Raw genomic sequence first — 72,089 nt, forward strand, 5'->3', positions numbered from 1 at the left:
ATGCATATTACTGATTGGATCATCTTGTTATAGACTTTTTGTAAATATAGACTTTTAGTTTTAATCTGTTTAGCCCTAATTTGCATATCACTGATGAGATAAACACATCAAGAATACATCTTAATCTAATGATAGATTTGTGACCAAAAAGACACATTTTAGGCACTAATTTGCATATTACTGATTGGATCATTTTGTTATAGACTTTTAGACTTTTAGTTTGAGGCTTTTTAGCCCTAATTTGCATATCACTGATGAGATCATGGTATCAAGAATACATCTAAATCTAATGATAAATTTTTGACCAAAAAGACACATTTTTAGATCATAATTTACATATCACTGATTGGATCGTGTTATAGACCTTTTGTAAATATAGACTTAGTTTTAGTCTTTATAGACCTAATTTGCATATCACTGATGAGATAAACACATCAAGAATACATCTTAATCTAATGATAAATTTGTGACCAAAAAGACACATTTTAGGCACTAATTTGCATATTACTGATTGGATCATCTTGTTATAGACTTTTAGACTTTTAGTTTGAGGATTTTTAGCCCTAATTTGCATATCACTGATGAGATCATGGTATTAAGAATACATCTTAATCGAATGATAGATTTTTGACCAAAAAGACACATTATTAGCCCCTAGTTTGCATACTACTGATTGGATCATCTTGTTATAGATTTATTGTAAATATAGACTTTTAGTTTTAGTCTTTTTAGCCCTAATTTGCATATCACTGATGAGATCATGGTATCAAGAATACATCTAAATCTTATGATAGATTTTTGACCAAAAAGACACATTTTTAGACACTCATTTGCATATTACTGATTGGATCATCTTGTTATAGACTTTCTTTTATGTTTAGTCTTTTTAGCCCTAATTTGCATATCACTGATGAGATAAACACATCAAGAGTACATCTTAATCAAATGATAGATTTTTGACCAAAAAGACACATTATTAGGCACTCATTTGCTTATTACTGATTGGATCATCTTGTTAGACTTTTTGTAAATATAGACTTAGTGCTAGTCTTTTTAGCCCTAATTTGCATATCACTTATGAGATAAACACATCAAGAATACATCTTAATCTAATTATAGATTTTTGACCAAAAAGACACATTTTTAGGCACTAATTTGCATATTACTGATTGGATCATCTTGTTATAGACTTTTTGTAAATATAGACTTTTAGTTTTAGTCTTTGTAGCAATAATTTGCATATCACTGATGAGATAAACACATCAAGAGTACATCTTAATCTAATGATAGATTTTTGACCAAAACGACACATTTGGCACTAATTTGCATATTACTGATTCGATCATCTTGTTATAGACTTTCTTTTCATTTTAGTCTTTTTAGCCCTAATTTGCATATCATTGATGAGATAAACACATCAAGAGTACATCTTAATCTAATGATAGATTTATGACAAAAAAGACACATTATTAGGCACTAATTTGCATATTACTGATTGGATCGTCTTGTTATAGACTTTTGGTAAATATAGACTTATAGTCACATTTTTAGGCACTAATTTGCATATTACTGATTGGATCATCTTGTTATAGACTTTTTGTAAATATAGACTTTTAGTTTTAGTCTTTTAGCCCTAATTTGCATACCACTGATGAAATCATGGTATCAAGAATACATCTTAATCTAATGATAGACTTTTGACCAAAAAGATGAGATCATAGGCCTTAATTTTGTTTTGAGACACATATATTTGGATCACTATATCATGGGTATAACTGAAGTGGTGACATTATTTTGTATTGTAATTTATGAATGTTCTGACCATCACAAAACGAAAAATAAATTTGGTACACATTGTTGGTTGTTATGCGGTTATTAGCTATATTTGTAATATTGTAAACAAACTTATCTTTTTCATCATCTTCAAAGAAGAATGTCTTTACGGAAATCTAGTAACTCTAATCAAATTTTAAATTTGTAACATGAATGAAAAAAATATGCGCTGCAGAGCAAAATACACGGGTTTTAATTTTGTATGATTAGCATTTTAATGAAAGAAATATTTCAATTCAACTTTGTATTTCTAGAAAAAAAAATAGCCAACTAGATTTTGCGAAAATTTTAACCCTAATTAGAAGTGGTACAGTCAGTATTTCTAGAAACAATCTATTTTAAGTTTAAATTTGGTTAACTAGTTTGGGGATAATTTTAGTACGGAACCCTAAATAGAAGTGGCACAGTCTGTATTTCGAGGAACAATCTATTTCAAGTTTACATTTGGTTAACTAGTTTTGGGGTAATTTTAGTATGGAACCCTAAATAGAAGTGGTGTTCGGTGGTTATACGCAATTATGGTTTTCAAGTTTGTGTTTGGTAAATAGTCTAATATAAACATCAATGATTTTTCATTTGAACATGGCAAAATACAATTGTTTAGGTTGTGAAAGAAATGTGTATACCGGAGGTGGCTGAATTTAGAGGAATCTGGGTACCCGAGAACAACTTTGTGTACATGACTGTTCAAATTTGTTTGTCGATAAATTTTGGTTTGTATTTTGTATTTGTGTTTTACGTTCTTAATGTTTTCGAAAATGGGGAATATTACAGTCTGTGCCACTTGAACAACCAATGACAAATTTTCCTCCTGACAAAACCGTCTAAATCCTAACCTGCCAACCCGGGCCGCCACCCTCCCGCCAAAAAAGGTACCGCGCCGAAATTGCCCCCATTTCCATACAACGGGCCCAAATGCAACAGAAAGAACAAACATAGCAAACCGACTTATCTCATATACCATCCGTCGACGTTCTCGCAGGGACCAAACCATGATAAATTGACGAACCAATACGCAAACCATTGACTTCCATTCTCGAACAGTCTCTATTGTACAGCGAACAAACATCTGAAGCAAACACAGCATCCATACGGTGATACACATTGCAATTTTTCCTTCCAACTTCCTCTTTTCGACCAGTGAGCGAAGTAGACAGCATACAGCATCCAGGACCCATACCAAACATCGGAATATTCTTCTATCATCATCCACTCTCAGCAGTACAAGGCTTCGGATATATACTATGACGACATAGACCAGGGTTAGCAGCACAACACACGGAGAACCAGTATCCATCTTTGTTTATCGTTTGCTGGAGTCGCAAAGACAGTTTGAAAATGTATCACGCGTCATTTATATACCCAACCCAAGATGTTAGATTCCTGTCGAGAACCATGAACCAATCAGACCTAGAGGATCAAAATTTTCCTCTACCCCTCCAGGTGCACTTTAAAGGTGGTGGCAGGGAAAACTATTGTGTTTGTAAAACTAGTTGGTGTTGTTTGTTTCAAATTGGTCAATCACTTGACAGGGAGTACACATGTTAGATTTGACAGACAACCAATCAAAAGTCGGGAGTTGATTTCTCCACATTCTTTTATTTTACAGGAATACAAACTTATGTAACGTACACAGGGGTTGCACACTGTGTAATGAAGGTATAGACTGTAGCGTTCCTCGCTAAATGCGTGCAATGACGGATAAGCACCGGTATTGTTGATGAATTATGAATGTATGTGTCGACCCCCGTTTGAATGAAAGTGTAATGTATAAAATTATGTGAAAACTAGGACGTGGTGACGGGGGCTATTGTCTTGGAATTATTATTATTTATTATTATTAGACTTTATTTAATCTCGATAGACTGTTGAGCCAGTGGCTCTTCTCACACAGTGTCGAGAAGGTGTTGCATTTTGTTACCAATTACTCAACTCGTTGACATATAGTTTATTTATTTATTTCACGGAAGGCCGGCAAGTCCCATTTACAGGCTCCTAAAAATGCAAAGTTCAAGAATACAAAACACACAAGCATATCAAACAAACAAAACTAACTTAATGCACATTAAAAACACATTACGAGGCAAATATATAAAATCAATATTGTCAGGTGGACAATCTGGAAAATTAAATTTGATACATTAAAGTCAATATTCAAAATACTACAACAAAGACCACTATACGTTGTTATACATGTACATCTGTGAACGGCACAGTGTTTAAAAACATTAAATTTACTGGCATCAGGTTTGTAAACTTTCTAGTTCTCTGATCCGGCCTCTGTGGAACTTTAAAATGTAACTTGAAGAGAACATACGGACTATCATAAACATTACTTACACACTTGTATAAGAATACCATGTCTAAGAACATCCTCCGCCGCGCTGAGAGGGGATTGGCAAATCGAAAAACCTGCATAAATGTGCATATTGTGACGGTTAAAAATGATTCCGTTTAATGAATTTTCCAGAACCCTTTCAATGCTAGCCTGTGGTTTATTTTGGCAAGGTGACCAAATGATTGAGCCCTATTCCAGAATACTCTCCATGGGTGATCAAGGGATGCTGTTCCTGCGTCAAACCACAATTGAATGGGGTTGGCTAAGTATCTCCAAGTATAGATTACGATCCAACCTCTCCTTGCAAATCCCACACTTATTTGTAAAGAAATCTCGTATTATGTATGAACACTGAAGTCGATTACCACTGTTATTTTATACTAGTGTATCATACATTTGTACATCTCGAGAATACGGGAAGTATACCATATAACTGCACAAATAAAAATCAGCGACAACGTTTTTTTTGTGAGCTTGAAGGGAAGAGGGAACTGGGAAACAACTTGTACAAAATATTTTCTCATCAGCCCCCACCCCTTCCCTAAGTTCTGTTCGTTTCCTCGGTTTGCATTTGCGCGGAAATGTAATTCAGGCCAGATATACTCTCTGTCTAAAATAGGTGGAACAACATTATCCACATATTAGGGCAAGAAATGGCAAGACAACTAGTTTATTAACTGTTGAAAGTTGATTTCTCGGCATTCAATCACGATATGAGCAGTGAAATTTTTGGTCGCTTCTTTCTGTCTGTGAGGAGGATTTAATTTAGAAGTGTTTAAGACGATTTTTATGAAGATAGCACACTCGAGTAAACATATAACTATCAATCCAGCAATATATGGCCAATGACAACTGTCTGTCAAACGTGTCACATGAACTGATTGCTTTGTTAAATGAAAATATAATTTCACTGAGACACTGACCTGCCCCTGTGTATGGTGTCCAATCCATGACAAAATTACAACTCCTCATTTTGCTATTCTTATTTCAATTTTACAACTCAAATATCTATTTTTCTGTTCTATATTCCATTTTACAATTCGTCATTCCAAAACTGAATGCAATTAAACAACTGAACTTTCATTTCTGAATGAAATTTTACAACTCAACTTTCCATTTTTTAATTCTGTATTCTATTTTCCATGTTTAATTCTGTATTCTATTGTACAGTTCGACATTCGATTACTCTGCTTCCTGTTTCATTCGACTACTCATTCTTCTAAACCCAATTTCACAGTTACACATTTGATTTCAGGGTTCCACTATTCGACATTCTATTTCTCAGTTCAACATTGTATTTCACAGTTCAACATTCTATTTCTCAGTTCAACATTTTGATTTCACGGTTCTACGATTCAACATTTTATCTTACAAATCAACATCACTACCTTCAATCTTAGTGTTCTAAATTTGATTTCACAATTAACATAACAAATTTGAATTTGGATATTCGAAATGCGCTGATACACTTGAATTTGACGACTGTGTATAAAGAAGTGAGGCCAGGAACCAGTGGCGGGCAGACGTCTCGCTCATCACTTGACAGAGCAAGATGGTACCTCACCGTCAATTGCGGCACGCATCCTGAATGACGGTCCCGTGGATCGGGTCGCAGAAAGTCCTGCCTCAGGCTCTACACCAAGCGGCAGCTTTGTGTGTACTAGTAGTAGTGGTCATACAGGTACATCTCAGGCAACGGTAGACACAAACCTGCGGGAAATGTTTACGCCATCGCGTCGAAACCAGATGACAAAATCTTCCCAGTTCCTGAACAGCAAAAAACCCAGACTTGCGTCAAACTGGCGCAATTTACGTCCAGTAAGTCTACCCACTAACTTGGACACACAAATTTTGCGCTCTCGCCAGCGTTCATGGTGTTTATACAAAGGTGCCATTTCTGAATGAAAGAATTCTACATGCGTGAATACGCAGTCGTCAAATTCAATCTGCAAGTCAAGTGTATCAGCGCATTTCGAATATCCAAATTCAAATTTGTTATGTTAATGGTGAAATCAAATTTAGAACACTAAGATTGAAGGTAGTGATGTTAATGCGTAGCATTTCACGGCCAACCAAATTTTCAGAAGGAAATCGAAGAATCAATATTGAAATATGCTCAATTTTCTTTCTGTGATTGTCGTTTTAGGCTTGGCATATCGAATATTTGATATTGCTGTAAAACTATGAAATGCTACGCATTATGTTGATTTGTAAGATACAATGTTGAATCGTAGATAATAGAATACAATAGAATACAGAATTAAACATGGAAAATAGAATACAAAATTAAAAAATGGAAAGTTGAGTGGTAAAATTTCATTCAGAAATGAAAGTTCAGTTGTTTAATTGCATTCAGTTTTGGAATGACGAATTGTAAAATGGAATATAGAACAGAAAAATAGATATTTGAGTTGTAAAATTGAAATAAGAATAGCAAAATGAGGAGTTGTAATTTTGTCATGGATTGGACACCATAGATTGGGATGTCGGAAGGCGGAGAAGGGTGGTCCTTCAAAAATAGTGTCAGCACCTTCGTTGACATTGTGAAGTGATGCTACATATACGAGGAATAGTATATAAATTCTATAGTTTATGTAAATATACCCACTGCACTTCAAATTAGTTTTCAATTGTAAACATAGGTGAAAATCTTACCTGTGGCAGTGCCTCGCTACAATTACTACTACTACTACTAGTAGTAGTAGTAGTAGTAGTAGTAGTAGTAGTAGTAGTAGTAGTAGTAGCTGCAATAATTGTAGCGTTTTATGTGATTTTGAGGGCTTTTTCGTCTGTTTTTGTGCCTTTTTTCGTTCCGACGTTTAACCTGAATTTGATTCGGGTTAATTTGATTCGAATTTGATTCGGGTTAAACGTCGGAACGAAAAAAGGCACAAAAACAGACGAAAAAGCCCTCGAAATCACATCAAACGCTACAATTATTGCAGCTATAGTAGTAGTCGTCGTCGTACGAGTCGTAGTTCATTGTGGACATACTAACGTAAACACTTCTTTCAAGTTTCACCCATCCTGACACAAATTGATTGTATGCCTCTAGGATATTCTACAGATCGATATCTGATTATTGATATAAATATGGATAATAACGATGTGTCTCGTATTGTGAGATTTGTGATACTCTAGAGCAACAACGTATGGTTTCTGAGTTGTATGCATACCGTCTGATGTATTTCCGGGTCATGATACAATGGTACCTCTAGCCTACTGAAAAGTATTCTAAGAATAATGCTTGTCACATTTGACTCGATGATGCTCGATAACTTATTTGGCATGGTAAACATCTCCAGTGACTTGGGGTGTTCAAATTAGGTCTATCAGCAGAACGTGCGATAGAGTACTTGAATGAGATGTACACATGGCGAATATGCAGATGACGACCCAAAGAAGTTGTTTAGGCAAATAAGTTATCGAGGAGCCAAATAAATTGTTGAGACGAGTCAAATAAGATGTCGAGGTGCCAAATAAGTTGTTGAGACGAATCAAATAAGATGTCGAGTTGCCAAATAAGTTGTTGAGACGAATCAAATAAGTTGTACATAATAATGGCCCCAATAATGCGCCATAAACAACATTAAATAGTTTGCCTTCTTTGGCCCTATCAGCACTTTTATTCTGGAGAACCTAGTTGTAATAACCATTTTTCATATCATTTAGGTATGTTCTATCTCAGATCTCTTTAGTGTTCTATCTCAGATCTCTTTAGTTTTCTATCTCAGATCTCTTTAGTTTTCTATTTCAGATCTCTTTAGATTTCTATTTCAGATCTGTTTAGTGTTCTATCTCAGATCTTTTTAGTGTTCTATCTCAGATCTCTTTAGTTTTCTATTTCAGATCTCTTTAGTGTTCTATTTCAGATCTGTTTAGTGTTCTATCTCAGATCTCTTTAGTGTTCTATTTCAGACCTCTTTAGTGTTCTATCTCAGATCTGTTTAGTGTTCTATCTCAGATCTCTTTAGTGTTCTATCTCAGATCTGTTTAGTGTTCTATCTCAGATCTCTTTAGTGTTCTATTTCAGATCTCTTTAGTGTTCTATCTCATATATTTAGTGTTCTATCTCAGATCTGTTTAGTATTCTATCTCAGATATCTTTAGTGTTCTATCTCAGATCTCTTTAGTGTTCTATCTCAGATCTCTTTAGTGTTCTATTTCAGATCTCTTTAGTGTTTTATCTCAGATCTCTTTAGTGTTCTATTTCAGATCTGTTAGTGTTCTATCTCAGATATCTTTAGTGTTCTATCTCAGATCTCTTTAGTTTTCTATTTCAGATTTGTTTAGTGTTCTATTTCAGATCTGTTTAGTGTTCTATCTCAGATATCTTTAGTGTTCTATCTCAGATCTCTTTAGTTTTCTATTTCAGATCTCTTTAGTGTTCTATCTTAGATCTGTTTAGTGTTCTATCTTAGATCTCTTTAGTGTTCTATCTTAGATCTCTTTAGTGTTCTATTTCAGATCTGTTTAGTGTTCTATCTTAGATCTCTTTAGTGTTCTATCTTAGATCTCTTTAGTGTTCTATTTCAGATCTCTTTAGTGTTCTATTTCAGATCTTTTTAGTGTTCTATCTCAGATATCTTTAGTGTTCTGTCTCAGATCTATTTAGTGTTTTATTTCAGATCTCTTTAGTGTTTTATTTCAGATCTCTTTAGTGTTCTATCTCAGATCTATTTAGTGTTTTATTTCAGATCTCTTTAGTGTTCTATCTCAGATCTATTTAGTGTTCTATCTCAGATCTCTTTAGTGTTTTATTTCAGATCTCTTTAGTGTTCTATCTCAGATCTATTTAGTGTTTTATTTCAGATCTCTTTAGTGTTCTATTTCAGATCTCTTTAGTTTTCTATTTCAGATATGTTTAGTGTTCTATTTCAGATCTGTTTAGTGTTCTATCTCAGATCTGTTTAGTGTTCTATCTCAGATCTCTTTAGTGTTCTATTTCAGATCTCTTTAGTGTTTTATCTCAGATCTCTTTAGTGTTCTATTTCAGATCTGTTAGTGTTCTATCTCAGATATCTTTAGTGTTCTATCTCAGATCTCTTTAGTGTTTTATTTCAGATCTCTTTAGTGTTCTATCTCAGATCTATTTAGTGTTCTATCTCAGATCTATTTAGTGTTTTATTTCAGATCTCTTTAGTGTTCTATCTCAGATCTCTTTAGTGTTTTATTTCAGATCTCTTTAGTGTTTTATTTCAGATCTCTTTAGTGTTCTATCTCAGATCAATTTAGCCTGAGGTTCTATGCATGGATGTATCATCGGCCATACATCTATTCGAAATTTCATACAATACGAATTCAAACATACAATGAAAACAAGAACGCGCAAATTGCGTTTGCGTTGGTTGCTGTTATTATAGTCCGAACAAAATAGGCTAGACAGAAAAAACAAGAATCGTGAAAAGGTACCGATGTTAATAGTTGAAATCCCGAATGTCTGTCTGAAAAAGAAGAGAACTACTATCATCATTATCATAATAATTTGTTTAAATGTCTGACCGTGGGTCAGGTTACCAACCGAAATTGAACATGCCGACCTCTAAATACCATTTATATACCTGTAACACCTGTTACACCTGTTACACCTGTTACACCTGTTAGCATACATTGACCAATCACGTATAAGCACCAGTGGAAACTACACTTGACAAATTTATTCACATACCGAACAGATAGCAATTATCTGCTAATCTTTGAAACGCAGATAATTACTCAATCTATTCTAAATTTCATACAATACGAATTCAACAAGAACGCGCAAATTGAGTTTGCGTTGGTTGCTGTCCCCACGAGGTCCTTAAGCTAGTCGTCGCAAAGTTTGTTTTTGAATCTTACAAACCGAGACATTGAGTGATATTTAATTTCTTTGGCAAAGGCATTTGTTTCCTGAGATATGTATCAGAATGTTTCTATCAGAATACAATAGAATGCCGATAATATCGATAACATTGACGTGTTTAGCCAACTATATATGAAAGGGGTAAAATTACACTTAAAGCTTGCTTCTGTGATCGCGCAGGTCCACTCACCGCGAAAGAAAACACAAGGTATGAAAGATAGCCGCCACTAGAACACCATTACCGTACGTCAACATGAACTTTCAACCGGTAGTTGTATTCAGCAAACATTTTGAAGATATTATCTTTCTCACTTCCTAGTTCCCAAATTTAATAACCTTCCGATAACTCGTATCGCTCCCCCCCCCCCCCCGTGGCGCTCTCAAAAATTTCATGGCGCCCCACCCGAAATGAACCCAAGAATTTTCGTAGCCCCCCCCCCTCCCCCGCCTACACATATTTTAATGTGTAATTATACAGTACCCCCCCCCCCTCCATTCCATGGACTATATTGTAACGCAGCTTAAATTATATGGGAACACGTACACGTAGTGTAAAATAAAGGCCAACTTGTTTTTGTTTTCGCAGGGAGAGTCACAGACTTTGTCAGTACGTCCAAGGGCAAATATCCCCCCCCCCCCGGCCAGAGAAACTGATCAGTGCCTAGTATTGGTTCCTAAACCTGGTATCTCAGTGACGCACATTGTAGACCCATAGATCCTGCACTGTAGACCATAATCATGGCGACTGCAAGAGTTTTCAGGATAAATCGTGTCTCAGGACAAGTGTTTTGTAGGCGGTGGATGTTTGTAGGTATAAGTTGTATTCTGTGCATGTTATTTGTGGGAAAGTACGTTCCACGATTGTGTCGTGGAATAAATCAAAGCTGCTATATGACTGATGAACAGCGAAATGACTTGAAGTACCTGCTAACCTCGGCTATGACTACACTGAATGCAATGAACGTCTCTTACTGGTTGGACCACGGTACTCTCCTGGGTTATTGGAGAGTTGGCGATATTATGAGGTAAGCAATGCAAACAGTCATGTGTGATCATGGATGCATTAGGCCTAACAAAAACATTACGCTCAATTTTAGAATAGGTGGGGTAGGTAGATTGTTTTTCCATGTGTTGGTGTCTAGTTCAGGTAGTTATGTTTTCCGCTGTTTTCCATATGGTCTCTGTTATTGGTTTCTTCCTATCAGATGTACAGCCATTACAGATTGGAAGAACAGTTTTATATTGTCTTTTTAAGTTTATGTCAGTTTCCGCATCCACTATTTCTTGCGAGACTCCACAATATTCGCGATTTTACGATTTTCTTTCTCGAAAACCTAAGTAAAAAAAATTAAGGTCTGCGTGAAAAAAAACTAATTGGGGGTCGAGTAACCGGAACAAAACATTTTTTTATTATTATTATTATCTCCCCTAAATACATCGATGGTATGATAGAAGCCATATTCTGTCGTGTAATATTAGTTACGAGGCTAACTATACACACATCACAGGAACGAAGTATGTTTATATAGCGTCAAAGTAGGCTACACCCCGTGACGCCCTAGCCTCCTCAGATGAACAGGTTCACGATATGGAGAAATCGTATTACCTTTCGCATAGACCCCCCGCCCACGATGAGGGTCTGTGCCTTATTATGTAACCACTTTTTTACAACCAGTGAGTGGTACACAAAGACAAAACTTTCAGTAGTATTCTACCTCCTCCATGACAAGTACAAATAATAATACTATAGCAGTACTGTACAACCAAGTATCGGTATTCATGTACAAGTACCACGTGTTTGGTACCTACATTGACAAGGATTATGGTGCCATGAAGCATGGAAGTTCATGTATCACGGCCGTGATATTACCATGGTGGTGCCAGGACTTAGGACGAACATTGGATCCGGATGTTCGAGGGAATTTTACGGTAACGGCATATAAATATGCATATATACATTGCCAGTTTATACCAATTTTGACGTAAGGCTTAATGATCCACATCGGGAGTCTGCATAAAAACTCAGTGTTTGATAATACAAATGAAATACAAGAACTTAATATGGTAGGATGATTAAAAGATAAATTGGAAAGTGAGGAATCGGTCACTGTAAAAGGCAAAGCACTTCATATGCAGGAAAAGATGAATACAATGGTATAGCAAGCTGTATTGTGACTTGACGTAACTTGATTATTTACTATTCACAATTTATTGTCTGACTTCTGATTGTTCCAATTAGATTCGTCCTTGACTACTGAATATTGATGAGTCGGTCATAATGTAAATAGGTGTGTACTATCATTGTCTTTTATAGAGTCCAATGACCGTGCATAATTAACTCAGGCACTACATGTAAGAACTGACAAGTCGAAACAGATGTCAAACGGTCAACTTGAATATTTACAGTGTCATTATGACACAGACATCAAATATTGAATCTAAATTGACTAGAATCTCAGACCACTATCAGCTAGAATTGATCAAAAACGACGTTTTATTTCTAACAATTTTAGTTGAAAGTTCTCGATCCATCAATAATAGTTTGAATAACCATAATTGGTGGAGGGTCTATGGAATAACTTAAGAAATAGTTTCAATGAATCCCGATTACACGTTCGTATAAATTACTTTATAAAAATAAATTATTATCGTTTATTCTGCTAACTGTCGAAAATCTTCGAAGTTTTAATATAGTAATGGGAAAGAGTTGTAAATATTTGGAACTAAAAATCAAATAATTCGAATAAATATCACCTATTTGCCAAATTTTGTTCCGTAATGTCAACAGTAAAAGAGGTAGAAGGCACTGACATCTTGGTATCATTAATCAGATCTAAGGGAGCCGTCATTATTTATAATCTGGGGTCACTCAAAAACTGGGGAGTGAAAGGGGGGCTATTCAAAAGTTTTGCTGACACTGAAGTATAGAACATACCTATATATACATGATTTTGCAAGTTATTTATTAACACTGTTTTTCTGTTAGCATTTTCAGTGTATATTGCATATACACAACCCCTATGAAAATGCATATGAAATCCATTGTGTTTTGATAATAATGAAATGAAATCATTGTGTTTTGATAATAATAAAATGAAATCCATTGTTTTGATAATAATAAAATGAAATCCATTGTGTTTTGATAATAATAAAATGAAATCCATTGTGTTTTGATAATAATAAAATGAAATCCATTGTTTTGATAATAATAAAATGAAATCCATTGTGTTTTGATAATAATAAAATGAAATCCATTGTGTTTTGATAATAATAAAATGAAATCCATTGTTTTGATAATAATAAAATGAAATCCATTGTTTTGATAATAATAAAATGAAATCCATTGTGTTTTGATAATAATAAAATGAAATCCATTATGTTTTGATAATAATAAAATGAAATCCATTGTGTTTTGATAATAATAAAATGAAATCCATTGTGTTTTGATAATAATAAAATGAAATCCATTGTGTTTTGATAATAATTATATGAAATCCATTGTGTTTTGATAATAATAAAATGAAATCCATTGTGTTTTGATAATAATAAAATGAAATCCATTGTGTTTTGATAATAATAAAATGAAATCCATTGTGTTTTGATAATAATAAAATGAAATCCATTGTGTTTGATAATAATTATATGAAATCCATTGCTTTGATAATAATTATATGAAATCCATTATGTTTTGATAATAATAAAATGAAATCCATTGTGTTTTGATAATAATAAAATGAAATCCATTGTGTTTTGATAATAATAAAATGAAATCCATTGTGTTTTGATAATAATAAAATGAAATCCATTGTTTTGATAATAATAAAATGAAATCCATTGTGTTTTGATAATAATAAAATGAAATCCATTGTGTTTTGATAATAATAAAATGAAATCCATTGTGTTTTGATAATGATAAAATGAAATCCATTGTTTTGATAATAATTATATGAAATCCATTATGTTTTGATAATAATAAAATGAAATCCATTGTTTTGATAATAATTATATGAAATCCATTGTTTTGATAATAATTATATGAAATCCATTGTGTTTTCATAATAATAAAATGAAATCCATTGTGTTTTGATAATAATTATATGAAATCCATTGTGTTTTGATAATAATAAAATGAAATCCATTGTGTTTTGATAATAATAAAATGAAATCCATTGTGTTTTGATAATAATTATATGAAATCCATTGTGTTTTGATAATAATTATATGAAATCCATTGTGTTTTGATAATAATTATATGAAATCCATTGTGTTTTGATAATAATAAAATGAAATCCATTGTGTTTTGATAATAATAAAATGAAATCCATTGTGTTTTGATAATAATTATATGAAATCCATTGTGTTTTGATAATAATAAAATGAAATCCATTGTGTTTTGATAATAATAAAATGAAATCCATTGTGTTTTGATAATAATTATATGAAATCCATTGTGTTTTGATAATAATTATATGAAATCCATTGTGTTTTGATAATAATAAAATGAAATCCATTGTGTTTTGATAATAATAAAATGAAATCCATTGTTTTGATAATAATAAAATGAAATCCATTGTGTTTTGATAATAATTATATGAAATCCATTGTGTTTTGATAATAATTATATGAAATCCATTGTGTTTTGATAATAATAAAATGAAATCCATTGTGTTTTGATAATAATAAAATGAAATCCATTGTTTTGATAATAATAAAATGACTTGTTATTGTTTAAACTATACGGCTTGTGATTGTCTTCATCATGTGACCTGGAATAGTGCAATAGAAAGGAAAACATCGCCAGTAATCGAATTAACTCTTTGTATACATGCTGACGCATGACTAAAAACAAAAGAACCAATGTAATGTAATGGAAGTGTGATTGCTGGTAGCGGATGTTAAAACAGAATCAATGAGACACTTCTCTTAAGATAAATCATTATCAGTAAGTTCCACGTCAAAGATATATACAAATAGATAAAATAGATGTGAGATTTAATCCTATCAGAAATCTACATATTCATAAACCTAACTACGCTAAATAAGGGATACTTTTACCCAGTTCAAAGTATTAATCAACACAATACTAGATTAGATTAGTAAGTATGTATCAAATGAATATAGTGTCTAAAGTTGGCCATGTCATTTTTATGACATACAAAAAGAGGGTTAGGAATTTACATAATTATGGTTATATGTATACAAGATGCCCTTTCAAATAATTGTTTAAAAGGCACACCAAGATAAAGCAAACCAACCCTCATACACAGTAAACATTGGATGTATTTATATACATTGATATATTAACCCATAATTCCTATGTTCTTTATCTGGCAGACATGATTATGACGGAGACATCGGTATCCTCTACGAAACCGACGGTGCGTACTCTGATAAGATATTCCAAATCGCAATGGAGAAGAAAGGAATACAAGTAACTGGGTGTTATAATCTTCAAAATGAATTCGTAGGTGTTGGTAATCTGCAATATAACAATCTTTTCGTGGATATCATACGCTATGAAGTCTTTAAGGAGAGATACGGTGGTAAAGTACGAATGAAACTCAGAAGATTACCAACGTTCTTCGACGGCACTACTATGACGATTCTCCAACGCGTGGATTATAAACTTCAAGTGTATCCGTTATCCTGGATCCTACCTCTACAATCAAGACATTTTCTTGGGATGCAAACCAAGGTTCCTCACCAAATGGAAAAATATTTGAAATATCGTTATCCAACTTACAAATATAATATTCCATACAAATGGAAATGTTGGTTATCGCAACGGTTTTAATATCACTTCCTTCCTAGGGTAAATGGGTTGGTTATTGAAATTATATTTGCCTTTACTCCTAATTGATATATTGTTTAAATACAAACACATTAAGCACACCAGCATCCACCGTACAAAAACACAAACAATACAGTGTGTGTGTGTGTGTGTGTGTGTGTGTGTGTTTTCCAAAAGTCACAACCATAACATACTGGTGACACGATGAACAATACCAACGTTTCTATGCACCGAATATAACAAAGATTTTTAACCATGTATATGATTTAAGTTTATATGTATACATGATACGCCTACACCTCGTCGCAAACCACAGCCACTTTTATGGCACTCTGGTTTGCTATTGTTTGTGAGTGTTTTCGAATCAAGATATACGATGAACTTTTATTTATATCCCTTTGAAAGAATATATACATCATGTAGCTCACAAAGCATTAGAAAACTCTTTCAACATTTTGTTCTTCTTATTATAATTGATATAAAATATTTCTTCTCTTATTATTTGTTCAATATCTCTTCTTTCCAAAATTCTCGCTTTATACACGGCAAACGTCGCAACCATCAAGATTAAATTAAATACATCAAAAGTCTTACAATATATTCTGTATCCATACACAATGTGCTTCCACAGCAGCCGTACGTTCATTCTATATAATTGATTGATTATATTTATACATTTTCTCCAGAACTGCTTTACAACTTTGATAATACAAATGAAATACAAGAACTTAATATGGTAGGATGATTAAAAGATAAATTGGAAAGTGAGGAATCGGTCACTGTAAAAGGCAAAGCACTTCATATGCAGGAAAAGATGAATACAATGGTATAGCAAGCTGTATTGTGACTTGACGTAACTTGATTATTTACTATTCACAATTTATTGTCTGACTTCTGATTGTTCCAATTAGATTCGTCCTTGACTACTGAATATTGATGAGTCGGTCATAATGTACATAGGTGTGTACTATCATTGTCTTTTATAGAGTCCAATGACCGTGCATAATTAACTCAGGCACTACATGTAAGAACTGACAAGTCGAAACAGATGTCAAACGGTCAACTTGAATATTTACAGTGTCATTATGACACAGACATCAAATATTGAATCTAAATTGACTAGAATCTCAGACCACTATCAGCTAGAATTGATCAAAAACGACGTTTTATTTCTAACAATTTTAGTTGAAAGTTCTCGATCCATCAATAATAGTTTGAATAACCATAATTGGTGGAGGGTCTATGGAATAACTTAAGAAATAGTTTCAATGAATCCCGATTACACGTTCGTATAAATTACTTTATAAAAATAAATTATTATCGTTTATTCTGCTAACTGTCGAAAATCTTCGAAGTTTTAATATAGTAATGGGAAAGAGTTGTAAATATTTGGAACTAAAAATCAAATAATTCGAATAAATATCACCTATTTGCCAAATTTTGTTCCGTAATGTCAACAGTAAAAGAGGTAGAAGGCACTGACATCTTGGTATCATTAATCAGATCTAAGGGAGCCGTCATTATTTATAATCTGGGGTCACTCAAAAACTGGGGAGTGAAAGGGGGGCTATTCAAAAGTTTTGCTGACACTGAAGTATAGAACATACCTATATATACATGATTTTGCAAGTTATTTATTAACACTGTTTTTCTGTTAGCATTTTCAGTGTATATTGCATATACACAACCCCTATGAAAATGCATATGAAATCCATTGTGTTTTGATAATAATGAAATGAAATCATTGTGTTTTGATAATAATAAAATGAAATCCATTGTTTTGATAATAATAAAATGAAATCCATTGTGTTTTGATAATAATAAAATGAAATCCATTGTGTTTTGATAATAATAAAATGAAATCCATTGTTTTGATAATAATAAAATGAAATCCATTGTGTTTTGATAATAATTATATGAAATCCATTGCTTTGATAATAATTATATGAAATCCATTATGTTTTGATAATAATAAAATGAAATCCATTGTTTTGATAATAATTATATGAAATCCATTATGTTTTGATAATAATAAAATGAAATCCATTATGTTTTGATAATAATAAAATGAAATCCATTATGTTTTGATAATAATAAAATGAAATCCATTGTTTTGATAATAATAAAATGAAATCCATTGTGTTTTGATAATAATAAAATGAAATCCATTGTGTTTTGATAATAATAAAATGAAATCCATTGTGTTTGATAATAATTATATGAAATCCATTGTGTTTTGATAATAATTATATGAAATCCATTATGTTTTGATAATAATAAAATGAAATCCATTGTGTTTGATAATAATTATATGAAATCCATTGTTTTGATAATAATTATATGAAATCCATTATGTTTTGATAATAATAAAATGAAATCCATTGTGTTTTGATAATAATAAAATGAAATCCATTGTGTTTTGATAATAATAAAATGAAATCCATTGTGTTTTGATAATAATAAAATGAAATCCATTGTTTTGATAATAATAAAATGAAATCCATTGTGTTTTGATAATAATAAAATGAAATCCATTGTGTTTTGATAATAATAAAATGAAATCCATTGTGTTTTGATAATGATAAAATGAAATCCATTGTTTTGATAATAATTATATGAAATCCATTATGTTTTGATAATAATAAAATGAAATCCATTGTTTTGATAATAATTATATGAAATCCATTGTTTTGATAATAATTATATGAAATCCATTGTGTTTTCATAATAATAAAATGAAATCCATTGTGTTTTGATAATAATTATATGAAATCCATTGTGTTTTGATAATAATAAAATGAAATCCATTGTGTTTTGATAATAATAAAATGAAATCCATTGTGTTTTGATAATAATTATATGAAATCCATTGTGTTTTGATAATAATAAAATGAAATCCATTGTGTTTTGATAATGATAAAATGAAATCCATTGTTTTGATAATAATTATATGAAATCCATTATGTTTTGATAATAATAAAATGAAATCCATTGTTTTGATAATAATTATATGAAATCCATTGTTTTGATAATAATTATATGAAATCCATTGTGTTTTCATAATAATAAAATGAAATCCATTGTGTTTTGATAATGATAAAATGAAATCCATTGTGTTTTCATAATAATAAAATGAAATCCATTGTGTTTTGATAATAATAAAATGAAATCCATTGTGTTTTGATAATAATAAAATGAAATCCATTGTGTTTTGATAATAATAAAATGAAATCCATTGTGTTTTGATAATAATTATATGAAATCCATTGTGTTTTGATAATAATTATATGAAATCCATTGTGTTTTGATAATAATAAAATGAAATCCATTGTGTTTTGATAATAATAAAATGAAATCCATTGTTTTGATAATAATAAAATGAAATCCATTGTTTTGATAATGATAAAATGAAATCCATTGTGTTTTGATAATAATAAAATGAAATCCATTGTTTTGATAATGATAAAATGAAATCCATTGTGTTTTGATAATAATAATATGAAATTCATTGTGTTTTGATAATAATAAAATGACTTGTTATTGTTTAAACTATACGGCTTGTGATTGTCTTCATCATGTGACCTGGAATAGTGCAATAGAAAGGAAAACATCGCCAGTAATCGAATTAACTCTTTGTATACATGCTGACGCATGACTAAAAACAAAAGAACCAATGTAATGTAATGGAAGTGTGATTGCTGGTAGCGGATGTTAAAACAGAATCAATGAGACACTTCTCTTAAGATAAATCATTATCAGTAAGTTCCACGTCAAAGATATATACAAATAGATAAAATAGATGTGAGATTTAATCCTATCAGAAATCTACATATTCATAAACCTAACTACGCTAAATAAGGGATACTTTTACCCAGTTCAAAGTATTAATCAACACAATACTAGATTAGATTAGTAAGTATGTATCAAATGAATATAGTGTCTAAAGTTGGCCATGTCATTTTTATGACATACAAAAAGAGGGTTAGGAATTTACATAATTATGGTTATATGTATACAAGATGCCCTTTCAAATAATTGTTTAAAAGGCACACCAAGATAAAGCAAACCAACCCTCATACACAGTAAACATTGGATGTATTTATATACATTGATATATTAACCCATAATTCCTATGTTCTTTATCTGGCAGACATGATTATGACGGAGACATCGGTATCCTCTACGAAACCGACGGTGCGTACTCTGATAAGATATTCCAAATCGCAATGGAGAAGAAAGGAATACAAGTAACTGGGTGTTATAATCTTCAAAATGAATTCGTAGGTGTTGGTAATCTGCAATATAACAATCTTTTCGTGGATATCATACGCTATGAAGTCTTTAAGGAGAGATACGGTGGTAAAGTACGAATGAAACTCAGAAGATTACCAACGTTCTTCGACGGCACTACTATGACGATTCTCCAACGCGTGGATTATAAACTTCAAGTGTATCCGTTATCCTGGATCCTACCTCTACAATCAAGACATTTTCTTGGGATGCAAACCAAGGTTCCTCACCAAATGGAAAAATATTTGAAATATCGTTATCCAACTTACAAATATAATATTCCATACAAATGGAAATGTTGGTTATCGCAACGGTTTTAATATCACTTCCTTCCTAGGGTAAATGGGTTGGTTATTGAAATTATATTTGCCTTTACTCCTAATTGATATATTGTTTAAATACAAACACATTAAGCACACCAGCATCCACCGTACAAAAACACAAACAATACAGTGTGTGTGTGTGTGTGTGTGTGTGTGTGTGTGTGTGTGTGTGTGTGTGTGTGTGTGTGTGTGTTTTCCAAAAGTCACAACCATAACATACTGGTGACACGATGAACAATACCAACGTTTCTATGCACCGAATATAACAAAGATTTTTAACCATGTATATGATTTAAGTTTATATGTATACATGATACGCCTACACCTCGTCGCAAACCACAGCCACTTTTATGGCACTCTGGTTTGCTATTGTTTGTGAGTGTTTTCGAATCAAGATATACGATGAACTTTTATTTATATCCCTTTGAAAGAATATATACATCATGTAGCTCACAAAGCATTAGAAAACTCTTTCAACATTTTGTTCTTCTTATTATAATTGATATAAAATATTTCTTCTCTTATTATTTGTTCAATATCTCTTCTTTCCAAAATTCTCGCTTTATACACGGCAAACGTCGCAACCATCAAGATTAAATTAAATACATCAAAAGTCTTACAATATATTCTGTATCCATACACAATGTGCTTCCACAGCAGCCGTACGTTCATTCTATATAATTGATTGATTATATTTATACATTTTCTCCAGAACTGCTTTACAACTTTACATTCATAAAGAAAATGTTTACTGTCTTCAATATTTTTACAAATCTCACAGAATGGATTATTAATAATTCGTTATTTTCCATTTAAACAAATTTTGTTTGCGTGGGATTTGTTGTATAATAATAAATAATAATTAATTTGTTTTTAACTGGCATGCATTTAATTTTTTCTACCCATATTTCCTTCCAGTTACAATCTTTTCCATAATCCTTTTCCAAAATTTTAGGAGTATACGTTTTAACACCGCTATTGCTCACTATGTTCCAGTAAAAATCTTTACATGCAAAATCAAACATGTTTTTATATTCTCCGTTGAAAGCTCTTTTTCTTAGCTGTATCCTACCAAATCTTATATAAATCTTATTGCTAACTTCACACATAATCCTGTACCAAGTTTTGGGGATTGCTTTTTTTTTACTTCTATATATTGTACAATCCAGTTTCTCTTACATTTCAATTTCTCCAGTAGAGTACTACCGTTATTAAATAGGTCTGCTATGTGAATAATTCCTGACTCAATCCATTCTTTGAAAAACAGCACAGACTTGTAACCAACATTTAAATTTCGGTTTCCCCAGATAATTTGTTCTCCAATTGAACTAGGTGTTAAATAAAGATTGTCATTATTCCTAACAACCTTATACCAGTCCATAATGACATCCCTATAAAAACATGACATATTCCTCGTAATGTAATTGAGACCCTTTTTGTCAAGATTGTAATTAAAAATAAGTTTGCAACCTCCAAATTCCCGATAATGGTGTTCTATTATTGCTTTCCAGGTTTCATCCCCTGCATTAACTAGTCGGTTTACCCATCTACATTTTAATGATTTTATGAAGGCATCAATATTGATCATTTGCAAACCCCCCTTTTCAAATTTCTGTACAATAATTTCCTTTCTTATTTTGCTTCTTTTGCCACCCCACAAGAAATTAATAAATACATTGTTCAACCTTTGAACCACTAGGTTTGGTGTTTCAATCACAGAAGCTACATATGCAATTTTTGACATGCCAAGACTCTTTATAATAGTTATTTTGCCAAAGACACTCAAGTATCTTTTCTTAAGTCGGGCGTTTTATTGTTTTTCATATTTCTGATAGCTTTCGTACACTCCCCTATTGTAATAAGACCATCACATATATTAGCTTCACTACGCTTTAGCCAACACTCTAAATTAACGCCTTCTATAAACATTTATATATATATATATATATATATATATATATATATATATATATATATATATATATATATATATATATATATATATATATATATATATTTATTTATTTATTTATTTATTTGCAAATGCTCAGCAAACAAGTCTTGGTAGAAGATACATCTCTCGTTGAAATACTTGACTTCTATGTGACTGAATAGAGACGTGATTTAAAAGAAATTGGTGGCAAATTATCAATACAAGGACACTGTCCCATAACCAGACGTGTGTGATTTTTAAATTTTGATCGAGTATGGTTTCTCTTGGAAAATGACGCACAATACCAAGTACAGTACCCAAGTAAGGAAAAATGTACGAATAAACCACAATCGTCAGATTCAAATGTCCATTCATCCGCTGAGGAAGACACTAAACTTGCCGGTTATATATAATGATCTATTTTAGTATTTATTCCGTATTCGGAGGCCATCGGCCCAAAGATACAATATATCAATATTACAGTAAAGCAGTATTGAAAAGGCAATAAAACTGTTACATAACACTGTTAACTTCTTTACGTAGTTTCATGGCATGAAATAAGAATACTGGGTAAAATCTAGAGATATATTTTGCCCTATGGTTATTGAAAAATGAACATACTAATAAAAAAATGATATTCCTCTTCGACTTCATTTGAATCGCACAATAAACATATTCTCTGGTTTCTTTCAATGCCGTGTTTTCTGTCTGTCTCTATGGGCAGGAAATGTGACGAACAGCGAAACCTAGCAAGCATTTGTATATGACTAGAAATGTTGATTGACCGTAAGTATCTTTCCGGCTCCAAAGAAAATTCGTACTCGCGGTACAAAGACAAATTATCAAAGGAACACACTTCACTAAACCATTGGGAAAACAAAACTTTTCTGAATTTCTCAACAAACATAGACAAAAAACTTGTCAACATTTCTCACCGTTTGGGTTTCCCAAACTCCTGTAAATGACAAATAAATAAAAGGTTCTTAATGTCATTTACCCAAGTTTTCCTGGCTATTACCCCAGATATATTCTTCAATAATGTATAACACATTGTAACATTTCTTAGGATATCTATATAATAATGATGACATGTTCAACATTTTAGCTCAATACAACGTTTGCTACTATACAAGAAAACTGGGTAACGACCGCATTCGCCTAATACTGTTACATTTGGGGCATTAGTGGAAACTCCTGGAAATGTACGACAAGCTAGATATTGAATTCTCTCAATGCATTCATGCCTCTGAAATCCCCATACCTATGACCCATATGTCAGTATAGGTCAAATCTTAGTATAAAAGATTTTGAAAAAAAAATGCAAAAGGTAACATTCATGTCTTTCTTGTAGCCCTTGCTACAGGAAGAAAGATTTCCTTGCTTCTTGGGCCAAAGTTTTTGTTGCAGTTGACCAACATAAACGACATGAAAAAACAATCCCCAAGTACTTGTAATATGAAACTACTTCAACATGTTTTACTTCGAAAAACAATTTCTCTGCTTTTGATAGTCTACCACCCGCTTTGAATACAACCACTTTCGTTTTTGTTAAGTTTACAGAAAGTTTCCACAACTTACAATGTGAACTCAAGTTATCAAACAAACATTAGAAACCAATAATTGAGTCGGAAATAAGTGCAATATCATCTGCAAATAATAAACAGAAAATTTCCACCAAATCCGGGAAGAGTTGTATATCACGTCTACCACAAGTATGAAGTTTGGTCGATAGTTCATTAATGAAAAAAGAAAACAGAAACGGACTTAGCATGCATCCTTGTCGAACCCCTATTGGGCAATCAAAGTAATCAGTTAGTTTGTCCTTAGTACGCACACATGATTTGACATCCCTGTAAATACCATGGAGTATATTAAACATTTTACCAGTACACCACCCTTTGAAATGACATACCACAATCGTTTACGTTCAACAGTGTCGAAAGCCTTGGAAAAGTCGACGAAAGTACAGTAGAACTTGCCTCGCTTTCTGGAGAGGTATTTCTGTATGACTGATTGTAAAATGAATATGTTATCAACTGTTGAATATCCTCGTCTAAAACCTGCTTGTCCCCCGTCTTTCTTTCCAAGAGCTTCCAATCAGAAAACTTGCCGGTTGATCTTCTACATGTACAGTCCGGGATGTCAACATGTACCCACGTACACAGTCAGATGAGGAAACACAGTATCAACTTGCTATGCAACAGAGCTTGTTGTCAATAATTGGAGACAGTACATCTAGTACCGTTCCAAATTATTACGCGTATTATCCAGGATATTATCAATACCACAACATGTATCCCCCAAATCTAAACATAAATGCATTTCTGGAACAGGTAACCTGATGTCGCCCGTTACCAACACGTTCACCATTATCCTCCTCCTCCTCCTCATCATCATCATCATCATCATCATCATCACCATCATCATCACCATCATTATCATCATCATCATCATCATCATCATCATCATCATCATCATCATCATCATCACCACCACCACCACCACCACCACCACCACCACCACCACCACCATCACCATCATCATCATCATCATCATCATCATCATCATCATCATCATCATCATCATCATCATCATCATCGACACAGGTGCCGCCACCGTCTTATGACTCATCAATGCCAACTCCCTCCCACACACCGTGATTACATATTGGGTTAGTATTACATATTGGGTTAGTATTACATATTGGGTTAAGGTGTTAGTACATATTGGGTTAGTATTACATATTGGGTTAGTGAAACATATTGGGTTAAGGTGTTATTACATATTGGGTTAGTATTACATATTGGGGTAAGGTGTTATTACATATTGGGTTAGTATTACATATTGGGTTAAGGTGTTATTACATATTGGGTTAGTATTACATATTGGGTTAAGGTGTTAGTACATATTGGGTTAGTATTACATATTGGGTTAGTGAAACATATTGGGTTAAGGTGTTATTACATATTGGGTTAGTATTACATATTGGGTTAAGATGTTATTACATATTGGGTTAGTATTACATATTGGGTTAAGGTGTTAGTACATATTGGGTTAGTATTACATATTGGGTTAGTGAAACATATTGGGTTAAGGTGTTATTACATATTGGGTTAGTATTACATATTGGGGTAAGGTGTTATTACATATTGGGTAAGTATTACATATTGGGTTAAGGTGTTATTACATATTGGATTAGTATTACATATTGGGTTAAGGTGTTATTACATATTGGGTTAGTATTACATATTGGGTTAAGATGTTATTACATATTGGGTTAGTATTACATATTGGGTTAAGGTGTTATTACATATTGGGTTAGTATTACATATTGGGTTAGTATTACATATTGGGTTAAGATGTTATTACATATTGGGTTAGTATTACATATTGGGTTAAGGCGTTACATATTGGGTTAGTATTACATATTGGGTTAGTATTACATATTGGGTTAAGATGTTATTACATATTGGGTTAGTATTACATATTGGGTTAAGGTGTTATTACATATTGGGTTAGTATTACATATTGGGTTAAGGTGTTATTACATATTGGGTTAAGGCGTTATTACATATTGGGTTAGTATTACATACTGGGTTAAGATGTTATTACATATTGGGTAAGTATTACATATTGGGTTAAGGTGTTATTACATATTGGATTAGTATTACATACTGGGTTAGTATTACATATTGGGTTGATTATTACACATTGGGGTGATACAGACGCCACCTCCCCTACCAGAAGGCAGAGATTGATAAACAACCCCTTTGTACCAGTCAGTCTACGTGAACTGTGTACAACAGTATGACACTGACCTGAACTCTTGTACGATGCATGTCAATTCAATTGGTCTGAATAAAAAGTATAACTATAACCGAAAAAAGTTTATTGACTAGCAATTTTACTGTTGAACGATGTTAAGAAAGTTTAGTAGTGGCGGTAATGAACATTTCTAATGCAAGACCAGCAAGAGGATATTAAATCCCGTTTTATTTATTGTTTTCCGTCCTTTTCTTGATCACGTACAATATAGAAAATTATATAGTATGATTAAAAGTAGTCTGATGAGATGGATGTATTATTGAAGTGGTGATGAGTGACGTAACTTTATGAAAATGTTAGTGGAACAATAGACGACTTGAAAGCCAATGAAAGCCAATGTTTAATTATCATTTATTTTTTGGTTATATTTTACTGTTTTTGTGTTGTTTTTCATTAGTTCTGTTGTTAGTAGTTGTGTAATCTAGAGTTATTTTCCTAGTATTACCGTAGACACGTTGCAATAAATTACATGTAAATCAATGTATAGGAATATATCACACACTTTGTATCTTACAGTAACTGTTACACTAATATAATCTGTCAATGGCCTTGGTTCATACAACAATACACAGTTTGTTTACAACAGCAAAAATGTCAACAAAGGAAAACAAATCTGCCAGTACTATGATTGGATTTGTTAAGTTTACATATGTAATCTTTCAAAGCTTTCATATTTATTTGTATTTTTAACCGTAGGATAGAGTTTGAGTTCAGTTATAGACTATATAGTCAAGATTATGTTTATATTGACAGTGTAATGAATGTGTGTTGTAACACCAGTTTGGAGTCCAGTAAAGTGGTAATCATGATGTCATAGCAAGTTTATTCTATTGTTTATAAACAACACTGCCACCATTTGTTGTAGCATATAGGTATTTTATTTTGTCCAATATCAGTCCAAGATTTTGACAACCAAGTTGTATGATGACAGTCAACATGGTCATTTATACAAAACAAAAAGTCTTGCTGTAAATGTACCAACCAGCTTGTGTTTCAGCACAAAATACGACGAAGCGCCAATGGCATCTTCTTTTTGGTATGCGTATGTTTGTACTCGACGACTTCGTGTGTTCGTAGATCATGGCACTTGGATCGCAGGTAGTACGATCGACTTGTCCTGAGTGTTTTAGGGCGATGTTCCTTTTTAATGCTAGTACGTTTCCTCATCTTCTGAGCAAAGGCAAGCGGTGTGATGATTTGCATCGCCAAGTCGGACATTTTCTTCTTCGTCTCAGTCGCCAAGTTTGTAAAGCTTCGACAAATTACCTTCGTGTTAGTTAGACGCATGATGACGTAAACGAACGGAATCTCGGCTGCCAGTAAAGATAATGCATAGTAAACACGCTCATCGTCCCGGCACGGTGAAGTCCCGAGCTCCAGCCAACAAACCGCTTGAGCCATACGGCGATTTAAGGGCACCCATACGTAGTGAAAGCCGAAGTACACGTAGAGACATATTCGACAAACGTAGTACAGAGCACGGAATGGATGATAACATTGTCTACAAAACTTAGGCAATGGTATGATACATGATGCTAGTCCAATAGTAATGAGAGCGACCATTGATGGTAAAATGGGCGGACATCCCACTGACATCATCTCCATAATAGAGATCAATATAAACATGAAAATGTCAATTTGATCTGAAATACCGTCTGCTCATCATTCTAAGCGTACACCGTGCAGGTGTAGAGATAGGTTGTGGATTGGTCTACACTGCCATGGTTGATAAAGCAGATGTGAGCGATCGAATCTTCATCTCTGGAACAATGTCGATTGCTGCCATGGCTACCGAAACGTTTTCCATTGTCTTTGCGCGGCGACCTGCGCTTTGGTGGTTCCATGTGTCATGCACCCACGTGTCGTTGTGAGCACGAATAGGAATAGATGCAATATATTATAGCGTTAGTTTTCATTTGGAGTTCTTGTTTTAGCTTTTTTTTCGTTATGGGGTTTAAACGCAAAACTATACGCTACAATAATTCCAGTTGTAGAAACGCAAATAGACGGATCTCGAGTGATGCAGTAGATGTACAACGCGAATGTTTGACAGGTATTTTTCTGCTAAATTATGCCTTACCTGGCAAAAAATCGGACGTTTTGTCATTTCTACATTGACCACAGAATTGTCGCTCAGTTGCTAAGAAACACCAAATTGACACTTTTTTCACCTTTATGGTTCTTTCATTGGACACCTTTGCATCAAGCATCTTAGTGGAAATGTATATTCAATAGATGCATACTGAATATTCATGACTCTTAAAAGCTTATTTCCTTCAGATAGATAGTCATGAATATTTGGTGTGCTTATAATAAATAATAATGTCTATTTGAAAACCTATGAATCGGTTTTGAGTTGTCAACACACACACACACACACACGTTCACACGCATTTACACACACAAACACACTGCATCATGCCTATATAACTACTGCACTGTATTAGTTCAGTTGTACTATAAAAACCAAGTAAATTTCATTTAGATTGATGTATTTATTACTTTAAAAGAAACTGTAAACGATTTCACAAGATGACTGATATCTTATATTAAACTTACTGCATCACAAGTCAAACACATAATATACCCGAAGTTCCATTATATCACCTATATGTTTAAAACCTGATGTAGGAATATAGTCAGATTGCTGTATTTACATCTATTTCCTTTGTGTATTCTTGTTTCTTTTTAATTTTGTTGTTTCAGGGGTGAGTGGGGAAGGTGTTCACTTCTGGAACAACAAAATCAAATGACAATATAAGGTATATAAAGCAACAGAGTCATATTCCCACTTTAGATTTCATTCAAATTACTAGTATACTGAAAAGAACTTCCACTGCAAAGTATGTGATGTAACAAAGTAATTACAATCTGATGTGGCAATATGGCTTGATTGTTATATCACATTTTACAATGAGTTCTTTGCATTACACATCTCTATAGTCTGTAACACCACCCTTGATATTCACAGAGCTCAGCTAGTACTTGACGGTTTCAAATGTAGACTGCATGCATGGTTAGTAAGTAGTGAACGAGTTAACCACTAACTCAGTCACTGCAACCAAAAACAATACAAGAAGTTATAAGAGCAACCAAGAGCAACTACTTGCTTCATGGACTCCGTACATTTGATTTTTGGTTTGCATTTCTCCATATCGATTACACCCCATATCGATTACACCAATGAAGCAACAAGGAATGGCAACAGATGCAGTTGTTAGTGATTTTTAGCCTGGAAAATTCGATATTTTCACAGATGTGAGTCAAAATACTGTATCCTGTCTATTAACCTAGCTAGAACTTTTCAGAATAGTTGTTATGATCACTGAAGCATGTAGTCATCAAACTATTAACATACACATTCCATAAATTTATGATTTGTTAACAAACAAGTAATCACATGACTTAGAACTGTTTACATACAGACTGTAGAGGTAATGATCAATTATTAGTAAAGAGATAATTCAGCTAGATCAAACTGTTTCCAGTCAAAGTTGAGTGTATTTTAACAAATATTACATCTTGACTTGTTAGGGTAATAAATAGTATAGTTGCTTATAGTCCACTCCACCACTCCATGTCATGTAGATGAAGCCCATCCCATTGCAGTCATAAGATACAACTACTGGGGCCTTAAAATAATACTAATTATAATATACAGACAATGGAAGCTATCATACAATAACCAATCAGAAGTATTCTTGAAAATGTGTATTACATCACCTTTGACATAATTACAATTTCTCTATCACTAAAAAATTATCTTTAAAAAATATTAATCTGCACAAGATATTAATAGGTAGACTCATAACACAAATTGATTTTTTTTTGTTATATATATGTACTAGTTATTCACAAGCAGTTTATAAACACAAAAGAAACACAAACAAACCAAAATTGTGGGCTCACTATACACTTGCAAGTTAGATGAGAGTCCTATGTCCCAGGATATATTTTGACTGCAATCCTTTAAAGATTGACATCCTATATTTACGGTGTAATTACAGAGATGTACTAGAAACCAAATCCTTAAAGGTCAATGTGTAAATATATACAGAACAACATCAAAAGTGACAGCAGGCACAGACAGTGAACAGAGACGTTAGTAGTTAAATTACAAATGTAAACACAATGGACTGATTTTCCTTGACATGGTTGGTACACTGACTGTTACATGGTTGGTACACTAACTGTTACATGGTTGGTACACTGACTGTTACATGGTTGGTACACTGACTGTTACATGGTTGGTACACTGACTGTTACATGGTTGGTACACTGACTGTTACATGGTTGGTACACTGACTATTACATGGTTGGTACACTGACTGTTACATGGTTGGTACACTGACTGTTACATGGTTGGTACACTGACTGTTACATGGTTGGTACACTGACTGTTACATGGTTGGTACACTGACTGTTACATGGTTGGTACACTGACTGTTACATGGTTGGTACACTGACTGTTACATGGTTGGTGCACTGACTGTTACATGGTTGGTACACTGACTGTTACATGGTTGGTACATTGACTGTTGCATGGTTGGTACACTGACTGTTACATGGTTGGTACACTGACTGTTACATGGTTGGTACACTGACTGTTACATGGTTGGTACACTGACTGTTACATGGTTGGTACACTGACTGTTACATTGTTGGTACACTGACTGTTGCATGGTTGGTACACTGACTGTTACATGGTTGGTACACTGACTGTTACATGGTTGGTACACTGACTGTTACATGGTTGGTACACTGACTGTTACATGGTTGGTACACTGACTGTTGCATGGTTGGTACACTGACTGTTACATGGTTGGTACACTGACTGTTACATGGTTGGTACACTGACTATTACATGGTTGGTACACTGACTGTTGCATGGTTGGTACACTGACTGTTACATGAAGATCTGTAACCTTTTAATCCCTCATCCCTATAGTCTATAAGATATGACATTCATTCCATGCTATCAGCGACCACTCTAGTCTGTACTACTAGGGTAAGTCTATAAGATATGACATTCATTCCATGCTATCAGCGACCACTCTAGTCTGTACTACTAGGGTAAGTCTATAAGATATGACATTCATTCCATGCTATCAGCGACCACTCTAGTCTGTACTACTAGGGTAAGTCTATAAGATATGACATTCATTCCATGCTATCAGCGACCACTCTAGTCTGTACTACTAGGGTAAGTCTATAAGATACGACATTCATTCCATGCTATCAGCGACCACTCTAGTCTGTACTACTAGGGTAAGTCTATAAGATATGACATTCATTCCATGCTATCAGCGACCACTCTAGTCTGTACTACTAGGGTAAGTCTATAAGATACGACATTCATTCCATGCTATCAGCGACCACTCTAGTCTGTACTACTAGGGTAAGTCTATAAGATACGACATTCATTCCATGCTATCAGCGACCACTCTAGTCTGTACTACTAGGGTAAGTCTATAAGATACGACATTCATTCCATGCTATCAGCGACCACTCTAGTCTGTACTACTAGGGTAAGTCTATAAGATACGACATTCATTCCATGCTATCAGCGACCACTCTAGTCTGTACTACTAGGGTAAGTCTATAAGATACGACATTCATTCCATGCTATCAGCGACCACTCTAGTCTGTACTACTAGGGTAAGTCTATAAGATATGACATTCATTCCATGCTATCAGCGACCACTCTAGTCTGTACTACTAGGGTAAGTCTATAAGATACGACATTCATTCCATGCTATCAGCGACCACTCTAGTCTGTACTACTAGGGTAAGTCTATAAGATACGACATTCATTCCATGCTATCAGCGACCACTCTAGTCTGTACTACTAGGGTAAGTCTATAAGATATGACATTCATTCCATGCTATCAGCGACCACTCTAGTCTGTACTACTAGTCTATAAGATACGACATTCATTCCATGCTATCAGCGACCACTCTAGTCTGTACTACTAGGGTAAGTCTATAAGATACGACATTCATTCCATGCTATCAGCGACCACTCTAGTCTGTACTACTAGGGTAAGTCTATAAGATATGACATTCATTCCATGCTATCAGCGACCACTCTAGTCTGTACTACTAGGGTAAGTCTATAAGATACGACATTCATTCCATGCTATCAGCGACCACTCTAGTCTGTACTACTAGGGTAAGTCTATAAGATATGACATTCATTCCATGCTATCAGCTACCACTCACGTCTGTACTACTTGTCTGTAAGATAAGACATTCATGCCATGCTATCAGCTACAACTCACATATGCACTACTGGTACTCTGTGAATCTGTTCCTGCAAGATTGACAGATTTAGGCCACACCTTGAACTTGTGATTAAAAGTTCAAACAGAGGTCATTATGTGTATTAAAATCATTATAGTTTCTGTTAATTATTTGTAATTCATGAATACTGGACTAGGGCTGGAAACTTATATCTACTATTGACCTAACCTAGGTGGCTGGTCTCATATATCAGTATTGAAAGGACAACATTATAATGGTATTTGGATACATTTTACAGCATAATATTGGATTGGCTGCAACCAAATCTGGTTGCATCGTACAGAATACAGGGCAGCTTATAGAGTCATGCTTTACCAGCCTGATAGGGCTGAACAACACAACATATCTTATAATCAGCCTGATAGGGCTGAACAACACAACATATCTTATAGTCTGATAGCTATATTATATTATAAGCTGGGTTAGATTTACATAGTCATGGCAATTTACAATACTGACAACAAGGTGTTTAACCATATAAAGGTGAATATAATTTATAGACCTGCAGTAACCATGGCATTATAAGCTTTTACATCTCGTACTTCAGTTTAAGTAAATAGTGTTCATTCTTGATCTGTTTCTTTCTCTTCTTTTGTAATGCTTTCTTTCAAAGGTGTAGGTTTGAAATTCCTGGCAAACGTTTCAGCTACAATCAAGGGGAAGACCAAAGTGGCATCAGCATACACCTATAAATAATATGAATAAGAGATAAAGTCAATGATATGATGATGGAGAGATGATTGTTACTGATGCATGACAAAAGGATAATTACAACATATTGTAAACCTTGATATTTTTAACACTAGAAAATGTTATGATTTTACAGTCATCAGCAAATTCTCAAAGACTAATTTTGTCTAATTACAAGAATGGTATATTGTATTCATCAACAAGAAGTCGTAATCATGACTTTTTTGTATCTTTTCGTTTTCCAACAAAATAAGTAAAAGTAACTTAAATTCTTTAGTGAAAATGTCCAGGTTTACAGTAAATGGTCTAAAGGAATATACCCTAAATTAATGTTACTATTGCAAAATGAAATCACCATTACAACGATAACAGGGATATCATATATGAACCCTCTATGTATTGTATAGCCTGGACTCTATTGATTTAATAACAGTGAATGGTAGGACATAAAGTAAGTCTAGTTCTATAGAGTCTGTCCTCTAGCTTGGTTCTAAGGGTGCAATGACTCTGACACCACATCTGGAGTTGTTTCTTGTTGCTTCCTTTAAAGACACCACTTCCCAGCATTTAACACTGTCAATAACCTTCAGTTATGCTGCAATAGTTGTGTTGCAGTCAAGCAAAAAAGTGATAAAAAATCTTGCTACTGCAGCCAACTAAGAAATTGTTTATCAGGGACCTGACTACAAGGAAGAACAAGTTATACACTGGCTGTGAACGGCATCTACTCTACAATATGTAGAAGATTAATATGAGATATCATGTTATCGATGTGAAAGACATCTACACTACAGTACACTGAGATTAAATCATGTTATCGATGTGAAAGACATCTACACTACAGTACACTGAGATTAAATCATGTTATCGATGTGAAAGACATCTACACTACAGTACACTGAGATTAAATCATGTTATCGATGTGAAAGACATCTACACTACAGTACACTGAGATTAAATCATGTTATCGATGTGAAAGACATCTACACTACAGTACACTGAGATTAAATCATGTTATCGATGTGAAAGACATCTACACTACAGTACACTGAGATTAAATCATGTTATCGATGTGAAAGACATCTACACTACAGTACACTGAGATTAAATCATGTTATCGATGTGAAAGACATCTACACTACAGTACATTGAGATTAAATCATGTTATCGATGTGAAAGACATCTACACTACAGTACACTGAGATTAAATCATGTTATCGATGTGAAAGACATCTACACTACAGTACACTGAGATTAAATCATGTTATCGATGTGAAAGACATCTACACTACAGTACAGTACACTGAGATTAAATCATGTTATCGATGTGAAAGACATCTACACTACAGTACACTGAGATTAAATCATGTTATCGATGTGAAAGACATCTACACTACAGAACATTGATCAAAAGTTCAAATCCTAATCTGCTTGAATTCCGAGGTTAAAAGATGCAAAGGCCCTACAACCCTAGAAAATATTCCTAGAAAGTGTTCTTTGCGTTATGCCAAACTTAGTTTTGGACCTTCACTTGGTTGATTTCAATTGAGACCTCTCAAATCAGTTGAGAGTTGAATTGAATGTTCATAGTCAAAATGAAGTAAGCACAGGTCCTCAGATTATGTTAAATTGAATGAATGTGAAAAACAATATAGAATGATGGAATACTGTACTCAATAATGAATATTTAGTAAAATGCCCACACAAGTAACTACATGAAAACAAAACTTTTCCTAAAAATGTCATTAAATTGTACTACCTTAACTGGAGATGCTGTTTTTCTAATTTTACCCCAGGAGATTGCTTCATCTGGTCTAGCACCAGAATCAGAGCCATCAAACTCATTAGCTGTATTAATGTACACTGCAAAGTCTGCTCCATTCCTCTAAAAGACAAAAAAAGTATTTAAAAAACAACCTATTATTATCGGATATGTAATACTGTCATTACTTGTATCATTGTTTGTACATACTAGTGGTCTTTATTTACTGTTTTTAATGTAGCATATCGTACAATCTTCATATTTTTACTGTATGCAAATAACCACATGTGTTACATATCCACATTATTGCATATCTGTATGCAAATAACCACACGTGTTACATATCCACATTATTGCATATCTGTATGCAAATAACCACATGTGTTACATATACACATTATTGCATATCTGTATGCAAATAACCACACTTGTTACATATCCACATTATTGCATATCTGTATGCAAATAACCACATGTGTTACATATACACATTATTGCATATCTGTATGCAAATAACCACACACGTGTTACATATCCACATTATTGCATATCTGTCTGTGTGTGCAAATAACAACACAAGTATTACATATACACATTATTGCATATCTGTATGCAAATAACCACATGTGTTACATATACACATTATTGCATATCTGTATGCAAATAACCACACGTGTTACATATCCTCATTATTGCATATCTGTATGCAAATAACCACACACGTGTTACATATACACATTATTGCATATCTGGATGCAAATAACCACACATGTGTTACATACCCACATTATTGCATATCTGTGTGCAAATAACAACACAAGTATTACATATACACATTATTGCATACCTGTATGCAAATAACCACACAAGTGTTCCATATACACATTATTGCATACCAGTATGCAAATAACCACACAGGTGTCACATATACACATTATTGCATACCTGTGTGCAAATAACAACACAAGTATTACATATACACATTATTGCATACCTGTATGCAAATAACCACATGTGTTACATATACACATTATTGCATACCTGTATGCAAATAACCACACAAATGTAACATATATACACATTATTGCATACCTGTGTGCAAATAACCACACACGTTACATATACACAACATAATTTGAATGCATGACTATATTTTTATGAAATTTGATGTTTGAGATAATAATGTTAGAATCCAATGATATGAATGTCAGTGTTGAAGATAGGAATACTGTAATTACATTGTATGTTTGTAGTGTTTTCTGCTGTACTTCCAACTACTTTGCTCATGAAAGTACGACCACAGAGAACACTACAAGAACTTGTTTGTGTTGTGTGTGTGTGTGTGTGTGTGTGTGTGTGTGTGTGTGTGTTGTGCATGTATGTGTGTATGTATGTGCGCACATGCGTGTGTGTTTGTGTGTGTATGTACATGTCTGTCTGTCTGTCTGTCTGTCTGTCTGTATGTATGTATGTATGTATGTATGTATATGTGTGTATGTGTGTAAGTTTGTATGTGTGTGTATGTGTGTATGTGTGTTGTGTGTGTGTATTGTGTATGTGTGTATGTGAGCACGTGTGTGTGTGTTTGTGTATGTACATGTCCGTCTGTCTGTCTGTCTGTATGTATGTATGTATGTATGTATGTATGTATGTATGTATGTATGCATGTATGTGTATGTGTGTATGTGTAAGTTTGTGTGTGTGTGTGTGTGTGTGTGTGTGTGTGTGTGTGTGTGTGTGTGCCCCACTAAGTTTGACTCACCATAAGGTTAGCATTACAGACATGATGTTTCATAAGTCCTCCACCTACTATGATCATACCAGTATTGGCTGCATACACTGCCTGACTGTTAATCCTCCTAATATCTGTAACAAAGATATATTTCATATCATATTTCAAGTGTTATTCTTATCAAGAAAAAATGCAAGTTCTACGGCAAATTTTGTTGACACTTGAATCAAGTATGTATACACAGTGGTTATTTGAGTCCTAACAGAATGTTCAAAAAACAGACCCACACTACATTACACACTATTACTCAAAAGTTTTATATTTCAAAGGATTGCAATAATTCAATGGGTTGCAATACAACATGTAGTTGGGTCAGCCCTCAAATTTAGATGGAAGCACCAACTGGTAATTGACACTCGTCTACAAAGCCGTAACAGGTAATACACCTAGTTACCTAACTGAAATGTTCAATCATTCCAACCAAATTCATCTTCATACCACAAGACAGGCCAGTAAAGGTAACATATACATCCCTACAGTTAAAACTGAATATGGGAAACGGGCATTTCACTATAGTGGTGCTGTTCTATGGATCAATCTACCCTATCCATAAGATCAGCTCCAAACTCATCGATATTTAAAAGACATCTTAAGAATGTTGTCTGGTAATGTAAGTGGATATCTTTTAAAGTACACTGTGCATCTGTAACTTTTTGTCCTGGTTTGTCCCCTTTTTTCTTTTTTTTTCTGTGTACGTAATCTTGCAACAGGTTCCATTTGAGAAACAGTGCGTATGCACTGAAATGGTGTCTGTATAAATAAATAAATAAATAAATAGATAAATAGATAAATAAATAAATATTTTCCTGCCATGTATTTGGCTAGCTCCAAGCTCAGGATGTATTTTTCACAGCTGTGTACTTTCAAATTATGACTGAATGGACATTATGTGAAAATGTATTTTTGTTCTTCTCACTAATAGATCCATGCTTTGAGATTGTATTTTTATATAAATGCTAAGTTGTACTGGTACATCTATATTGTAGTTTTGTTTTACAGTTTGTTATACTTACCTTCCACAATATCTAAAACTAATCCTGGGTTCTTATAGGAATGGAAATACAACATATCACCTATGGAACCATCAGTCAGTGCAGGACTAAACACAGGGATATTATTCTGAAATACATAAAACAATGCTGTTCTGAACACCTATGGAACCATCAGTCAATGCAGGACTAAAAGATTAGGAAATAGGTATAACAATACTTTTATCATGAATTGTCATATTACTAAAAAGTTTACAAGTTAACAGAATTGTTATAATGCTGAAGTTTACTGGTATTTATTTCAATAAATGAATAATTAAATCAATTTTCTACGGGTAAAATTTATCAATAAACAATTTAGACAAACAACAGCAAGAGATTTGATATTGATTTGTCAGTAGTTGACTGGTTTTCTATTCAAAAACATAGCAATTCACAGGTTAACTAATACTTAGTATTCAATCATTTTATGAATCAATTCAGCAGCACTACCATTTTTTGGCAAATTTCGCTGGTCACAGCACAAATGTTAATGTAGAAACATATACAAAGTATTCACTTTCACAGTATAAATTGCTACACAATCTTTGAAAATTATTTTTTTAATGCAACATTAGTGATTTTGATAACACATTTCACCGATTAGTTTAAAATGTCTTTAATGTGACATGTAGACAGTAAGGCAAAATATATCTTCAAAGTATATTATGTATATCCATCATATTATTAGACTGTATGATACAAGGTGTCATTCAGCCTGAATCAATCTTATCTTTACCAGAGTGCTATACCACCATATCATTTATTACATGAATTTTATTGACAAAAAGTCAGACTTTCTCCTTACCTTGTATGCCCAGTAATACACAGAATCTGGGTTGTCAATCTCTTTCCCCAGTCTTGCTATCATCTTAGATGGAGTCCAGTGAACACCCTACAAAACAATGTATGCAGACACAGACCACAATTATGAATTTTGGCAATCAATCAATCAATCAATCAATCAATCAATCAATCAATCAATCAATGTCTGTGTTATACCCTTGGTTATACAATCAGAGAGCAAAAGATGAAATGTCCTCAGTCCAAAAATGTTAATTAAAATCTGAGATTTATCCTTCCAGAGAGTATGTGATATGGTATGGTTAAATGATATGAATTTCATAACATTCAATTAAAACTGTGTTTAAGAAGAAAGTCAGTATTATGCTATACTGCATTTGAACAATGTCAACTTTACATCCATGCATTGCTATACACATGACAGTGTACAATGCCAATTGAATGACACAGTACATTATGCCATGCACGAGCCATTAGTTGAACAAAAAATATGGCATATACATGTATACTCTGGTCATTCTACGCCATGACAATGCACGTATGACAATACATGTCTACATTTGTATGTCACTAGTTCTGCTATGTTCGAAATAGGAGTCAAAATGTTCAAAATTCCCATTACTTTCCCCAATTTTCTTTGATATTACTGGCATTGGTATAATTACGTTATTTCTCCAATATTTTTCTTCATTCAGCCAAAAACTACTCATGAACTTAAGGGCCAGTTACACGATGCAACTCATGAAGCAATTCGTCACATGCGACGAGGCTAGCAACTGCAACGGAGCGCGTACACGAAGCAACTAGTTGAATGGTGAGTCGCAAGAGCTAACTGCTGCACATGTTAAGATATATAAAGTTACAGGTCATAGAGGTCAAGTCTTCTGGCAGCAGGAACTTGGCAGAAATGCTATAAAATTGCTAATATTTACCAATAAAATGACTGAAAATTTGTTGAGGTATTGATAGTAAAACTATATTCAATTTGAAGTTCGTTTAGGGCAATATTGATCTTTCCGACGTCGCTACTTGCATTCAAGTTAGAAATAAAATGATATTCAGCGGAGATCAAGCATTCATAGACGTTGTATACTATTGATAAGTGGTAACCGTGGTGATAAATTGAAATTATATCAAAAATATTTTGCCGAAATAGATAATTTATACTAAAAACATGGCGGCCATAACATTGAACAGAATTTGACACGTACGTATATGTCAAAGGTTATCACTTGCGACGCGACGATGTGGTTACGCAGTGCAACTCATGAAGCAACTCAAGAAGCAACTTGCGACTCGTCACAGAAAAACCGACATGTCGGTTTCCGTCCCTGCGACGAAGCAAATACACGATGCATTTGCGTTGCTCGTCGAGTTGCATCGTGTAACCTGGCCTTAAGAGTTGACACTACTTGTCTAGCGACTCGTAGTGACCTGCGCCCCTTAGGTCACCCGTATTTTCCGTGGCTGAACGAAGAAAAATATTGGAATGGAATCTTACTAATTTCACATGGATTTCCATACCATGTACATGTGTACAGTAATTTTGGTGGGTAACCCCAATTAAGTTGCAGATACTGATATGTGACAGAGCTCACTTAAATACTCAAAGAGTTGTTTTTATTCTCCATGTCTGGAACACACTCTGTTCAAATCAATGTTGTAGACATTTACTTTCCAGCGTACAAACCTGTGTTTTCTGCTCCAGCAGCATCTGATCCAAGATTGGGAATATCCAGTCTTCAAACTTACAATAATTATCATTTGGTACTAGTAAATTTCCTATTCTATTAATACCTTTGTCTCGTAACATTCTACCCGAAAGATGAAAATCACCTAGGTATGTTGGAGCTAGACATTTGATGAGATCTTCCTCTACACCACCAGCTGTGGTTACTATACAGTCAACCTGAAAGATACGATTAATAGAGTATGAGAAACAGTTCCAACCTCAGATTGTAAATTATAATATATGTATGAATTGAGAGATTACTTGCACCGTAAGGGTTGTACATGCATACTAGCGGTATTTGCACCATAAGGGTTGTACATGCAAACTAGCGGTATTTGCATCGTAAGGGTTGTACATGCATATTAGCGGTATTTGCATCGTAAGGGTTGTACATGCATACTAGCGGTATTTGCATCGTAAGGGTTGTACATGCATATTAGCGGTATTTGCACCATAAGGGTTGTACATGCATATTAGCGGTATTTGAATCATAAGGGTTGTACATGCATACTAGCGGTATTTGCATCATAAGGGTTGTACATGCATACTAGTGGTATTTGAATCGTAAGGGTTGTACATGCATACTAGCGGTATTTGAATCGTAAGGGTTGTACATGCATACTAGCAGTATTTGAATCATAAGGGTTGTACATGCATACTAGTGGTATTTGCATCGTAAGGGTTGTACATGCATACTAGCGGTATTTGCACTGTAAGGGTTGTACATGCATACTAGTGGTATTTGAATCATAAGGGTTGTACATGCATACTAGTGGTATTTGCACTGTAAGGGTTGTACATGCATACTAGCAGTATTTGAATCATAAGGGTTGTACATGCATACTAGTGGTATTTGCACTGTAAGGGTTGTACATACATACTAGCGGTATTTGCACTGTAAGGGTTGTACATACATACTAGCGGTATTTGCACTGTAAGGGTTGTACATGCATACTAGCAGTATTTGAATCATAAGGGTTGTACATGCATACTAGTGGTATTTGCACTGTAAGGGTTGTACATGCATACTAGCGGTATTTGCATCGTAAGGGTTGTACATGCATACTAGCGGTATTTGCACCATAAGGGTTGTACATGCATACTAGCGGTATTTGCACCATAAGGGTTGTACATGCATACTAGCGGTATTTGCACTGTAAGGGTTGTACATACATACTAGCGGTATTTGCACCATAAGGGTTGTACATGCATACTAGCGGTATTTGAATCGTAAGGGTTGTACATGCATACTAGTGGTATTTGAATCGTAAGGGTTGTACATGCATACTAGCGGTATTTGCACCATAAGGGTTGTACATGCATACTAGCGGTATTTGCACCATAAGGGTTGTACATGCATACTAGCGGTATTTGCACCATAAGGGTTGTACATGCATACTAGCGGTATTTGCACCATAAGGGTTGTACATGCATACTAGCAGTATTTGCACTGTAAGGGTTGTACATACATACTAGCGGTATTTGCACCATAAGGGTTGTACATACATACTAGCGGTATTTGCATCGTAAGGGTTGTACATGCATACTAGTGGTATTTGAATCGTAAGGGTTGTACATGCATACTAGCGGTATATGAATCGTAAGGGTTGTACATGCATACTAGCGGTATTTGCATCGTAAGGGTTGTACATGCATACTAGTGGTATTTGCACCATAAGGGTTGTACATGCATACTTGCGGTATTTGCATCGTAAGGGTTGTACATGCATACTAGCGGTATTTGCACCATAAGGGTTGTACATGCATACTAGTGGTATTTGAATCGTAAGGGTTGTACATGCATACTAGCGGTATTTGCACCATAAGGGTTGTACATGCATACTAGCGGTATTTGCATCGTAAGGGTTGTACATGCATACTAGCAGTATTTGCCCTGTAAAGGTTGTACATGCATACTAGCAGTATTTGCCCTGTAAAGGTTGTACATGCATACTAGCGGTATTTGCACCATAAGGGTTGTACATGCATACTAGCGGTATTTGCATCGTAAGGGTTGTACATGCATACTAGTGGTATTTGCATCATAAGGGTTGTACATACATACTAGCGGTATTTGCATCATAAGGGTTGTACATGCATACTAGTGGTATTTGCATCATAAGGGTTGTACATGCATACTAGTGGTATTTGCATCATAAGGGTTGTACATACATACTAGCGGTATTTGCATCATAAGGGTTGTACATGCATACTAGTGGTATTTGCATCATAAGGGTTGTACATGCATACTAGCGGTATTTGCATCGTAAGGGTTGTACATGCATACTAGTGGTATTTGCATCATAAGGGTTGTACATACATACTAGCGGTATTTGCATCATAAGGGTTGTACATGCATACTAGTGGTATTTGCATCATAAGGGTTGTACATGCATACTAGCGGTATTTGCATCATAAGGGTTGTACATGCATACTAGCGGTATTTGCCCTGTAAAGGTTGTACATGCATACTAGCGGTATTTGCACCATAAGGGTTGTACATGCATACTAGCGGTATTTGCATCGTATGGGTTGTACATGCATACTAGCGGTATTTGCATCATAAGGGTTGTACATGCATACTAGCGGTATTTGCATCATAAGGGTTGTACATACATACTAGCGGGATTTGCACGATAAGGGTTGTACATGCATACTAGCGGTATTTGCATCGTAAGGGTTGTACATACATACTAGCAGTATTTGCATCGTAAGGGTTGTACATGCATACTAGCGGTATATGAATCGTAAGGGTTGTGTGTGCACACTAGCTATATTTGCACTGCAAGGACAAAAATGTCATAGCATACCTGCATGCAAATAATATGTAAATGTGTGTGCAGTCGTTCATGTATATGAAAGCACAGTATCATTTTTCATTGAAATTTGCTGTTTCAGATAAACATAACGTAATAATACAAGTTATAACAGAAACCCATTCTGCATGAGTTCAAATATGGTGTACTTGGTTATTTGCACTCATGCTGCACTTTCACTCACTACACTCATCAAAGTACGGGCACAGAGAACACACAAGTATTTGTACAAACACCCTGAGTACACCACACTTTCACTCACTACACTCATCAAAGTACGGGCACAGAGAACACACAAGTATTTGTACAAACACCCTGAGTACACCACACTTTCACTCACTACACTCATCAAAGTACGGGCACAGAGAACACTTCAAGTACTTGTACAATTGTACAAACACCCTGAGTACACCATACTTTCTCTCACTACACTCATCAAAGTATGGGCACAGAGAACACTTCAAGTACTTGTACAAACACCCTGAGTACACCACACTTTCACTCACTACACTCATCAAAGTACGGGCACAGAGAACACTTCAAGTACTTGTACAAACACCCTGAGTACACCACACTTTCACTCACTACACTCATCAAAGTACGGGCACAGAGAACACTTCAAATACTTGTACAAACACCCTGAGTACACCACACTTGCACTCACTACACTCATGAAAGTACGGGCACAGAGAACACTTCAAGTACTTGTACAAACACCCTGAGTACACCACACTTGCACTCACTACACTCATGAAAGTACGGGCACAGAGAACACTTCAAGTACTTGTACAAACACCCTGAGTACTCCACACTTTCACTCACTACACTCACAAAAGTATGGGCACAGAGAACACTTCAAGTACTTGTACAAACACCCTGAGTACGTACACCACACTTGCAGTCAAAAGTCATGGGTTTCTGTCATATTATTACTTAGTATATTTGTACATGTAGATGTCTCTCTCCAATGTCTGCAGCATATTTTGGCTAATATATTACTTTCTTCTACTGTTACTGTACAAGGTTCAACAACATAGACATATTACATAACAAGAGGGCACAGTTCAATCGTGCTATTTCCTTCCCCTCCTCTGTTTTAACTGACAGGCATTGCCATTTAATCTTGACGGCATCATTCGCGTGATGTGGATACAACAATCTTCACACATGAGACAATGGATAGTTTCAGTGTCGATGTCCAGACTTCTGACAATGTTCAAATATTAACATAACAATGCCCTCCTGTGATCATAATATGACAAGTCTATCTGACAGTGTGTACAATAACAGCTAACATTTAGGTTGAGTGATTTAGCCAATTGTACTCGTTTAAGATAAATTTATTTTCATGCAGGGGTAGCAACTACCATAAATATGACTCCAGAGCAATGACAAAATGTTTTGGCTGTATTAATACTGTAACACTAGTTTTATACATAACAGATGATATTTTTGCAGCTTGTGGCTTCTCTTTCCTTTTTTGGACACTAAAACTTTAAATATAAACATATTCAAATTTGATGTTTATCTTACTTCTGTTATCACTGGTTTATATTCTACCTAATCTGTTACAAATTACTATTTTCTATGTACATGTACATGTAAAAAAAAAGAGTTTTTTCATACCATATCATGCTGTACTAGGTATTTTAACGTTTCTCTAACTCCAGCTGATATTAGATTAGAAGTAAATCCTAGAAAAATAGTACAGTTTGTTTTTTTACGATGACAGGGATTCAACTCAGCACGAGTGTCGGCCTCTTCTTCATTCTCCAGTGGTTCAGATTTCTTCTTTAACTGAAAATATAGACAAAGAAAAAGGCAGCTTTTGAGTACAGCCAATCTCCAAGTGTACTGCTCAAATTGAGCCACCTGCCTGTATTACCATACATGATTGTACTTTCAAACAACATTTAGTTACTTCCGGGATTGCTCAGAGTGCTCTTTAGGGCCAATAAGAGATCTAACAAGACTTCTAACATGTAGACCCTTGTACGCGAGATTAGCAACATTTCTCAAAGTAAGACCTTCAAGACCTCATAGTAAGACAATTTAGATGACACACTACAGTCAGCATAACATGTTCATCTACTTAACTTACAAGTTGTCTTCATTTACTTTTACACCTCACCAAACTCTCACCGATCGCAAAGCATGGTGACCAATAAATATCTTATCTCTCAGGGTTGCCATATTCTAAACCACCTACCCTATATCTACACTTCATGATGATTGGTGAACCTAGTATGAATATGTATTGCCTACTAATGAATATGTATATATGTTGAGTATATAAATAAAGAGAAAAGAAGTATGCCTGGTGACACCTCATGGCAGGCTGATACAGCAAGCATTGAATCATCAAGAAGCACTCATCATGACAGCTTCAGGAAGCTCGACCACCCAGGCAACAATGGCTCTGCAGAGCCCAGTACTTAACCCAGTCTTGTATGCTGTGGCTGCAAGCAGAGCGACTACAGCAACCAGCACAGCTACACAGTCACTTAGGACAAGTGCAACCATTGCATTGACGATGAGCACTGCACCGTTGAGTGAAGGTCTTTCTACATTGTATGAGAACTGTTGCTAAAGAGTATGTTGAGGTTATTGAAAAAATAGCCAAAATAAAATGGCTAGTGCTGAAGAAGAGAAAGTCTGGAGGAAAGATGAGGTGTGAAATCCAGTGTTGGTAGTGTGAAAAACTCAGATGCGTGACATTGCATTAGCGATTTCCGGGTATTACATTTCTGTAAGCTTCACAGAACATGGCCGTAGACTAGCTTTGAACTTTGGCATTGGTGGATTTTGACAACGTCCTCTTCACATACTATATTATATTATTAGGGTTAAGGTCCTATAAATTGTGGCAACCACACTCTAACGATCGGCTTATCACGGCTCGATCCTTTGTGAACTTTCGAGACACCGAGTCACATGTACTGTAGTAGTATACGTGCGTAGCGTTGTTTATTTGCGTGTACGATGATGCTGTCTAAATGTAAACGGTGAGCCCGTCAAGAATTTGGCACCGAGCGATCCTCAAGGCTATTAAAGTTATAAAACGGAGATTTTGAAGGTACAAGTAGTTTAAATAAATGAGGTAATGTCTACTACGACTCCGAGTATCATAAAAACGTCACTCGCAGTGGAAGAAAAACTGTTGACGTGAGTTTATCAAGTACCATTATTTATACCGTAGTTTTGTAACACTCCTTACAATTTGTATAAAATTACCGATGTTGTACGGTGTCGTGGTGTGGAAATTTAATTTCAGGGAAAAGGTTAACTTTTTTTATTGTGTGTCTTCAATGAAACACCAACAACAACTGCATAGCAATGCCTAATACATGAGCAGGAATATGGCTTCAAATCAGAACGTAGCCCATATTCGAGTCAAAACACGAACACCAACTGCGTAGAGCAAGGGCTTTGAATCCAAACCAGAAAGTATACTATGTAATGTCGAGAAAGGCACGCGTACCGTATTAAAAGATTAAACGAAAGTCTCCACGCGTAGAAGAATAATAGATGACATGACACCTTTATCGCGGGAAACAAACACGTTTCTATCTGTAGCATTTCATGACCCTCCTAAAATACCCGATTTTCTACATGTCTGTAGTAATTAAGCAACATACACAACCAAATGGCAAGGATTGAGTAACATATTTGCAAGTCACAGAAAAAAGCTGTTGCAATGTCTGTTGAATTTGAAAGCTTTTGAAAGCTTTTGTCAGGCGGAAGGAGTCCAATTGTGTAAATTAGCATTTTTCTGCGTTCTTTATTTTGTATACTGTGTGAAGTTCAAAGCTATTTAACTTTGTGTCAGAACGTCCCAGCTGTGTCAAATCCGGATTGTTTAGTTTTTGAGGGAATCACAAGATATTGTGTTGAGAAGTGTGAAAAGCGGTAATTTATGCAAAAAACACAAAAATACAACTTTGGATGATTATAACAAGACAATGAGAGACAAAATAAAAAATCCGGAGGAACGTTTTTTGTTTGTTTATGTACATAGCTTTCATTTAAAGTCGAAAAGAGGACTATATTCAACTGTTTGTAAAAGTTAAATAGCTTTAAGTGAAAATCGTCAAAAAACACAGTTTTTGGGTATAGATCAATAATATGGTTAAAAATGTAAAAAATCACCACAGAAATCACAACTTCATACAAAGACTCAACATAATTAATGAAAAAAATGGTGTATTTATCTTGTCTTTACTGTGAAATGTGATGGAGGAAAAATGAGCTGACGAACCTGCATCTCAACCTTAAGTATCAAGTACTGAAATTTGGTTAAGGAAAAAAAGCCTCGGGGAGTATGACATGGTTACTATATAGCACCAGTCACTCCTGTTTAACAGGGCTGTACCTTGCCTGATCTGAATTTTAGTTAAGTCTATGCAATGCTTGTACAATCAAAGATAAGAGAAAGTAAGTAAGCAAGCTTGAAAACGTCGATATACATTGCAGAATTGTGTTCCTGTTTCACTGAGGGAGGGAGGGAGGGAGGGAGAGAGAGAGAGAGAGAGAGAGAGAGAGAGAGAGAGAGAGAGAGAGAGAGAGAGAGAGAGAGAGAGAGAGAGAGAGAGAGAGAGAGAGAGAGAGAGAGAGAGAGAGAGAGAGAGAGAGAGAGAGAGAGAGAGAGAGAGAGAGAGAGAGAGAGAGAGAGAGAGGGGGGGGGGGGGGGGGGGAGAGAGAGAGAGGGAGGGGGAAGGGAGAGAGAGAGACCATTTTTTAAATATTTGCCTGAAATGATTGACTCTCCATTTTTGAGTATTTATACAGTGAAATTTGCATTGGGATCAAGCGATACATTGATAATTTCCGCCGTCCAACTATTCATCGTACATGCCGACTTCCATGCACAGTTAGTTATCTACATGTAAATGTGTTTGTCTGTTCATGAACAATTTCCATTTTGTTACTCAGTGAGTAGATTTCCGCAAGCAAACAACAGCCGTGATATACATTGCACCTTGATATGAAGAACAAATCTGATGTACAGAAAGAACGCATTTAGAAATTAGATATAGATGAGAAATAAAATGCACATACCATTTTATTAATTTCCTCCACTGCTAAACAAAGTTTGTAGCTTGAAACCCTGAAGTTTTATAACTTTCAAGCAATGCATGGTAATCTATTCCGTTGTTGAAGTCATAACCTTTGACCTCTACAGAATCTTTTGGCATTTCAACACTCTGTACAAGAACAGCATCCTTGGCTAGGCTTGGTACACTGGCCATAATTTCTTGTAGTCAATGTAATGATGGATGTGATGTAGATGGTATATTCACTGAAAATATAAAAAATAAAAGAACAATTCTATCTCAGAAAGTGCTAAGTTTTGTAGGTAAACTGGTATACATAATGTACATGCATTGAAACCCAGACTTAAAAAGATATACATATACATGACAGCACTGTTTGGTACCCTCATATCACAGCACTGTATGGTACCCTCATATCACAGCACTGTATGGTACCCTCATATCACAGCACTGTATGGTACCCTCATATCACAGCCTGTATGGTACCCTCATATCACAGCACTGTATGGTACCCTCATATCACAGCACTGTATGGTACCCTCATATCACAGCACTGTATGGTACCCTCATATCACAGCACTGTATGGTACCCTCATATCACAGCAGTGTATGGTACCCTCATATCACAGCAGTGTATGGTACCCTCATATCACAGCAGTGTATGGTATAGGTACCCTCATATCACAGCACTGTAGTGGTATGTACCCTCATATCACAGCAGTGTAATGGTACCTCATATCACAGCACTGTATGGTACCCTCATATCACAGCACTGTATGGTACCCTCATATCACAGCAGTGTATGGTACCCTCTTATCACACGCACTGTATGGTACCCTCATATCACAGCACTGTATGGTACCCTCATATCACAGCAGTGTATGGTACCCTCATATCACAGCAGTGTATGGTACCCTCATATCACAGCACTGTATGGTACCCTCATATCACAGCACTGTATGGTACCCTCATATCACAGCACTGTATGGTACCCTCATATCACAGCACTGTATGGTACCCTCATATCACAGCAGTGTATGGTACCCTCATATCACAGCAGTGTATGGTACCCTCATATCACAGCAGTGTATGGTATAGGTACCCTCATATCACAGCACTGTAGTGTATGGTACCCTCATATCACAGCAGTGTATGGTACCCTCATATCACAGCACTGTATGGTACCCTCATATCACAGCACTGTATGGTACCCTCATATCACAGCAGTGTATGGTACCCTCTTATCACAGCACTGTATGGTACCCTCATATCACAGCACTGTATGGTACCCTCATATCACAGCAGTGTATGGTACCCTCATATCACAGCAGTGTATGGTACCCTCATATCACAGCACTGTAGGGTACCCTCATATCACAGCACTGTATGGTACCCTCATATCACAGCAGTGTATGGTACCCTCATATCACAGCACTGTATGGTACCCTCATATCACAGCACTGTATGGTACCCTCATATCACAGCAGTGTATGGTACCCTCATATCACAGCACTGTATGGTACCCTCATATCACAGCACTGTATGGTACCCTCATATCACAGCACTGTATGGTACCCTCATATCACAGCACTGTATGGTACCCTCATATCACAGCACTGTATGGTACCCCATATCACAGCACTGTATGGTACCCTCATATCACAGCACTGTATGGTACCCTCATATCACATACATAGCACTGTAAATGAAATAGATGATCGCTACTTGAAGGTTTCATCATCACCGTATTACAGAAAAGTCAGCTGATTGCATATTTAATATGACCTACATGTACATGTTGGTGTCAGTATGATAAAGCATGGAGTAGCAGTGAGAAAATCATATTTGATGTCCGAATAACCTTGTTTGGTTCAATATTAAAGTCACTCTATATTGTAAATTACCATCAAAATTGTATTAATAATTGTGAAAAGCTTAACATTAATTAATAAATTGGTAGTCCGTTCATTCATTACATAGACCACCTTACCTAAATGATATAAGACAATGTCAAACAAAAAGTTTTTGCACCCATTTTGGTGATGAACAATTATCATGTTTTGGCTGTTAGTCCTGCTTGCATACAGAGTAAGTACATTGTAGGCCCTTCCTTCTCCATCATGTGTTGAGTGAAATGCGTGCACCTGCAAGCAGGACTAGTATCCTGTCAGAACCAACAGTCGACAGACGACGCGTACAGTTGCCTTTCTATTAGAGTGGCATTGATCTGGTTCTTCTGAAATACTTAGATGACTTCTGTCGTTTAGATTTCAAAATCCGTTCAAGAGATTTCGAAAGGACCTTACACAAGCGGAGTTGCTAAAGAACAAACTCCGAGACACATCTGTTGACCTGTAAGTATTCATTGCAGACTTGAATGCCGTGTACACATGTATATGTTTCGTTGTATGTCATGTGTGTTGGCAATTTTTCGCCCAAAACTCAACATATAATCTATGCACTGACAGTTTATTTTTAGGACCAGACAGATTATTATGTTGCATTATATAAGCTTACACTTGAATGCGATGTTACAACATGGCAAACTTTCACAGACACAAACAAACTGATAAGACAAGTACATGTATGTGCATGAACCTACATCAGAGGGGCCCGGCGTTTTTTTGTATCAATGTTTGATAGTGATAAGAAGTAGACTTTTTTTTGGTTCTGATCACAGACATTTCTATATAACTCCTGCAATGGTAGTATACATGTATGTACAAATATTGCTGTCTAATACAGAGTCAAAATTATTTAATTTGTATACAAAATTATTTAATTTGTATGTATACATATAATCGTTCACTGTATGTAAATGTCACGGGGAGGGTCATGTTTTACAAAATGGGACAAAGGGGGCACTTTTTACGAATGGAGAATGGGGGGAGGGTCATGTTTTTCTTAACAGACCATGTGTGATTTCCTCCGGCCCCCTAGTAAATACTGAAGGCTCCCTAACAGTAACAACTAACAAAAAATGAATGTTCCTAAGTAAAGCACGGTCCTACTCCTACTAGTATTAGTACTAATTTATGCCCGGACACTGCCCGGACCAAATGTAGGAATCTTCTTGCTGTTCTCGGTGCAGATTACTGCTTTTAAACCAAAACAAATCTTTGTCGCAGCAAAAAGCAGAGTGTGAAGAGTTGAAAACACCGTTTTTACACACAACAAAATCCACGACCAAACGATCTTATTTCAGGACGGCATTTTGATAGTTCCCTAATCATTGATATCGTACCGTCCGAAAAAACTTTTACCCGAAACTGTACTTGAGATTGTCACAATAACAATGTGTTTATCAATAAATCAAGGATCGCCGAGCGAGACAATGTTTGGCACGACTTACCTATCTATCCTTCAGAGTCACTCGTGTTGTTCCAGCTTCGCCTGTGGTACATCGATCACTACTTATTACTAAGGCTCGTCTGTTCAACTTCGACACAAATTTGAATAAAATCAAGCTACAGTCTACTCTTGCTGATACATGGGATAACAGTTTTCCAGTACTGCTATTCTATGTCACTTCAATCGCTAATCTTGTCCTTCTGACAACTTTCAACGTTTTCCCCAACATGCAAGTTGAATAGAGCAGGGTCTAACAGCCTGTATGGTGGTTGAATAGGGAATAGTGTTTCACAACACATGTGTAACCGGAAGAAAAATTCGGGTGTGAAGATACCAACATATTCATATTCATATTTATATTCACTTTCAAAAAAGTTGACCTCAACGCTCAATCTGAATATGTTGATTGCTTCACGTCAGCGTACGTATCCGTATCGCGAATATCTCTGATATGTACATCGCGTATCCGAGTTTACCCATGTATTACTATATGGGATTCACATTCACATCCAAAGATCTGTCATCTGTTTTTATTTGCAGTAATCCAATATTTATTGGTTTTCATGGCAAATTTCACCTCCTCTTTTATAAATGCTAATTCAACAATGTAAGTACTCGAATATGTTCACATTATGTTGGAAACGTCTATGACAAATACTCCGTTCCACTCAAGCGATATGCTCTTGACAGCCATTAATTACGAATTTTAAGGGGTGGACCATTTGATATCCTGGGGGGGGGGGGGGCTTGGAAGATTTCGGGGGAAAAAAAGATGCCAAATGGATTTGCTTAAAAAAAAATCCGGATATGAGTGGGTGATGGGAAAAAAAAGATGGACCACTGCTGCTAGAAAAAAAAAATATCTTGGCAGGGAAATGATGCACAGGCTCGAGTATACTGTTCAACCTGCTCGTACCTCTCCAACCAGGACACTTGTCAAATCATGACAAACAGTTTCAAACACATGTCAGGGACCAATACAGTTTCGTTAGCCTGTGGTATATATATATATTTGTTCTTGTCTCTGTTTCTTTCATAAATGGTTTAAATATTACTTCATGTAAGGGTTCAAACATAACTATACATAAAATTATACATATAATACATGTATTACCTAGCTACCACACTAGTTACAGAACTTGCCATGTAAGTGTTTGGCTGTTTCACAATCAGTGCTTCACTTATCTTGCACTTTGGGGCAAAAGTGAACTTGAAGGTTTTGTAATGGTAATCTTCATACTATTGGATAGTTTATAAAAGAACTTAATCTAAATTGTTCTAGTCTCTTCAGTATGAATTTGTCAGAAGGGATGAATATACTTCCTATTTCAGACACTACATGTATCGACACCACAACTCAAATTCAAGTTTCTATTGTACACTAGGTATGACCTCCTAAAGTGCTCTCACACATCAGTAACTTTACTATACATGCAATATCAATGCCCCTATACCAATGTTACAGGCCCACTTTTATATTTACTTTAGCTTTTCGATGCTTGGCAATATATATCTCAGAGGCTATGAATAACCTAAAAATTGCCTAAATAGAAACAAAAAACTGCAGATCTGGCAGGGGGGACCCCTTGGACTCCATCACCCCAGAGGCCACTCATTCGTTAAACCAACAATAAGATTCACCAAAATTGGTAAAAAACTTGAAAAGCTTCTAGGGGAGACCCCCTAGGACCCCCCGTAAGAGGTAGACATGTCCAAGCCTCAAATCAAAGTTCTTCCCTCCACCTCTTACTGTCAAGATGCTATGAAACCTTATTTCAAAAATGTTTCAACCATGTGTAGTCGCTTTTTACAATTGTTAGAGCTGTCTTGTAAAGCTTGCAAATTATTGTCTGAAAGTGTCTGTGAATAGCCTGAAAATTGGCTTTAAGAGTAAAAATCCTCTAGGGCTTCTAGGGGGACACCCCCTAGAACCCCCCTCCCCCATAAGAGGTAGACATGTTCCAGTTTCAAATCAAAGTTCTTTCCTCCACCTCTCACTGTCAAGATGCTATGGAACTTTATTTAAAAAATGTTTCAACCTTATGTAGTTGCTTTTTACATGTTAGAGCTGTCTTGTAAAGCTTGCAAATTATTGTCTGAAAATGTCTGTGAATAGCCTAAATATTGCCTTTAGAAGTAAAAACCTCCAGGGCTTCTAGGGGGAGACCCCCTAGAACCCCCCCCCCATTCGCGCGCACACACACACACACACACACACACACACACACACACACACACACACACACACACACACACACACACACACACAGGTGAATATATCCCAGTCTCAAAGCTCTTCCCTCTACAGCTGACTGTCAGATGCTATGAAACTTTATTCACGGGGGTCAGTGACTTCTTGTTGGCCCAATGGAAAAAAAATACTGACATCCCCCCCCCCCCCATCCCCCCAAGCTGGAGAAACTGACCGGTCTATCTGAATGTCTGAGCTCACCAATCAAGTTTCTGATTTGTATTTTCAGTGTGTCATCATACCATGGCATAAAAACTGTCAATGATGTTTATTTAAGTGAAAATCAAACATGTATCAAATATGTAGTTTTCTAAATAATGTGTGTGATAGAACAGCATCTTTTTACTCTCTGTATTACCCTGTGTGAAAACCAAACAAAAAATTGTGGCAACAAATGTAGGTGTTCAACATTGATGTAAAAAAAAATCCGGATATCTCAAAAAAGCAAAGAAAAAAAAAGTTGCCAGCATAGGCGAAGGAGAAAAAAAATAATTCTCAGGCAAGCAGGTGGGAAAAAAAATAATGACTCTCCACCAATCTTCCAAGCCCCCCCCCCCAGGATATCGAATGGTCTACCCCTAATTATTGTTCACACGGAGCATGCGCATTTAGTGTCATAGAGTGTGTAGAGGGCAAGTAAACATCAAAGCCTATTTGATACATTGCATAGAAAAGAAGTGATTTTAAATTGTAGATAAAAATCCACAATTTAGGGAGCCACCAGTATTTACAAGGGGGCGGAGGAAATCATGGCCTGTTAAGTAAAACATGACCCTCCCCCACTCTCCATTTGTAAAAGGTGACCCTCCCCTTTGTCCCATTTTGTAAAACATTACCCTCCCCATGACAATTGCATATACTGAACGTTAATCAATATTCCCATTATATGTATACATACAAATCAAATGATTTTGACTCTGTATTAGAAAGCAACATTTGTACAGATAGTGACAAATAGGAAAAGACTGGCTAGTTACATTTCTCTTATAACCATACACGAACTAGTTGGTATCTAAAACATGCTTTCCATGTTGTGCATACTGTCTGATCTGGTCACTTGTAAAAGTTCCATGATATCATTGTCATCATCACCTTCACCTTCAGTATTGCCATTATCAGAGTCACTCTAATCTGACTCACTGGTACTACTTGAGTCAGTACATGTATCACTGTTCGTGTTCTCTATGACATCGACACTGCTACCATCACCATCATATTTTAACAACAACATTCACGGACAGTGTCAGTGATAAGGTGATATGGTACACTCAACAAAATGCATCGTTTTATTAAACAATTTTCTTACAATATATATATTTTTATTTTTGTATTTTGGCATGCAAAGTACTCGTAAAAATAAATGTTGAGTGCTCATCTCACTTTTACATCTCAAAACACACAAAGCAAATTGACAATAATTAAATCTTCAATTTGGTCACAAACTACGGATTGTAAAATGTGACCCTCCCCCAAGAAAAGGTTTGTTAAATGTGACACCCCCCCACCCTGATTCTTCCCCCCCCCCCTTTGTACTCATCACCTGCTGACCTGATTTTTTGCGCCAACTTTCATTGACCTTTGATGCAAAGTATATGTACGTTAGTCTTGGTTACGTAGACTCAACGGCAAGAGTTTGGGTATTAAACTGAGACTATGTATAATTTGGTACAAATATATATTAAAGTGTAATTTTGAACATTCATATAAAACAGATTTAATAACTGCCCAAAAAATGATTGTTCGCACGATGCTGTTCAAATCTCACATGGAACACTCGGCTCCTTTATTTATACAGCTGAATATTCTAGATATTTACAAGCTTCACAAACTCTTAATAGGTTCTTTTATTTACAGCCTGGTTCACTTGAACTCACCACATATCTTGTCCGATTATTTTAGTGACAAAAAACATGAATATGACACGAGACTCTGCCATCGTCAAAATCTTTACCCGTACCATGCGAGAACAAATTCTGGTCAGTTTGCTATCTCATTCGTAGGTGCAAAAATTTGGAATGATATTCCTATCCAAATCAGATCGAAAAATTCCCAACATATTTTTAGGAAATCTCTTAAACAATATTTAGTAGAGCAGTACAGGTGATTAAATTGTAAACTTGCAGATGTATTGACTTTTCGTTTATTGTATTAGACTTTTTCATGTAGTAAAAATGTTTTTTTTTGTGTGTACATGTATATGTATATGTATATGTATATGTATATGTATATGTATATGTATATGTATATGTATATGTATATGTATATGTATATGTGATATATTTTCTTCTCCCAGTTATGTTTTCAGTCATCTTAATGACTGAACCCTCTTATTGTTTTCATTCGCAATATACAATGTCGGGGATCATGCTAGACTAGCTGTAAGCTATTTCTTGACTCCCCATTTACCCTTCTCTCTTTTGATTTTTGTTACCATTATATTGTAATCATTTTATACGATTGGGTAAATAAACCACTTATATAAGTGTAATTTATATAATATTAGGCTTACTTTGAAATATTCTTATTATTACACAAAATGTTTCACTTGTTAAATTCTAACGACTGTTAATAGTATATACATGTTATATCGCCCACTGAATAATCTTTAACCTTTTTATCTGGAACGCGTTTACATAAACATGACATATCACAACAAATAATTAGGATGTACATTTTCACGATGTTTTTATCAATTTTTGCAATTTCCACGGGTTGTTTTCAGTCATCTTTTAACGGAAATAGAAGCCCCTCCCTGACTGAAGCATGCATGTGTCACGTGAAAGTGTATCAAAAGTTTTCAAAACTCATGCCCACTCAGACGATTTGACCCCTGTTTCTGGCTAAAATGTAGACTTTTGACCCCTACTTTTTGAATTTTTGTAGAGTTTGTGGTTGTAATTTTTGTCCTCTAGGGTACATATCCATTACCCATACGAGTAGCCCCCCCCCCCCCGGTGGGTGGTAGCCAAATTGCAATTTTATAAGAGACACGTTAAAGGCCAAATATATGCAGTATCACATGGATCTGGTAAAATATCTCTGAAAACATTGAGTTTGTGCAAACGATGACATAATTACTCCCGTTGCTCGAAATGTTTTACAGAAAACTCATGCCATGATCACATATAGGACTAACCATTCGTTGACGTGTTATATTTATAGTGCGAAGCTCCGTGTTAGTGCGTCAACGAATGGTTAGCCTTATGTGATCGATGAGGGCGCACAGTACAATGTTCTACTGAACACATATTGCCTGGCCATGAGGGCTATAGCACCCGTTTATTACACACGAGGGACTGTGAGTTACCAGAATCACATGCTATTTCCCGAGGCTGAAGGCCGAGGGAAATAGCATGTAATTCTGGTAACTCACAGTCACAAATCATGACAGTTTGACCGAGTACCTACACAGTGGTGAATAACTGGTTCCAGTCTGAGTAAACGACGTATATAAACTCATGATCATTTCTTTTCATCTAGTAAGCCAGGTACGAGTGATGGAAATGATGAACAACCCGCTAATTGCAACAAGACAACAAGCGACACTTCAGATGTGGTGGCTTCAAAAGATCAATCGCCACATTCTGGAAAATCTAAAGATGTAAGATTGGCATGATGGCTTGAACAATCCGGGATGAACATCCATACCAGTGAAAACAGGAAGTACCTAATAGATGGCAGTATTTACAGAGTATGGTGTTGATATTGTAAATTCTTGAAAGAGAAGTCTGATTTCACTTTGGAACAGGGAAAATTCGTTGAAAAAAAAACTTAATTAGTGGAACACTCCATTTCAGTGGCACACGTTCGAGCGAATTCAAAGACATATACTTCACGAAACCAGCGGCGGCCAGTTCCTTGGTGAAAGCCTTCGGTATAACTCGTACTTGAATGGTGATAACAAAATAGCAGAAATAAAAAGAAATACAAATATTGTCTGTCTGATAGCCAAACAAGACCTGTCATTTTCACTATTTCCGAGTTATTGCTTCTGCTCAGAAAAAATGTCCCCGGTTTGAATTTCGTTTATTATTTGCCGTTGAAACGGTTCTCACTGTCTATTATGGATTTCATTAGACTAAACACAAGACAATGGCTTTAATTGGGATCACACTATAGCTGGCGAGGATCAAGTAATTTTTAATTAATACATGTACAATCGATCACATACATGTATGTGTATGTGTATGTGGGTATGTATGTATGTATGTATGTATGTATGTATGTATGTATGTATGTATGTATGTATGTGTGTGTGTGTGTATGTATGTATGTATGTATGTATGTATGTATGTATGTATGTATGTATGTATGTATGTATGTATGTATGTAATAAAGGTAATAACTGGCCATGTACCTGGTGAATACCTGGGAAGTATAAAATGGGACAACACACTGTAAAAATGTCCGAATGAACTACATTGTAAGCATAAAAATATCTAAGTATCAGGTATATATACTTAAAAAGGCTAACACATTTCTCTGCAGTATGTGGAATCATTAACGTACGATTTTTCCCTTGGCCAACAAAAATTGTAACATTTTGCAGCAAATCAAAATTTAAAGTACAAAGAAGTGCACACATGCACTTTGCATTTTTTAAGAGTAACAGTAGTCTTGAAAATCTCCTTCATTTGAAGATAGCAAGTCGCAATTATAATGTCAGCTAGTGAAACTCAAAAAAAGACGGAAAAAGTCGTTCAACGTGAGGTTGCCTGCTATGCTGCATGTAGTGACTCGTGACTCCATAGATGCGCTCGATCTCATTTACATCTTGTTCCTTATATTAAAACATTTCATACCGATAAAACGGCAGATCTCTTTTTTGTAATATTTGGTGGCCCTGAAAAACTATTAACCTAGGTACGCAGTTTAAGATCCACTATTTGAAGATATTTCTTTCAATAATTATATTGTGTTCGACGTTGTCTTTGGTTAAAATGTTGTTTTGATATAATTATCTCATTGCACACTGACACTAGCGTTATTCCGCAATTCATTTTGAAGCGACAGTTTGCTATGGAAAGAATGGCCCTGAATTTGTAAACAGAGCTGTACCTTCGACGTCAAAATCCAAACTTCAATTTCCATTATAATGATAATGATAAGGAGAATTCATTGAGTTCACCTTGGGTTTCAACATAAACGAGGCCATAACAGTTTTGGGAGCTGGGTAAAGAAAATGATTATTTTGTTGTGTTACTTATTTGAGAAAGCACCATCCATTTTTTTTACTTTGAATGTGACATCTTTTCGGCAACTACTTTGAAAGATACGACATTAGGCCAGAAAAAAATGAAAAAGCTGTTCAACCTACCCATATATGTTTTTCTGGTGATGGGCAATATATCCTCATGCGGGCTTCGCATTTTTTTGAAAATTAAGGATATTTCTTTATATTTTCTGAATAGTACATGTAACAATATACACTTGAGTCTATTCCAAATTATATAATATCTTATACAGTGGTTTACTTGGCTCTGATATTGCATACAATTAAGCATGAATTGAGATTAAATATCCAATGTGCACTAAAAAGAATTGAACAAAAGTTTACGACCATTGGGCCATCAAAAGTCTGAAAGTCTTGAAATGTGTCGCTCTTTATTCGGGATTTTTTGGAACGAAATTAAACTTCAAGAGAAGTCATTTACCATGTGCACATCCGCAAAATATCTTTCAGCTTTGCCACAACAAAGTACACTTCCAGATAATATGTAATACATAGCATAATTGTTTCAATTCTGGTATTTTATTATGTCTATGGTTTGATATTTTATGCCTCTAAATGGCCTCCTACTCTGTCTTATTTTCATTTTTTTCACCTTTGGAATTGTCTCCTTCCAATGCATCATTGTACCATATGATTTGATATCTCCACTGTAGTGTAGGTGACAGAAGCCTGAGAAGGGGTGGCCAAAACAATGCTTGGGTTTCAATTGGCGGGGCTTAACATTTTTTGAGAAGAGAGGGTGCGAGGAACTACACCATTAGTTTAACCGTAAATTGTGTACATGCATGTAGCTATGCAGACAAATTGCATGAGATCAAGATGACTTAATAAGTTCTATCTAAACTCGACCTGAAATATTTTCTATCATTATATATGGTTTGTTCTATCCTTGCCAAGCATTGTGAAAAAATGAAATCGACCTACTTACCCAATGTGATGGGTTAGGTTACCCGTTGACAATCATTTTTTATTTTTTCTGACCTTACATATGATATTTAATTGCGTATGCTAAAATATATATTATGTAAATTACATGCAAATTTATGTAAATTAGCACTTTTCTAAATTTTAAATGCATGATTGCACCAAGACAAAGTTCTGTCCCCCTTGGCAATTTGGTCAGGCTACGGACATGGGTCAACGACATTTTCAATCCAGACAGCCGACTCTCTGGGTTACCTCAGTCCGGGAGGCAAAGCATACTAACCTGAAACCGCTGAGGGTGCAGGACAGGCATTTTCGTGTATTTGCCCCAAGGTTTAACTCACTCCCCCAGCCGGTTGGGGGGGGGGTACCCCTGGCCAGGTCTGGTAGGGGTGTATGGCCAATGCTGTCAACCCCAAACTCCATTTTAAACCAATTTTGACCCAAAACCAATACCCCGTTTTAAATAGACCGTTCAACTTTTTTAGAAGACCCCATTTTAGACCAATATTGAACTCATGTTTGAACGCTAACGATGGATGCAGTGTATTATGCAGAGGGTGTGCATGCTATCTCATAGTCACCGATATGTAAATGTCAATCAATGAATTAGCAGGAGAACATTCCCGAACTAGTCGAGTATTTATTAAGGAGCTCCTTCAAGGACCCCATTTTAGACCAAACAAAATGAAAAATTGTGAAAAGTGGACCCCATTTTAGACTCAAATTTAACTCTCAAAAGACAGTACCCATTTTAAACCAAAGGGTGAAAAACCCTACCCCAAAGGGCGGCACATATACGTATACCCAATGGGTGGGAGTACCTCCCCGGGTCCCCGAGCGCCTGTGTCTGAATGGTCCTTGTTTCTGTAAGTAAGCACAGACGCTATCGGAAATGAAATATATACTGAGCTTGAGTCAAACTTAGTCAGATTTAGGATCCTCAGTGACTGCAATCTTCATAAACAAACAGTATACTTGTTTGGCTTCGCTAGGGGTCTAGGAGTTTCCGACATGTATTCATTTCCAATGGACACCCCCGGCCATTATACATCCATGTATCAGTATAGTTAGTAACGTCCTGATAATGTAAAATTAATGAATTTATAGTTTGTTTTTTCAGTAGATATATTCAACCCAAAATAGAATATTTTTCATCTGTCAGGCCACCATATAGTGGTTAAAGTGGGAGAGCAGAATGCAGGAATAAGGAATAAGTTCTGGAAGCCTATTACAAAAGAGTACTGTTTACGAAAAAATATCAAAATACCACTGAGCGGTATGGTTGTACACTATACATCATTTCAATTCTTCGACTAGGGGCAGTTATTGCTACTATGCCCTACATTATCAATACATCATTTATTCATCCTTAGAGCACGCTGGGACGTACCTTGGATAAACTCACAAGAGGAAGTAAGTAAGCTATGCCCTCAACGGCAAGAGGCAAACAAGTGAACTGGGGTTATAGTTCAAATAAAACCTTGGCTGGCAGACGACAATATACGTGAAAAAGTTCACGCGAAAGATGACAGACTGTCTGCTACTAACGTCCCGAACTAATTGGATATTTCGTAAGTTAATTACTAATTAATAAGCTGAATTTGGAATAATGGATTGTTAGTCAAAATTGTTATTATTTGTTTGTGCTTATTAATATTAGAAAGACTTAAACTTCATATAAAGAACGTACGGTAATATTAGTAAAGTATGCCAATATTGCCAATAATATTAAATTTAATGTACCGTGGTGTTTACTTAATATCCAATGGCTCTTAATTGTGACACTTTGAGAAGATTTGAACTGTATAATCTACATGCACATGATTTTATGTGAGTATGGTGAATAATACTCACGTACTAGGGGTATCAGTAGCTAGTAGTAGGTGCACTGTTATAAAAGCCGGGGATGGGGTGGGATAGGGGTGGAGGTCGTACATAGGGTTGAAATATTTAAAAAGATAGCACAAATATTGCGTTGTCGCACAACTTCATGTTCTGGGTAATGATAGATATCTACTTTTTGAAGATTTTAAATTGTAACAAAACAAAATTTTATATCTAATTTCCATCATAATAATCCTTATTCCAATTCTTAATCTAAACACCTCTAAGAATATTCCCACCAAATTACAGACCGATCTGCCCTGTACTTTTTGAGTTTAAGTTTTTTGACCAAAAATATCATTTTTTGACCCAAATCACACACCGGTGGTAAGATCATTTTGATTTGAACAATTTCCCAACTAGACACCCTAGGTAACATACCCACCAAATATGGCAATCGGTCCAGTGGTTTTTGATTTTGAGTTGTTTACACAAACATACACACATACACACACACACACACACACACACACACACACACACACACACACACACACACACACACACACACACACACACACACACATCCACACACATAGACAGACAGACGCTGGGCTATCCCTATAGCACTACTGAACCTCAGTTCAGGTGTGCTAAAAAAATGTTCAATAGCATATCTTTGGGGAGAGTTGGAGAGTTTCTTTATAAATGTTAAGAGTTTGTTGCCAATTTTTAGTCTGTGGTATTAAGCAACAATTTCAAAGTTGTAAAAGACAGTACTATCTAAGATTAGCAATTTATCTTTATACTTAGGATCAAAATTAAGTTCTCAAGGAAAGTTTAATAACATATGATATACATGAAAATAAAAGGTTGGTGCATCTGATTGTTGGTTGAATGAGTGCCTCCCATTCATCTGGGGTGAGGGAGTCCTAGATGGTCTCCTCCTAGCACTGTGGCAGATCTTGAGCTTTTTGGCTATATTAAGGCAATTTTTAAGTTCATAGCATTTTAGGTAATAACATCACAATTTCAAAAAATCTAAAAGTTAATGTAAGTTTCACATGTCATATAACAATTGTAATGTCTATAACATTGGTATAGTGGCATTACTATTGCAGATTGTAAAGTCACTTTGCAACGTTAGAGATCTTTAGGTGCTCATACCTACTATATATAATAGAAACTGGAATCTGATATGTGGTGATTTTTAGCATCAATAACATATACCTGTATAACCTCATATGGGGCACATAGATTTAGTAAATGTCGCTACATACATGTATATTGAAAATAACCTTATAGCGGAATCCTAACAACCCCCCCCCCCCCCCCCCCCACCCAATACATGCCTTGATGTCTTCTGTCATTCTGGTAACTGGTACTTGGTTGGATGATAAATCTGTGATTTCTCAAGACCATTTGTGTGAACCAATAAAAAAAGTCTGTATTTAAGAGTTGTGATCAGAGGAAGTAAACATCGATCAGACCACACAGGTCATTCAAAGAGAACTTGGTCAGAAGCATCAAGTTGAGGTTAATTCACAATTTTCATTCACGCAAGAATTTTGTCATACATGATTTATGCATTTTAATTGATAAGCATTCACCATTCACGTTCAAAGATAATGACCATTCACCAATAACACAATATTCATCAATTCACCATTCACACATTTTTAAAAGATGTATTCACCATTGACATGTTAAAATAGTAACAATTCACCATTCATGTGTGAGGTGTAAAATGCTACCTTATTAATTATTTATGAGTTAGTTGTACTGAGCTCGTCAACTGGTGACCCTTCCTCCTCCATACTCATGCAAAAAGAGTGGGGACGAGGAGGGTCATTGGTTGAGGGTGCTCAGTAGAACTAACTCATAAATAATTAATAGGGTAGTCATAGTAAAACTGGTTTATTAACACCAACAAAAGAACAAGTTAAGATTGATTTAGAAAAAAATCCACATGACCAGCTTTTCAAATAATGAATTTATTACATGGCACCTTGTAGAGAAAAGATATTTAAAAAGAGAAAAAAATGTTAAAGTAAAAGTAAAAGTAAACGATAAACAAAAAAATTATATTTGTAAACAAATATTTATAAACAAATATGGCCAATCCCAAGCCCCTTGATATAATCTGTCACATTAGTATCAAATTCATAACACATAACCTTGCAGATACATGAGCCTAATAAGAGGGTCAAACTTCCAGGCTTCAGATCATCTATTAATCTTTACAGCCCGATATGGGTTTTGCGGACTGAGTTTGTGCGGCGGAAGGGCCAGACTTTATGAGGCCCTATAAGCCATACTACCAAGGTCTGCAAAACCCATATCCGGGCCATAAATGTTTTATCATATACCCCATGTAATGGCATGGAAACATTATTTGAATTACATAATCACATGAACTGGCAGTAAAATATTATTTTATTCACAAAAACGTAAAAACAGTGAAGAATTTAACATAGCCAAATCACTCAGTGAACAGATATGGATGAGTGTACGAATTACCATATTTGGGCAAAGTGTGCTGGGGCATGATACAGAAAATTATTGCCTGGGTACGGTGTTCAATGCACGTGATGGTGTTCTCAATTGAATTGCATTGGAATCTATACAGGGTATATTATAAGAGCTTTTTATGTCTATCTGAAGATAACAATATATACTGTAGTCCTATTTATTTAGTACATGAAAAATTGGCAAAATAGCAATATAGGATGTTTCAATTGCATTTAATTTGGCAGACAGTGCAAGGGGGAAACTAGACACTACTTGTCACTTAATCCAGTCAGTTCACTGTATTCACTGAGACTGCATTCAACTTGTGCAATGTCCAAGTTCTAAACAGCACTCCTAGTGGCCAAACTGTAGTGAATACAATCTTTTGTCTATCAAAGATAAAAGATTGTATTCACAGTTTTGCCACTAGGAGTGCTGTTTAGAAGCAGCTATTGGACCTGAAGTGCAGACTGTGATAGTTCAGTGCTAAGATCTATAGCCTACTCCTAGTATATTTCACAAGAAAAGTTAATTGCATTCTCAGTCAGTCAAAATATTTTATTAACTTTGTCACTTGTTTCCAATGATGTAAATTTTGAAAATTGATGGATTTTTTTAGCCATATTTTGGTTCTTATTCATAGTACATAGTGAGATAGTACAATGTACTTGTACAATATGCTATACATCTCTTTTTGACATGTTGTTTACTCCACATGGACACACAGAGAAATGAATGCTATCTGTAGTCTCAAATCATAAACAAAACTTGTATGCCCTCTATCTATGAAGTCTAAGTAGTAAAGTACATTTGAATATTACTTGCTTTAAATGATCATTTCCAAGCTCATCAGAATGGACCTGTTGTCTGCAGTTCCAAGATGCCATATTGTGTGCCTCAGTGTTATTGGTAAGGTTGGGAAACCCCCGGTAACAGAAAGGGCAATTATGATAAAAATGGCATAGTTTCCAATATATTGTACCATAATTTTGGTGGGGAACCCTGGGAACAGAAAGGGGAAAATATGGTAAACTGGCATAGATTCCAATACATTGTTGATGGGGAACCTGGTAAAATGGTAGGGGAAAACTCAGGTACATGTAGATTTTACCTGCTTACATAATACACTGCCAGTGTTAGTGTTGCTTATAACTCATACATGTAATTATAGAAGCCAACATGAAAATGTTATTTAAACTGGAATTTAAACATTATAAGCCAAAAAGTAACATCAGTGGCACAAGCTGAGTTGATAAAAATCTTTTACTCAAGTGAAAATACAAACATAAAATCTCAATTACAATTTAAACTATTATAGTATGATATTAATATTGATGCATTCCTTCTTTCTATTATATTACAACTGCCTTCTGACATTATTAGAACAATTGGTTGCCTCATCATTTTTTGATATGTGTGGAAAATAACGTCATTGGACCGTTTATGTGTTATATCTTAATACCAGGTTTGAGTTTAGTCAATTGCAAGTGATAGTTATGTATGCTTCAGTAGCAATAACGAGTGACTTTTAAATACACAGCATAAATCTCGCCCTTGTGCCCTTTCAAATGATGTTTTCTCGTGCAGTGCATTTTGGAAAGGAAAATTGAGTGGGCATTACCATGTTTCACAAAGTGAAGAACATATATATGTATTGGAACACATGCAGAACAGTGTGTATTTTGATAGCTCATGTAGCAGCCAAGTAGTGACACAATGACTAGTATGCATGCGCATCCTATATACTATGCAATGTTTTTTTGGTGGTTTTACCCAAGGATGCATTGCGGTGCAATGACTACGCATACACGTTCTATATACTATGTGCATTCTCCACACAGAGGGCGCTATCTACAATATCATCATGAGGCAGTCGATCGGTCACAAATGAATCTACTCTGTGCCAGCGTATGGGCTTTGCCTAGTTATGATATTAAGATGATACAACTTACAAGTTATTAGTTTATGCTAGGGAGTCTAACCCTTGCTATCTGTAACCCTCTGTAACTCCCTAGCTTGAATATAATTGTTATACAGTTAGTCCACTGTTCTACCGTATACCCCTTATGATGAAGTTTTTGTCGAGAGGATTGGTATTTTGTCCCAAGGGTTCATTGGCTTAGTATATAATACTCTAGCCTCCCAGTAATGGTAACCTAAATGTGTGTGGTATTATATGGAAGTAATTCTGTGTATAAAACTAATGAATTGGAATGACTTAAGGTTTTCTCAATGTCAAAACAGGTGGTACATGTACAGATTCTTCGTAATTGGTGATAAATAGGTCAAAGCTGCAGAGTGTTTTAGTCAAGGCTCTCCATTAAAACTATGCTATATAAATAAGGTATTGAAATTCTTGCACGTCTTACTAGATTTTATTGTTTTGGCTGTTACCAGGATATCCAAATCTTTGGAACTGAAATACTGGAATTACTTTCTAATGCGGCATTATGATAATGTCTTTTGTACATCTCACACATCATGTGTCACAACGTGTGATACCATACAGAATATAAAGCAGCTCAAAAGTTGTGAATAACAATATATATACATGTAAAGAAAAAAGAAAAGCAAAAATCATGTCATAGCTATATATGTATATACACCTAGACCTATATGCCTACTGAAGAAGAACATTTAACGCTAATAAGATTTCACCACCTTCACTATGAAAAGTATGTCTTATCTCAAAAATGAAATACAATATAAGATATTATGTAAAGACAACACACAAGTAATGATTGTTCCCATGCAGTCATTACAGTATCAGTTATACTATTGTAATTCTCAATCAGCACACTTGTGAGAAAAAAGATTACAAGTCAAAAAAGTCCATTTTCTTGTGTATAGAATTTCACACCCTTCATGTTGGCCTTAACCTCATTGACCTTTGACCTGTTAAAGGGCTATGGCCTGAGGATATGTTCACCTAATCTCCAGATTTGCTAAAGAGGAATTTATTTGACTTGTAATCAGACTTAACTTTGTACTACCAAGTCACTAAGTAGGGGCTTCCTTTTTGTCACTAAATTCTATGTACCTAGTGTTAGTGTTCAACATTACTTGAAGGGAAACAGGGGTATAATTGGATGTTTTCAGGCGCTGGGCAAATTGTTGACATTATTGTCTTATTGGTAGGTCTGGTAAAACCTAGGTGACTGGTCTTTAGGAACCTGAGAACACCAGATTTGTATTTTTTAATTATTTTTCTGTTCTTCATGTTTTTTTTTTTAGCACAACTGAACTGGTAAGGTTCAATCATAGGCATGGCAAAGTGTCTGTCTGTCTGTCTGTCTGTCTGTCTGTCTGTCTGTCTGTCTGTCTGTCTGGATGTGTGTGTGTGTGTGTGTGTGTGTGTGCATGTGTGTGTGTGTGTGTATAATATGTGTGTGTAAACAACTTAAAGTAAAAAACTGCTGGACCGATTGCCATGATATTTGGTGGGTATATTAACGTGAGTGTCTTGTTGGGAAATTGTTCAAATCAAAATGATCTTACCAGCGATGCGTGATTTGGGTTAACTCCAAACTACTCAGCAAATCAGTCTGAATTTCGGTTGGAACGTCCTGAGAGGTGTTTATATTAAGAGTTGTTCATGACATAATGATCCAATCAATGATATGCAAATTAGGGCTAAACATATGTCTTTTTGGTGAAAACTCTATAATTGCAAAACTGCTGAGCAGATTGTGCTGAAATTTAATGCAGGCACCTGGGCTGTGTAGATGAAGCTGTAGTGACAACATTAAGATTAAAAGATTAAAAGATTAAAAGTGGGAAGAGCAGGCAAGTTGATAAAGATTCCAAAAAAGTATGCAAATATACCTAGCAACAATACCACGCCCATAGCAACAGCTAAATACAGTTGTGCTTCAACACCACTGGTGCTATTTTTTTACATTAATTCCTGTAAATTTGTACTTTGTGTAAATGAAAACAATCTATATTTATTAAATTCTCAATTCTCAATTATTTGTCTGATACTTGACCATTGTAAAATAGATACCAAAACCTTACTTGTCAATGGTTGTATATTATTGTCACAGTAATATTGTATGTAAATTGCAATAAAAATCACTAAGTTTAACTACCAAGCTTGATGACACAAGCAGACATATTGCAAAATGTACTTATGAATGTGCAAGTACAGTCATTGACTTTGGAAACCATGTGTAAATTACATGGTGATGTAAACTGCAGAAGTTTGATACATTTCTTGAAGACATATACTCCCACAGTCTCACAGGTTGCATGTTAAAACTAAAAAGTAATTACCGGTAGGTGAAACTAGAACTTTTAATACCCTTCTGATATTATCCCAAGAGTTTTGGGTACAACTGTCAGGAAAACTGGTCCTTAACAGCGTTAACTTCCTAACAAAAACATCTATAGTAAGTATATAGGGTACAGTCTACATATCTGAATCTGAGATTGTGGAATTTCATTCAGTACAAACATTGGAGTCCAACAGCCAAGTCTTGAGACCAAGAAATTTTGGCTCAGTTTTGGTCTGAATGATGATTTAAAAAATCCCAAACAGGTAGAGGTGCCATTGTAACTTTTTTGTGGTAAATTTATTGAAACATAACATTCAGACAATATACACATTTTATTTCCCCCCAGTTTTTGAAAGATTATCTTGAAGTTAATTCATGTTTATTTTTATCAGATTTGACTCAACATTTTGACTGAAGTTTTCTTTCTAGCATGTGATAAACCAAGAGAATAATAATCCTGCCTTAAACTTGTGACTCTTATAAATCATTGATTGGCTTCAAATGTTTTATTCTTTAAAGTCATTTTCAATTTTACAGAAGTTGATAAGGCTGAATATTTGTTATGTTTTCACACATTGACGTAAATTATTTGATTTGTTTTATACTTATTAGTTTTTGAATATGGTCCTTATCAGTTTTAAATATTCTATTGATATGTTATCTACTGATGTTAGCCAATTCCAGCACAGTTATCACTAATAGAATACAGTTGGTTATGAGCATTTTGACAAAACTTTGCTGGAATTGGCTGTATTGATATTCCTCACTAATGCTGTGAGCATTGAAATAGTAATCTAAATATTATTCTTAATATTAACTAAAATCAATGTTTGATACCCACAATGTACTTCAAATGAAACTAGGGAGTCAAATTGTAAAAGTATGTACTGCCTAAAAATATCTTTTTAAATAGAGGTTATCTTTCCCTCCAGAAAGTACTTTACATTCATTTAGAGTGTTCAAATTATAGAACACCACTAACTGATCATTAGTCTAGAACTAGGGGGTCAACATTATAGTGAACACCTTTCCACTAGAAAGTACTTTACATTCATTTAGAGTGTTCAAATTATAGAACACCACTAACTGATCATTAGTGTAGAACTAGGGGGTCAACATTATAGTGAACACCTTTCCACTAGAAAGTTCTAATACATTGATTTGGAGTGTTCAAATTATAGAACACCACTAACTGATCATTAGTGTAGAACTAGGGGGTCAACATTATAGTGAACACCTTTCCACTAGAAAGTACTTTACATTCATTTGGAGTGTTCAAATTATAGAACACCACTAACTGATTATTAGTGTAGAACTAGGGGGTCAACATTATAGTGAACACTTTTCCACTAGAAAGTTCTTTACATTCATTTAGAGTGTTCAAATTATAGAACACCACTAACTGATCAGTAGTGTAGAACTAGGGGGTCAACATTATAGTGAACACCTTTCCACTAGAAAGTTCTAATACATTGATTTGGAGTGTTCAAATTATAGAACACCACTAACTGATCATTAGTGTAGAACTAGGGGGTCAACATTATAGTGAACACCTTTCCACTAGAAAGTACTTTACATTCCATGACATTCACAAGCCATTAACGGTCCAAGTGCAACAAACCCGCGGGCTTGCCTGACGAAAACGGGTGTCATAAAAGTTGTTTGCATCTCTAAAGCTGTTTGTAGTGTTACTTATAATAGCCTAATAAATTGATAACAACTGATATAAGACGGAGATAAGGTTTGCCTCAATTGACCCACTCCTTAGAAATGATCTTACGCTGTGAACTACACTGTTTACTTGTGTTATGTAAGAGCCCATCATCACATGTGTAAATATTGGTACTCTTTGATAACAAGTGGACTTGCTTATTTAATGGCTTGTCCCAGTAATGCATTTGGAGTGTTCAAATTATAGAACACCACTAACTGATCATTAGTGTAGAACTAGGGGGTCAACATTATAGTGAACACCTTTCCACTAGAAAGTACTTTACATTCATTTGGAGTGTTCAAATTATAGAACACCAGTAACTGATCATTAGTGTAGAACTAGGGGTCAACATTATAGTGAACACCTTTCCACTAGAAAGTACTTTACATTCATTTGGAGTGTTCAAATTATAGAACACCACTAACTGATCATTTAAGTGTAGAACTAGGGGGTCAACATTATAGTGAACACCTTTCCACTAGAAAGTACTTTACATTCATTTGGAGTGTTCAAATTATAGAACACCACTAACTGATCATTTAAGTGTAGAACTAGGAGGTCTGCTATAGCTCTTTGTACCTGAATTATTCAGTATCAGTAGTCCCAGAATTAATTTATTAGGTTGATTGTTTCACCAATATGTAAAGTAGGTGAAATACTGCCCCTTTTCCATTAAACTTGATACCTTTGACTATACTGCTAGAGGAAGTGTGTTTTCAGAATAAACTTCCTGGAGTGATAAAAGCTTTTTGAAGTATTATTAACCCTCCTTCAGATCTATTGAGAATGGGCAAGAAACTGTCATGATTTGATACCATAATAAATTTAAAACTAATAGTTCATATCTAAACATAGTTATCGGTAGTTTGAAAGCTTTAAAAATGATTGTAAGTAGTTTTGACCTCCAGCAGAATTTACACAGCTCTTTTTTGAAATGCAGTTTCCATCCCTTATTGTTGGCTTTCTGCTGTCCCATTTCCCAGAGTGATAACATGCAATTAAGTTGACTTGGCTAGACATGTTTCTGTTGAATTCCCAGGATCACTTAACCTTTGAACCTGTGTTTTACTGTTAAATTGATTATCTATTCTACTGAGAGTGATTGGGATCTGTCAGATTTAGAATGCACATGTCATCAGTCAGATAACAAGGGTTAGTATGGAGAATAACCTAGATAAGGGGACAAAGCCTATAAACACTGTGTGTCTTTTATTAACAAAAGACAACTTTTGATGTGGTAACTGCTTCAAATTGATAAAAATGAGTATTCTGGTGAGTCACCACATATAGTAAGAGCACCAAAGTTTGGTGCATCACAAGATATTGCTGTAAATCAGTGGTATCGTCAAATTGGCTTACAAGGCACACTGCACACTACATAGTATAATATTAATAACAATAATATTATAATGTTGGTTTTTATATAGCGCTTTCCCACTCTGTGCTCAAAGCGTTTCGGCGCAACAGCCCTTTATACTTCTTCAACTCCCTGAGGAGCATACAATCCATTGCAACCTTTATAAGTGCATAGGATTAAAGCATTCACATTGCAGCCTCTATCCTACCACGTCCCAAGCTGAGTGGATTGAGGCACAGCCATGGTTCAAATCTTGCCCAAAGACTTTAGCCACTCAGAAACAAACAGCCATGATGGCGCTTGAACCTGTAACCTGCAGATTCCAAGCCGGACACTCTAACCATTCACCTATCATGACTCCACCAGTATATTAGTAAAGGGATGGGGAACACCAAAGTTTGGTTCATAACAAAATGTTAATTGCTTTACACCAGTGGTGTATGAAATTTTCTTAGAGGTCACTTTGATCCTAATTTCATGGTTCTTGC

At 35.2% G+C, this 72,089-nt stretch overlaps 1 protein-coding gene across 1 annotated transcript; it reads right to left on the reverse strand.

Moving 5' to 3' along the window:
• Window positions 1–32,110: 32,110 nt before the first annotated feature.
• Window positions 32,111–51,799, reverse strand: LOC144440905 (deoxyhypusine synthase-like). The gene is given in 10 exon segments (XM_078130357.1): window positions 32,111–33,164; window positions 34,928–35,053; window positions 36,693–36,796; window positions 37,736–37,841; window positions 38,559–38,645; window positions 40,245–40,463; window positions 44,729–44,899; window positions 48,161–48,189; window positions 48,192–48,401; window positions 51,509–51,799. Coding segments are annotated over 9 exon segments (1,125 nt in total). The 5' UTR covers window positions 48,352–48,401; window positions 51,509–51,799; the 3' UTR covers window positions 32,111–33,041.
• Window positions 51,800–72,089: the final 20,290 nt, after the last annotated feature.

Source organism: Glandiceps talaboti, chromosome 10 (assembly GCF_964340395.1).
Source record: "Glandiceps talaboti chromosome 10, keGlaTala1.1, whole genome shotgun sequence".
NCBI lineage: Eukaryota > Metazoa > Hemichordata > Enteropneusta > Spengelidae > Glandiceps > Glandiceps talaboti.